Consider the following 72,089-nt stretch of genomic DNA (forward strand, 5'->3'; position numbering starts at 1 on the left):
ACTCAGGTTCAAATGGATGAGGGTTGCAACAGTTATTTCGAGATGAAGAGACTTGCAAAGGATACAGTGGCATGAAGAGCTGCATCAAACCAGTTTTCAGACTGAAGACCACAATAACAATATCTAAACTCATGGCTAGAGTGTAATGGTGGCAGACTGATCTGTAGTGTAGCCTGCAGTCTATGTTAATTTAGATCAATAAATGTTGCAGCCGTCCTCAGTACTGGAACCATAAGCCATGCCTAATCTAGGGATCTGATCCTTTTTTATGATTGTACATTTGTCATGTGCAACCAGGCAATAAAAATTTCTCTCCCGATTCAACATCACATACAGTAACCACTCATATGAAATGGTTCATCATGATGTTGGAAACAAATCATATTAATGTAATTTCATTCTTTTAGCAAGGACTAAATCAATGTTGAAAATGCTAAAGAAAGTTTTATTATTAGTAAATGCCATTGAGAAATACAGCAGATTTAAAAGACATTTTGAGTTTTCGTGTAGTCATTGTAAAATTATCAATAAATGCAAACTTCCAGAGAGCTGTTGTTTAAGAATAATACTCTACAGAATTGACTGCCTATGTGTTTCTAGCATGTGTCTAACTGCATATAAATATGACTTTCCCTTTTCTTCACAAACATCAAGCAATATACTGTGTAATGTCACAACCATATTCAGCTACTAAACAGAAACACAATGGTTGCATTAAACTTCCTTCCACATGAGGAGCTGAGCATTACCAAAATGCAACCTAGGAAAGCAGTAACATGATTTAATCAATACTTAATGTTAAAGCTAAAACTTGGTTTTTTACTTTACAAGGTTTCACTTTGAACCATACACAATAAAAAAGAAAAATGTAATAACAACAAAGTGTTAGAAGTTAACAGCACCCCAATGCTGTGATATAAACTATCACAATTGTTTGATTTTGTAAACAGGGAAGTTAATGTTACACCTGTAACAATGTAAATATTTTTGCACCTGGATTAATACAAATGTCTTGAAGTATTGTTCTCATCAAAATTGTGCCCAGCATTTCATAGTTACTGGTGAACTAGTATCAAGCCAATGCAGTTTGAAGTTAGTTACTACCAATAAATAATTCTGGAGAGCACAGTCTCTCAGCCTTTTATCACCAAAGTAAAATAAAGAGGAGAACTGGAGCACAAATCAGTGCATTCTGCAGAAGTTTTACAGTTCCCTCTCTGCTGGTTCACCAATATAATTGATCCCAGGCTGTTAATATAACAGTCACTTGGTTGAGCAATATTATTTTTTTTTTGCCATTTGTTATATGAATGGAGAGTATTACACAAAAAGAAAAATGCACTTGAAAGTTCAAATGAAGAAGAGAATATAAGTGTATTTAGATGTTCCGCAAATTATTCTGCTGGATCTGTCAGCTATCTTCTGAATGAAATTGTGCACCATTTATGGATCAAAAGTACCACAGTATATTACAGTTCCAATTAGTGACAGTTTATGTTCTTTTAGTTTGTTCCCACAACACTGATAGTATGATAATCAGCTGCTCATGACTACTTGAATGCTACAAATAGTTGCATGCTGAAATACTGAAGTTTTTGTTTCATCTGATTTGCAGCACATAGTGTGTGTTGGGTGCATACAGAGTTTAGTATTATGTGAAGTAATGTCGTAAGATAAGGAAATGGCATTATTTACCTACTGTCAGGACACTATATATACATGTTCAGTGAATTCCATATGAATGTAAAACAATGTTTTGACTACTATCAACTAGTGACTTAGTTTCATTCACAGCTCCTTACAGAGCTGCTGAAAAATAGATACACACAAATTTCAAAAACTTCAACTGTTCCTGGTTTAAAAGCCAGGCAATCAATTGCACTTGCATATGGCACGTAATAAATAATGTGTCCATACAGTCTTCACCACAGTGGCCACCATGATCTCTTTTCTGTAAGTTTTAATGCTTTTGTCCCAACAGCCTCCTCAACTGACTGGTAATTATTTATTCTGAAAAATAATAATAAATAATCATAGTAGTGAATGAGTTACAATCAAATCACATCAGTATTCAGGAAAGAAAGACATGAAATAAATGAAACATTTTACTAAAACAAACAGTATGAACTCATTGAATAACTGAATCTGAGACACAACAGACTCTACAGGTGAACAAACAAACAACTTCCTGTCTTTGTTAGGTTATTTGTTATTACATACTTCTAAATAACTGAGTGATGAATGAGACTCACACATAAATTTATAACATTCAATACTAAAATAGCTAAAGAAATGTACAAGTTCACCTAAAATTAATCCTTAGAGTGCTATGGTCTTGTTAGTACACAATACTGTACTTTTCCCAATCTGTTTAAGTGCATGGGAGTGATTTTGCCAGGGTTACAAATGTGTGTATTTGGGAAACATGGATGACACTCAATTGCTATGCCTTGTTTATACATACAGCCCCCTTTCCCCATGAGGTCCTGGTGGGCTGAAAACATGTTACTGCCTACCTTGTTTACACCCTCTCTCTGAGGAGCTATACAAAATTGAAACTGATTAGGTGGAGATTTTCATGGGCTTTTGTTGCTGTGGCTTCATGCTGATGTTTTACACTTTGGTTTTTGTTTTACTCTTCAGCACTGACTTCAGAGATGACAAACATTTCAATTATATTAAAAATTTACACATTGACAGCAGTGCATTAAGGAAGAAATTGTAGCTACAGTGAGTGACAGTCAGAGTGAATATTTATATTGACAATCACGACGAATCCTCTACAGAATCTTTAAGTAACACTCCACAGCTGTGTACACTAACAAGTCTTACATAACAGATGATTCTTTCTATAGTCGACATTTCACCAGAAATACAAAACAGAAAAAAGAAATGGTAAAACACTTGGGTAAAGAGCAGTTAACTGCAGAAACAGGCTACTGAGCTCACTCAGATCAGTGCAAAAGATTGTGAAATGGTAAAATAGATAATATACTAAAGTTCCGGACTGGTGCATTTTAATTTCTCACACTTTACACAGGGCAACAAATGGGTGAACTAAGAGAAAAATGAACAGCAGATCTTCATACAGTTCTGAGTAAAACAACTTGTAAAAACTAATTCAATAGAATAGAAAGGGGGAAATTTTCTGATAATGAGAATCATTTACTATTTTGTAAAATAAGAAACTACATCAATTGTAATAAGAAATTCTCACTACAAATGAAAGTGAGTCTTATTTTACGAATATGTTACCCAGTTGCGGATATCCACATCAATTTATTTACTTTTTACTGGAAGGAATTTACCCAATGTTATAAAAAGTCGCTACTGCAAAAAATGTACACTAATGTGTAGATGATGATTTTGGAGGGTGTAGGGAGACATTTTGGGGAGGGAGTGGTGGGGCATCAGTTCAGTGCAAGTCATTATGCAGAAAGAGAGAAGAATTCTTAAAACTGGAAAGAAACAGTAGTAACTCAGGCTGAAATCTGCAACGCTACATTTCCTATAATCAGAAATTATACTTATTATCTTCTCTCCCACAATGATTTGGTTTTCCCAAATCATTACTGCAGCACTGTCTTCTATTTTAGAAACATTTCAGTGATTATCAGTTTTATAATAAATTACCCCTAAATCAGAATGAAAAGGTAACATCTGAAGCTGGTGAATAGTTTTCCTTTTGGCCACTGTGATAACTCTGGATTGCTAAATGAAACTTCTGGCACAATAAAACTTATAACATACCAAAATTACCTAGAAGCCTATGTCAATCCTCATGTCAAATACAGTTGGTGATACCACTGTCAGTTTACAAAAAGCTACTATTCCATCTCTCTCTCTCTCTCTCTCTCTCTCTCTCTCTCTCTCTCTCTCTCTCTCTCTCTCTCTCTTTTGGGGGGGGGGGGGGGGGCAATGCTCATTCTAGTGGCTATAAGGTACAGGATTCATGTCTACTGAACTAACACAATATCCTAAAGTATTTACAAAAATTCTATACTTTTCCAAATTATTCTGCAACATATTGAAACATTAGTTGTATCCTTCAATGTAAAAGTTTTTGGTCATACAAATTAATTATACTACAGATTTCACTTTACATTAGTTATAGCAAATGCCATATGTTTCAAGTATTTTTCCAAGTTGCATTTAAGTAATGTTTTATGGAAATTTGTTGTTCACTTAACAGAAAACCATTATGATGTTCTAAAAACATCCTTAATACTTTCAAACACAGTTCAATATTTTGTAAAAGCTAAGCATATTCTGTCCTTTACCAATGGTATACTTTGGAATCCCAAAATCTCTATTTTGCATTACTAATGGCATATTTTGGAATCCCAAAATTTCTATTTTGCAACTTTATAAAGTAACTTTCATCATTATTTTATTCCTTTGATTTTTGCAAGAATGAAAAAGACAAGTTTATGCTAAATTGTTAATAACACAAAAACTGGATGTCATTATAATAATAAATTTGGGCAATACAGCTTCTAGAACATACTAGAAGCTTATGTTATAATGTATGTCAAATGAATAAGTGTCAAATTGTCTTTCAGTAATCTTGTCTCTTAAAGGGACGGGTAAAAAGCTCTCTTTAGTGCTAATCAGCTGAATGAGGTATTTTTACTGTTGTGACAAGTTAAAATGTGAAATAAAACATGTGATGTGATGTAATGAAAAAGTTTCTTCATTTTGTCAACAAAATCCTGAGGCTTGAGATCATCTCCAAGGAAAACAATGTGCACTGTATTAAGGACAAACAAAAAGATGAGTACCTCTTTCTTTATATTATTATTCATCGAACTTTTTGGCAAATGATTTCTCTTTCCTTGAACTTTAAAAATGGACTACATTAGCAATTTAGTGATGCTACAAGAGTACATAACTTGGATACAGAACTGCAAGAGTTGTTTTTCATGTAATTTTGGCAAGAGAATTGTTTCAACCTCCACTATAAAATGTCGTGCTGTATTCTCTCTTTTTTTCCATCTTTAGGTACCCTACTTAAAATGCTCACTTTATACTTGATGACATATTGGTATCTCAACTATGACATACTAGTATCTCAACTATGAGATACTGGTATCTCAACTATCACTACACAGCAAAGAAGATAATTACAAACTTAACACTTAGAGCTCAGCATCTGTATGCCCTATGGGTGCTCTCACCCTGATGTTGACGGTGCCTGTATCCCATATGGGTGAGTGTCTATCGGCTACCTGAAGGTCACTTGATATGTCCCGGAAGTTGTTTCATCACACGAGATGGAGGCAGTTCATTGTTCTTTGATCAGAGGACAGCGCTTATTGGCAAACTGACAAGAGATATTTTAGATATTTTATATGGGGATCCTGGATCAGAAATTGAAAATACTGATGGGGTGGGGGTGGGGGTGGGATTTGTACTCTCCAGACAAGAGTACAAGCAATGATTCAGGTACGCCTGTGCTTATGTTGGGTGTAAAGTGAGTGGTTAATTCCAGCCTTTTTGTACTGTGTTAACTATTTCATTCACATTTGTGACTTTCGAGTACTGATGTAAGGATTTTTTTGCTATGCAGACAATGGTACAGAGCATGAGTCATAATTTGTGGTACCTGGCTCAGGTGAGTATTGCTAAGGAAAGACAACAAGACTACTCGGAACTAGATGATCAGCCACACTGCCTGCATTCCTGGAAGAAGTTGGAGTAAACTCATATTTTTCAGATGCTACTGAGGAGTACTTTTCAGTAGTTGCAAGGGCAACAGTCTGGATGATTGACTGATCTGGCCTTGTAACAATAACCAAAACGGCCTTGCTGTGCTGGTACTGCAAACGGCTGAAAGCAAGGGGAAACTACGGCCGTAATTTTTCCCGAGGGCATGCAGCTTTACTGTATGATTAAATGATGATGGCGTCCTCTTGGGTAAAATATTCTAGAGGTAAAATAGTCCCCCATTTGGATCTCCGGGCGGGGACTACTCAAGAGGATGTCGTTATCAGGAGAAAGAAAACTGGCGTTCTACGGATCGGAGCGTGGAATGTCAGATCCCTTAATCGGGCAGGTAGGTTAGAAAATTTAAAAAGGGAAATGGATAGGTTAAAGTTAGATATAGTGGGAATTAGTGAAGTTCGGTGGCAGGAGGAACAAGACTTCTGGTCAGGTGACTACAGGGTTTATAAAAACAAAGTCAAATAGGGGTAATGCAGGAGTAGGTTTAATAATGAATAAAAAAATAGGAGTGCGGGTAAGCTACTACAAACAGCATAGTGAACGCATTATTGTGGCCAAGATAGATACAAAGCCCACACCTACTACAGTAGTACAAGTTTATATGCCAACTAGCTCTGCAGATGACGAAGAAATTGAAGAAATGTATGATGAGATAAAAGAAATTATTCAGATAGTGAAGGGAGACGAAAATTTAATAGTCATGGGTGACTGGAATTCGAGTGTAGGAAAAGGGAGAGAAAGAAACGTAGTAGGTGAATATGGATTGGGGCTAAGAAATGAAAGAGGAAGCCGCCTGATAGAATTTTGCACAGAGCACAACTTAATCATAGCTAACACTTGGTTTAAGAATCATGACAGAAGGTTGTATACATGGAAGAACCCTGGAGATACTAAAAGGTATCAGATAGATTATATAATGGTAAGACAGAGATTTAGGAACCAGGTTTTAAATTGTAAGACATTTCCAGGGGCAGATGTGGACTCTGACCACAATCTATTGGTTATGACCTGTAGATTAAAACTGAAGAAACTGCAAAAAGGTGGGAATTTAAGGAGATGGGACCTGGATAAACTGAAAGAACCAGAGGTTGTACAGAGTTTCAGGGAGAGCATAAGGGAACAATTGAAAGGAATGGGGGAAAGAAATACAGTAGAAGAAGAATGGGTAGCTCTGAGGGATGAAGTAGTGAAGGCAGCAGACAATCAAGTAGGTAAAAAGAAGAGGGTTAGTAGAAATCCTTGGGTAACAGAAGAAATATTGAATTTAATTGATGAAAGGAGAAAATATAAAAATGCAGTAAATGAAGCAGGCAAAAAGGAATACAAACGTCTCAAAAATGAGATCGACAGGAAGTGCAAAATGGCTAAGCAGGGATGGCTAGAGGACAAATGTAAGGATGTAGAGGCTTATCTCACTAAGGGTAAGATAGATACTGCCTACAGGAAAATTAAAGAGACCTTTGGAGATAAGAGAACCACATGTATGAACATCAAGAGCTCAGATGGAAACCCAGTTCTAAGCAAAGAAGGGAAAGCAGAAAGGTGGAAGGAGTATATAGAGGGTCTATACAAGGGCGATGCACTTGAGGACAATATTATGGAAATGGAAGAGGATGTAGATGAAGACGAAATGGGAGATACAATACTGCGTGAAGAGTTTGACAGAGCACTGGAGGACCTGAGTCGAAACAAGGCCCCCGGAGTAGACAACATTCCATTGGAACTACTGACGGCCTTGGGAGAGCCAGTCCTGACAAAACTCTACCATCTGGTGAGCAAGATGTATGAAACAGGCGAAATACCCTCAGACTTCAAGAAGAATATAATAATTCCAATCCCAAAGAAAGCAGGTGTTGACAGATGTGAAAAGTATCGAACAATCAGTTTAATAAGCCACAGATGTAAAGTACTAACTCGAATTCTTTACAGACGAATGGAAAAACTAGTAGAAGCCGACCTCGGGGAAGATCACTTTGGATTCCGTAGAAATACTGGAACACGTGAGGCAATACTGACCTTACGACTTATCTTAGAAGAAAGATTAAGGAAAGGCAAACTTACATTTCTAGCATTTGTAGACTTAGAGAAAGCTTTTGAAAATGTTGACTGGAATACTCTCTTTCAAATTCTAAAGGTGGCAGGGGTAAAATACAGGGAGCGAAAGGCTATTTACAACTTGTACAGAAACCAGATAGCAGTTATAAGAGTCGAGGGACATTAAAGGGAAGCAGTGGTTGGGAAGGGAGTGAGACAGGGTTGTAGCCTCTCCCCGATGTTATTCAATCTGTATATTGAGCAAGCAGTAAAGGAAACAAAAGAAAAATCTGGAGTAGGTATTAAAATCCATGGAGAAGAAATAAAAACTTTGAGGTTCGCCGATGACATTGTAATTCTGTCAGAGACAGCAAAGGACTTGGAAGAGCAGTTGAACGGAATGGATGGTGTCTTGAAGGGAGGATATAAGATGAACATCAACAAAAGCAAAACGAGGATAATGGAATGTAGTCGAGTTAAGTCGGGTGATGCTGAGGGTATTAGATTAGGAAATGAGACACTTAAAGTAGTAAAGGAGTTTTGCTATTTGGGGAGCAAAATAACTGATGAAGGACGAAGTAGAGAGGATATAAAATGTAGACTGGCAATGGCAAGGAAAGCGTTTCTGAAGAAGAGAAATTTGTTAACATCGAGTATAGATTTAAGTGTCAGGAAGTTATTTCTGAAAGTATTTGTATGGAGTGTAGCCATGTATGGAAGTGAAACATGGACGGTAAATAGTTTGGACAAGAAGAGAATAGAAGCTTTTGAAATGTGGTGCTACAGAAGAATGCTGAAGATTAGATGGGTAGATCACATAACTAATGAGGAAGTATTGAATAGGATTGGGGAGAAGAGAAGTTTGTGGCACAACTTGACCAGAAGACGGGATCGGTTGGTAGGACATGTTCTGAGGCATCAAGGGATCACCAATTTAGTATTGGAGGGCAGCGTGGAGGGTAAAAATCATAGGGGGAGACCAAGAGATGAATACACTAAGCAGATTCAAAAGGATGTAGGTTGCAGTAGGTACTGGGAGATGAAGAAGCTTGCACAGGATAGAGTAGCATGGAGAGCTGCATCAAACTAGTCTCAGGACTGAAGACCACAACAACAACAACAACAACAACAACTGAGGAGTTTTAATATTTTACTTATTTCTTTAACAAGTGCACAGTTGAGATGCTATTGACACAATGGAATGTAAAGGCAATTTAAAAATAATCTCTGTGCAGTATAAATGGCCTGCAGTAAAGTCACATGAAATTTACTGATTTTGTAGTACTATTTTGCACATGTGCATACTCATATTGCCAAAACTCATTGATTATTGGTTAACAGACCTGTTTCTGCAGACAGATAAAGAGAGTAAATTGTTCAGTCACAATTGATTTTGAGCTATACTGTCCACATTACACACGTAATGTCACATAGGTCAGCAGGGGTGAAGAAAAGCATGGCCCACTTCATAAAGTAATGCCTTTTTGTGATTTTTTTGCAAGGAAATATCAAAGTAGTTCTCATTCCAGTATGTTGAGGCAATGTGTTCTTTTCGTAGCAGGTTTGGCTTTAGGGTGTATATGGGGGGGATACAATTGTATGCTCTCTCCATTCAGCAATCAGATTTGTGCTAAACTGTGATTTATACACACGTTCTGTAGGAAATATTCACAACAGTATCCAGGGCCTTGTACGTAGATTGCATGCAGAGAACTTTGGCAAAGGACATAATAAAGGTATGGATAGATACTACACAAACCCATCTCTTCAGGACATGCAGTGGGAAAATAAAACTCTTAGAGTGGTTACAGTATGAAGAACAGGAAAGGACTGCAACATGCAGATTTTCAAAGGTAAGCACACCTCTTGGCAGTGAAGTCAATATGTGATGTTTACTGTCTTTCCACAAAACATAAGGCTACTACCACCGCTATCTCAGCGAGGCCCAAGGAAGCAACAGCAGAAATCATAAAGTCAGAAGTAATTATTGGCTACAAAAACAATAAAAGTGGCCCTGACAAGAGTATATCAGCTCCCCAGCTACTATCAATTTGCCTGAAATACTGAAGTGGTAGACATTGTAAACATACAGGGGAAGAAATACGCTGAAAATGGAGGAGACATTTTTTCAGCAACAACCCAATTCGTCCTAACAAACTGAAAGAACATTTGCATGGCCTCTTTCAAAGACAGTTCCACCTACTGCAAGCAGAGTGAATACAACTTGATAATGCAAGGTACGCTCAGACATGAAAGAAGAGAATGGTAACCACGAAAGGAAGGAAAGTAGATAGTGGTGCAAGAACTGCAACTTTGGTCTTTGTATCCCACAGTGCTTCCAAGATTACAACATCAAAATTAATTACATCTGAATTACATAAAATACATAAAAAGGTGGAAGGAGTATATAGAGGGTCTATACAGGGGCGATGTTCTTGAGGACAATATTATGGAAATGGAAGAGGAGGTAGTAGAAGAAGACAAAATGGGAGATATGATACTGCGTGAAGAGTTTGACAGAGCACTGAAAGACCTAAGCCGAAACAAGGCCCCGGGAGTAGACAACATTCCATTAGAACTACCGAAGCCTTGGGAGAGCCAGTCCATTCAAAACTCTACCATCTGGTGAGCAAGATGTATGAAACAGGCGAAATACCCTCAGACTTCAAGAAGAATATAATAATTCCAATCCCAAAGAAAGCAGGTGTTGACAGAAGTGAAAATTACCGAACTATCAGTTTAATAAGTCACAGCTGCAAAATACTAACGTGAATTCTTTACAGACAAATGGAAAAACTGGTAGAAGCTGACCTTGGGGAAGATCAGTTTGGATTCCCTAGAAATGTTGGAACACGTGAGGCACTACTGACCCTACAACTTATCTTAGAAGAAAGATTAAGGAAAGGCAAACCTACGTTTCTAGCATTTGTAGACTTCGAGAAAGCTTTTGACAATGTTGACTGGAATACTCTCTTTCAAATTCTGAAGGTGGCAGGGGTAAAATACAGGGAGCGAAAGGCTATTTACAGTTTGTACAGGAACCATATGGCAGTTATAAGAGTCGAGGGGCATGAATGGGAAGCAGTGGTTGGGAAGGGAGTGAGACAGGGTTGTAGCCTCTCCTTGATGCTATTCAATCTGTATATTGAGCAAGCAGTAAAGGAAACAAAAGAATAATTTGGAGTAGGTATTAAAATCCATGGAGAAGAAATAAAAACTTTGAGTTTTGCTGATGACATTGTAATTCTGTCAGAGACAGCAAAGGACTTAGAAGAGCAGTTGAACGGAATGGACAGTGTCTTGAAAGGACGGTATAAGATGAACATTAACAAAAGCAAAACGAGGATAATGGAATGTAGTTGAATTAAGTTGGGTGATACTGAGGGAATTAGATTAGGAAATGAGACACTTAAAGTAGTAAAGGAATTTTGCTATTTGGGGAGCAAAATAACTGATGATGGTCGAAGTAGAAAGGATATAAAATGTAGACTGGCAATGGCAAGGAAAGCATTTCTGAAGAAGAGAAATTTGTTAACATAGAGTATTGATTTAAGTGTCAGGAAGTCATTTCCGAAAGTATTTGTATGGAGTGTAGCCATGTATGGAAGTGAAACATGGACGATAAATAGTTTGGATAAGAAGAGAATAGAAGTTTTCGAAATGTGATGCTACAGAAGAATGCTGAAGATTAGATGGGTAGATCACATAACTAATGAGGAGGTATTGAATAGAATTGGGGAGGAGAGGAGTTTGTTGCACAACTTGACTAAAAGAAGGGATCAGTTGGTAGGACATGTTCTGAGGCATCAAGGGATCACCAATTTGGTACTGGAGGGCAGCGTGGAGGGTAAAAATCGTAGAGGGAGACCAAGAGATGAATATACTAAGCAGATTCAGAAGGATGCAGGCTGCAATAGGTACTGGGATATGAAGAAGCTTGCAAAGGATAGAGTAGCATGGAGATCTGCATCAAACCAGTCTCAGGACTGAAGACCACCACCACCACCACAATAACAACAACAACTCTTGCTTAAGGGTAGCTACTTTTAGACTTTTCAGAACTATTTTTGTAAATGTAGACACAATAATAACTTTGCTACTCAGCAGAGAGAGCATATAAAACTGTTTTTTCTCAATTTTTTCTTCTTCTTTTTCATTATAGCATCTGTTTGCATGGCATATTCTAAAATAAACCATATTCATCTACTGTAATTACTTTTCCCTTTCAAATGAAGCAAGAATCATATTTCTATCACATTTCTGTATTTTGCAACCTGATATTTTAAAAGATCCCATTATACCACAGTTCACAGCCAAGTACCAGGAGTGAAGGGGGCAGTGTTGAAAGTTTAACATTTTCAGTGTTTCATTAGTACACCTAACTCATGTGGGAACTACAGTTAATATAAAATTGATAATACGTACCTGAGTAACTCATCAAGTTCTTTTTTAATTCGTGTAATACGAGGTGGACCATAGAAAATGAAAGAAGTGTACAGCTGCACAGCGGAAGCACCAGCACATATTTTATCATACGCATCTTGGCCAGTGAAAATGCCTCCAACTCCAATGATTGGTATCTTTCCTAAAATAAAATTTATTGAAATTGTAACAGCTCAATCATGATACCAAAACTGTTTCATTTATGACGACTCATTCACTCAATTTAGAATGTAATAAGATTCATGCTGAATGTACCAGTATATTATTATACAAATGAATGTTTTTGAGAAACACACTTCTTTTTTTCTTAATACTCCACTTGCCCAATATACACAAGCAGCTTTAAAAATCAGCCATTACGTTTTTGCCTTCCTTACTCATTCTAGTTTGCTATGTCATGTCTAACACTGGAGTAATATTATTATTATTATTGTTATTATTGCTTAGTGAGAAATTATGTAGTTGTAACATAACATGAAAAGATGTTTTCACTCAATGAGCTGCCTGTAAAAGAAAGATGTGATGACAATCCAACTCCTTGCTCAGTGCATCATTCAAGGTGGAGACACATTGAGAACACCACACAGTCGACTGCTGCCGTCTTTCTAGATTACAGATACAATTCAGGTTCCCTATGCAATATTTAATGGCACCAATTAGACTGTTGAAATGTAAGACAGATGGCATTTTAGAACCACATTGCTCTATAGATGTTTAGGACCCTGACCTAATATTCAGGGACAGGTCTGATTCCCTGAATGTAGTGTGACCTCTTATTTCATAAGATTCCCAAAGAAACTATGTGCTCACTCTTTACTATTCTCTGCCTGAATAAAGATCATCTTTAAGATTATTCCTTTCATAGTTTAATTCAGTACAGCAACTGAACTTCAGCATATGATTTAGGAAAGTTTTCGAAATAATTTACCGGACACTTATGAAACTGAACAATGGAAACTCCAGGTAGGAATATCAACAATATAGGAAAGAGAGTACTACTTACTGTTAAGGATGACACGTCAAGTTGCAGACAGGCACGACTAAAAGAAACTCGCATATAGCATTCGGCTACAGCCTTCGTCACTAAAGACACACACAAACAAGCAAGTTAAGCAAGCACACCTCATGCACACATGACCGACAACTCAAGCCGGCCCAAGATGCTGGAGTTGGCGGTCATCTGTGTGTGAGGTGTTCTTTGCTTTCTTGTATGTGTGACTCTCTTTACTGATGAAGGCTGCGGACGAAAGCTATATGTGAGTGTCTTCATGTGAGAGTCTTTTAATCGCGCCTGCCTTCATCTTGCCACGTCTTCTGCATTATAAGTAGCAATCTATCTTTTCCTACACTTATGAAATTGATATTCACTTAAATAAGTAATTAAATTATAACAAAGTACAACATAAAATTCTCTCCAGGGCTCAATTTTGTTCCTGGACAAAAAAACACTGATACCATTCACCTTCATGTTTCTAAATTCAAACACTTAAGTGCTCTGCCCTCTTTAAAATATGCCAGTACCAGTAATTTGTAGCAGTTTCATTGGAAAATGCTAACAACTAATGTAAACTGGCAAAAACCAGCAACCTATAAAATGATAGAAGGAAACATATCTATGACAGACTAACTGCTTGTATAAAAAATCTCCGTTATTACTTAACTGCAGGGAACCGGTCAATGACGTGTTGTCTGAAGTCTACAAAACCTCATACCGGGCATAGTACTTCGCTAAAAAGTTTTTATTCTCTTCCAGACAAACAAATATTGCTCGGACTCAAACGATGATGATGTTTATATTATACAATCTTTTAAACAGGTTCAATTATATCACTAAAAGGTTCCTACAAGTTATCTTGAAGCAAGAATTACAGAACTATAACAGCAGCAATAAGGGTTCTAAATTCTTTCCTCATACAGAGTAGCTTAAGCTCAGTTTACTGCATTCCTGGAAAGAATATATTTCACAAGACCTATGCAGAAATGTGTATAGGGAATGACTTTTATTGGATCTGCTAGATCTGTGAGAAGCATATTAAATGATACAGTATTTAAACACAAGCATCAGAAAGACAACAGACAAGTTTTACTTGTACGCAATGACACTGTGGCCTCCAAAATTAAATTTTTGCAGACAATAAATTTGACGCATACTTCAGGGGACATGAGACCTCTATTCCATTTGTATGAAACTTGGGTTGCTCAAAAACTTTCTCAAATTAAATGTGGCAGAATTCAAACCAAAGTGGGGGCCTTAAGGTACCTATTGTGCAAGGAGCAAGGATAATTGTTGTGCATGTGGGCTCTGCGAATACTGGTTCTCATAAAGAAAGTAAATTAGTTTACAGATGCAGCAAAACAAACAAATCAGAAGATTGCCATTCTGAAATGAACATGGCTAAGTTTAAGAATTGGTTGAAGACTAGTTTTTTGAATTTATTGGAGGACAGTTCCACCATCCATATGGACATTTGATAGTCAGGAACCGAGCTCCAGCAATGAAAACACAGAAGGTTGACACAGCCACTTAGCTATATGTGAAAAATATTGCCTTCTCAACTACAGAGACAAGAGCTGAGACGTTATGTGAGATGAGACCTATCTACAAGCAAGATCTACCGACACATGAAAGGGGGCACCAAGTAGTACGCTTATTGCCTTACAAATGCCATTACAACCAAATTGAGCTCATTTGGTCCAAGTCACAAAAAGAATGAGCTGCAAAAAAAGCACACATTTAAAATCACAGATACTGAGTGCTTACTTCATGAGGCCTTGGAAAATGTTACAATCGAACAATGGCAGAAATGTGTTCAGCACGCAGAAAATCTACAGAAAGAAGATTTTGAAAAAGAAGCCACCTGAGACATTGAAACGAGCCTATAATATCAACTGCAATGATGACTCAACAACCACAGATGTGGGAACAGCAAAGAAGATGAATAAGGAAAATGCAATGAGGAGGATGACACAAGTGAAGAAAACTGTGATGGGATACTGAGACATTTTACATTTTTTTCTCAGTTTAGGTCCAGTTATAAAATCATTCACAACCAAAACATTTATAGCAGATTCGATTCCATAGGGAACTGGTATGCTCCGTGACTGTACAACAATTTGGAAAACAAAGTAGGTATTACTTACAGCAACTATCTGCATAGCAATTTGGTTTAATTGCAGGTCTACATTTCAGCTTCCTTATAGCTAACGTCAGTGCATTTAGAATATGGTATGTACACCAATTACGCATTTTCGTTGGTGTGCTAATTTCACTGAAATTCCAGTAGTTCTACTTTTTACCATGATATGCTTTTTTGTCACTGATTTATGTACATTTCCACTTCATATAAACATATAATACCGAATGTTGTCTACAATAATTTTGTACATTGTAGACTGCAAACAAGGAATTAAATGACAAGGCTTTTAAAATGTTTTGAAATTGAAATAATGTAAACATACATTGCTTACATAACAAATGATATGACTGACATCGCTTAAACCAATATTTCACAGCAAAAATGTAATTGATTTTTATAAGTTCAGAAACTATTATGAGTAACAGAGGAACTTGTAACTCTCTGTCTGGCAACAGTGCAGTAACAGCCATCTGCCAGTACACCTGACCAGAGCTATCGGAAAATACACCCATAAGTGTTGCTTCAATGTACAAATTATGAGAAAGCTGCCACGCTACTCCCTCCTCTACTCCTTGCCATCAAACACAGTGGCTAGAATGCCGTTTCTAGGGGTGCACGACACAAGTTTACGCACAATGCAATTTTAGCTACGCACTACTGTCAAATAAGAGTGCAGATGTAGGTGGGCAGTTGATACATCTTAGTACGGGTGATTAAAATAATTTGCAGCTTTTGTCAGTCCGTGCAGAGTAAGTGGAAGGAAGGACTGTTGTCACCACAAGCCAAAGATGATACACCAACTTTCTGTATGTGGTCTTTAACAGGCCAGTGAAGAACTGTTAAGTAATAAACAAACACCAATACCGAGCAGGGCACTTATGTCAATGAATGTTTTATAAATATTCATGAATATGGAGCACTTCAAGGGTAGGATCATCACTGTCCTCTTTCCTGGACACACAACTAGTGTTGAAGCTGACAGAAATCACTATCTCTTTGACTTACCCTTCACAGATCAGTGGTGCTTCAACAACATTCTTGGACTGGTTTGAACACTGAGACCAGTCATGTGGGGTAATTTTCATAATAGTTTCTTTCATCACCATTTCCACATCAATGAGAGTAAACTTTTTATTGTTTCTTGCTGCATAACTTTTCATCTGGACGCATACAAGTTCAATAGAACTGAAATGAGCAAGATACGAAGGAAGCCTGATTACAGCACATCCTTTCACCATCGCCATTTCACCAACCTGCCACCCCCTCTCGTATCAGTGTTTTTGCTGTTCCTTCGGCTGTGCAATCCACATGCCTTTTATCAACATGTGACATAAAGTAACATGTCTTGGCAAGCCTCACAATGTCCTCAAAGGAAATGTTCCTCACTGCATGAAGATAACAGCATCTACAAGCCATTATCTCACTTCCCTCGATGATAAACTTCCAAAATTGGAACTTTCTTTTCCTGAAGCCAAGCTCGTAAAGGCATCTTCAAAGAGACAACATATTCTCAGTAAATAACAATGCTTCTTTGAGGCTAAAAAAAGGATTGCTCATTTTTTCCAGGAGAGACTGACTTGGTGACACTTTATCTTTCTCATTTGCCTTCTTTTCTTTCTCCTTATCTTTCACTACTGAAAACTTTAATTAGTTCACCACTATTGTACTCTAGTTCAAAGTACAAATTCACAGCCTTTTCTTGAGACTTACAACCCACGATATCTTTAAAGACAGCAAACATGTTCTCAGATTACTTTTTTATGGCAAATCTTATCTTGAGACATATAATACTGTTACTAGAACAACACTAATACAACATTAGTTCACAGCAGCAGCTGACAAATGCAGAACACTCCAATGCTCGAAGAAGGGGAGAGAATTAAAAAGAACACTACTGTTCACGAGAGCAGAGGAGCACACAAGTAACAGTTTGGTCACTAGCACGTTTATTGATGCTTTGCACTTTACCTGCCAACTTGGTGGCAGTTCGGGTGGGGTGTGGACAGGGGACAAGCTCATCATTGAGGATACCTGGACAAGTTATTGCACAATGACTAATATCTATCACACAAATGAGTGAAAGAGATTTAGAAATCTTCATGCCCTGCAGTAACTTCTCAGTGATGAGTTTTTCAGCATGTGTTCACCACCCCATTGGCCCATGGTACGACTGCCACTATATTGTGCTGAGCTCAATGGTTCTTCATGTTTTTGAATTTCCACTATGACTAAGCTAAGATTATTTCTATTCTTAACAGTGCAATAAAACATTGTACATATAGCAGTAATCAAATCAGAGCAGAAAAAAAAGTGGGAAGTTCCTTCTTCAGTGAAAGGGATTAGAGAGAGGAGGGGGAAAGGGAGGGGAGCGGAGAGGGGGAGAGGAGGAGGGAGGGAGAGGGGGAGGGGGGAGAGGGGGGGAAGAGGGAGAGGGAGAGAGATTGTAAATTGCATTAAAAAAGAACAACTACCATGTTTCTATAAAATCTAAGTTATTTCTCTTATTTACAGCAACTATCCTTTCTACAACCATCCTTGCAGGTTACTTACTTTCTTTTTATTTCAGCATGAATTCTAGTTTTTTAATTCTTTCCCGTATGGCTAAAGGCTAGATTATGGTTCAATCTTGTCATATCTTGGATTTTATCTGACACTTATCACTTTTTGCTCCTCTGGCAGTGATTTGTTAATGTAAAAATACCAAACTGAACTGTGGTTTGGAGTTCAAAGTGTAGGTCCCCCACGTATCTGAGTAAGTAAAGATTGAAGGTCACGAGGAAAACAAAGGCATGCCACCTCCAATAAACTGGCTTTTAAAAACAGGACCGTGTGGAATATTGCTCTGATAACAATAACACCAGTAGTACATTAAGGAAAAAAGTGCATCTGCAGCACAATAAATTGAAGAAAGAAACAGGGAATTCAACATCAAGAAATTTAATAAGTGAAATTGATTCACTAGGCATTGTTCGGTGTATGAGTACTCATGTAATCACACCCTTTTCCGACTGAATTGAAGGAAATTACTAGTACAGGAAGAAAGCCAGCATCCTGCTTGTCTTATTGTGAAATTTGATTTGCCTCATTTTATTCTTGTGGTAACAATACAAAACATGTGGACTAGCTCTCTCGTCACACAGGATGGCACAATTCCACACCATTCCTGCAAACAGCAATCATTTTGCAAATTTCCTATTTATAATTACCAAATACGATTTTAGAACCTAATGTTCACAACAGCCGGCCGAGATGGCCGAGCGGTTCTAGGGGCTACAGTCTGGAACCGCGCGACCCACTGCGGTCACAGGTTCGAATCCTGCTTTGGGCATGGATGTGTGTGATGTCCTTAGGTTAGTTAGGTTTAAGTAGTTCTAAGTTCTAGGGGACTGATGACCTCAGTCCCATAGTGCTCAGAGCCATTTGTTCACAACACAAAGTGGCTATAAACTGGTAACATCTTTGAATACTATGTATACAACTATACAACTACTTTTTATCAATACAATTTTAACAAGACTTCATGTTTACCAATAGTGCTGAAATATGGATACCACAGGAGCTTCATCAATGATCTTCCTGTGTCACATTCTGGTGTAATACACATCATGCGGAAATGCGCAAATACTTCATACATGTACCACAAGCACTGAAGTGGATCATAAAATGCACATTTAGCAACCCTGGGACACCGTCAGGAGACGCTCTCAATAGAAGGAAGCAATAACCAAAGATATACCGAAAAAGAATTTTACACATTTAGGGCGCAATGGCACAAACTTTGATCATCATGCTATTTCTTAATTAACCAAAGTAAGGATAATCTTATTCATTGTTCTTTAATTAGAGTGAGATGTCACCTGATACAGCTATTAGAATGAAGCAGCTTGTACGTAAGGTTTTTTTTTTTTTTTTTTGCAGCAACTGCATTGAATCACATTTGTCATTTGGGAGAAAAAGCTAATAGTCTAAATTGACTAAATAAATATGAAAAGTTTACAGAAAAAATCTCAGGCAATGATAGCGTGCGTGTGTGTGTGTGTGTGTGTGTGTGTGTGTGTGTGTGTGTTGGGGCTTATGGGTGCTCAACGTCGAGGTCATCAGTGCCCTGACACACATTAAAAGGAACGAATGTGGACAGACCTAATAAAACTGAAGCACACACTCAAAGAAAGCAGGAAAAGAAGGTAAATGCTACATAATCAGGCAATGATAGTTCCCCAGAAACACAATTAGTTTAATACAGATAAGGAACGAATGTGGACAGACCTAATAAAACTGAAGCACACACTCAAAGAAAGCAGGAAAAGAAGGTAAATGCTACATAATCAGGCAATGATAGTTCCCCAGAAACACAATTAGTTTAATATAGATAGAAACAAAGACTACAACAAATAGCAGAAAGTAGGAGGTTAATGTGTATCAAACCCTTAAAACCTTACATATGCAGCTTCAGGAGCAAAAGAGAAATGGCACATCACTTCACTATTGGTATTCTTATGCTGAATGCCATGTGTCTGTTTCTGGAAATGGTATTCAGAATGAGTCACTTGCTTTACCTTCATCTATCTTTCTCTTTAATTCCTTTTGTGCAGTTGTTCCCACATTGCCCTATGGACCATAGGAACCTGGGAGTGCCTGTCAGCTCACCTCTGGTCTGGTGCAGCTTAGTATGACCATCTGTCACGCAGCTCTAGTGCACACATTCTACACATGTGATTCAATTTGCCACTCCTGTCCTTGGGTTCTCAGCATGGGCAGTGCATTCATGCGTGCTATGGCCCAGCTGGCTGAAAGTCAGCTGTTTGCCCAGCTGTCCGCAGGACAGCACTTGGGCTGGAACAGCCAGCTTTAGAGGAAAAGGAATGACACTGGTATTCCAACACGCCAAAGCCCAAGTTGAGTACTTAGTTCATATAATTTTCTGAGATATTTTGATCAGTTTTTTACCTAATGAAATGGTAATAAATAAAATCATGCCGTACCTCCTGTCAGTGAATACATTTCTGCAATTAGATTTGTGGATAAATCTCTCAATGGCCGACCACTCAGTCCTCCCTCCTCACATACGGAATTACTCTGGAGATTTTCAGGTCTGCCCACTGTTGTGTTTGAAATAATAAGCCCATCGATAGCGCACTGTAATTAAACAAGAGAATCACTCACAATTATTAGACCAACACATAAAAATTATTACTATTAAAAGAAATGAACTCAGTAATTTACCTTAAATAAAACAATCTGAATATCATGTTTCATAAAATTTAGTTGTGAGCACCACTGAACACAGTGAATATATTAAAAGATGTCCTACTTCTTTGCTCTGGCCTTTATGTTAACAGTTTAAAACTGTTTACCACTTATACCATGATAGCAGTAACCGGCCCCACATGTGTGTGTGTGTGTGGGGAGGGGGGGGGGGGGGGGAATGGGGGGGGGGGCGAGGGGCGGGGAGTGGCTGCGGGGGGAGGGGGGGGCTGCATACACATACTCACAGATAACTCAGATAGGCTCATACTGTTATATCATTCATAAATGTAATTGAAGTTTAAACGATATACAACATGGGAAAATAGTGACTGCTGTTGCATGTGAAAAGCTGCATTCAAACTCTTATTCACACCAAGAATAACTGAAATGCTGTAATGAATGCATACAACATGGGAAAATAGTGACTCCTATTGCATGTGAAAAGCTGCATTCAAACTCTTATTCGCACCAAGATTAACTGAAATGCTGTAATGAATGCATAAGACTCTTCCTTAATGAGGTAATACTGAATGAAATAATTTTTGAGAATTGTTTTGATATCTCAAGTTTTCTCACCTTGCTTGACTGCAGGGGCATTTTTGGGTTTCTGGCCCAGATGACAATCCCATTTTTCACACAATATTTTGATGACTAGTGTAGGCATCTTTTTCATGTGCTTTGAGCCGTGATATAACATGTACCTGCTCTCTGGACACGAACAAAACTGTGACGTGTTATTGGTCTCTCAACTCCATTTATAGCAGAGTTTGACTGCTGCATTTGAAACTTGCTTTGGTGATCTTTGTTTCCCATTGTCTGTAATATTCTTCCTGGAAAAATGTATTCTTAGATTTTTCCAGTAATAATAAACAGAGTGGTTGGTGAGATCGCGGTAAACTGTGTGCTGACCACAAAACTTGTGTATACCGAAACATCTGTTCCTGTTTATGAGTTGTCATAACATCCATATTTTAACAGACCTCTTAATTACACTGTCCAACAGCTTGGAACCTGCAGGATGATTTATTATTGTTGTTTGTCATTTCACTATTGTATTCCAATCACTACTTGGAAAATACCAATTTCCTTGGCTCCTACAGCACCACGGTAAGTGTCATGCAACGTAGATAAGATGTCGTGAGTTCCATTTCAGTCGCTGCTACATTAAAAAAAAGAGTGTCATAGGACCGTTGCTATTCACAATATACATAAATGACCTTGTGGATGACATCGGAAGTTCACTGAGGCTTTTTGCAGATGATGCTGTGGTGTATCGAGAGGTTGTAACAATGGAAAATTGTACTGAAATGCAGGAGGATCTGCAGCGAATTGACGCATGGTGCAGGGAATGGCAATTGAATCTCAATGTAGACAAATGTAATGTGCTGTGAATACATAGAAAGATGGATCCCTTATCATTTAGCTACAAAATAGCAGGTCAGCAACTGGAAGCAGTTAATCCCATAAATTATCTGGGAGTATGCATTAGGACTGATTTAAAATGGAATGATCATATTAAGTTGATCGTCGGTAAAGCAGATGCCAGACAGAGTCAATGGAAGAATCCTAAGGAAATGCAATCCGAAAACAAAGGAAGCAGGTTACAGTACGCTTGTTCGCCCACTGCTTGAATACTGCTCAGCAGTGTGGCATCCGTACCAGATAGGGTTGATAGAAGAGATAGAGAAGATTCAACGGAGAGCAGCGCGCTTCGTTACAGGATCATTTAGTAATCGCGAAAGCATTACGGAAATTATAGATAAACTCCAGTGGAAGACTCTGCAGGAGAGACGCTCAGTAGCTCGGTACGGGCTTTTGTTAAAGTTTTGAGAACATACCTTCACCAAAGAGTCAAGCAGTATATTTCTCCCTCCTACGTATATCTCGCGAAGAGACCATGAGGATAAAATCAGAGAGATTAGAGCCCACACAGGAGCATACTGACAATTCTTCTTTCCAAGAAAAACACGAGACTGGAATAGAAGGGAGAACCGTTAGAGGTACTCAAGGTACCCTCCGCCACACACCGTAAGGTGGCTTGCGGAGTATGGACGTAGATGTAGATGTACAGTCAGAAGTGCTAATAATGTTCCTCACACAGTTTTCAAAAATTAGTAAGAATATGTTGCACATCTAAGTACACTGCTTGGCACAGTTATAAAACACCTTTTGGCCTTAGGACTGAGAAGATTAACTAACTAAAATCATGAAATACTGTAAATCTGATGGCAGCCTATAGTTATAGAATGTTAAAAAGATCAACAAATTATTTAGCCACAAAAACAGGCTTAAAATTCATTTCCTATCAAATCTACATCACATACCTTTGGATCTTTAAGGACATCAGCTATGTCTCTCTTTTCTTCATCTGTAAGATCTGGTGACAATTTTAAAAATACAGGTGTCCAACAATTAGTTGGTAGATCATCACGTGCTGCAACCACACCAGACAGCAGCTCCTTCAGATGGTGTTTTGACTGCAAACTACGAAGTCCTGGCGTATTTGGGCTGACATGGTAAGAAAATGCATATGAAACTATGCTGCTTCAAAACTTAACCCAACAACCAACTAACTTAACTTTTACAACACGACACTAATGAACGTAACAGTTTTGGAAATGCAAATAAAATAAGTGGAATCCTGAGAGACAGAGATGAATCTAACTTTTGGTTATTTTTAAGGAGAAAATTAGTAACAACTTCCTCTATATTTTAAATGTGTTTTGCATGGCATAAATGCTTAACATTGTTACAAGAACAACCAAAACTACAGCCTCAGTCTTAGACTATGTACTTACAGATATCAGCAATGAAAATTGTAGTGCATAAATAAAAGGTCACAGGCTCCCAATTCATTACTGGCAAATAATAAAGTTGAAGGCAAGCTTGGAAAATCCCACAAAACTGCATGCTTATAATAGAATCTCTTCTAAACATAAAATACATACTGTTTCAAAGGTATTAGCAAACCAAATCTAAACAAATATGAATGCCATTCCTCTACAATGCAAGGTGGCTGTTTTAACCATTTCAATCAGGGGAAAACTGAGAACACGCAGCCACAAATATATGTGTGACAGCTTTTCTGTTTTTCAAGTCATCAGTCTTCTGACTGGTTGGGTGTGGCCTGCCACAAATTCATCTATATCTATACTCAGCAAACCACTGTGAGGTGCATGGCAGAGTGCACTTCCCACTATACCAGTTATTAGTGTTTCTTCCCATTCCATTCATGTACATGTCAACCTCTTCATCTCAGAATAGCACATGCAACCTCATCATCATGCTGATTTATTCCAATCTCTGTCTTCCTCTACAGTTTTTACCCTCTACAGTTCCCTTTACTATCAAGGAGGTTAGTCCCTGACATCTTAAGAGATGTCCTATCACCTTGCCCCTTCTTCTTGTCAGTGTTTTCCACATATTTCTTTCCTCTCTGACTCTACACAGAATCTCCTCATTCCTTACCATATCAGTCCACCCAATTTTCAACATTTGTCTGTAGCACCACATCTCAAATGCTTCGATCCTCTTTTGTTCTGGTTTCCCCACAGTTCGTGTGTCACTACCATACGAAGCTGTGCTCTAAGCGTATATTCTCAGAAATTTCTTCCTCAAACTTAGGCCTATGTTTGACACTAATAGACTTCTCTTGGCAAGGAATGCCCTTTTGGCTACTGCTAGTTTGTTTTTGATGTCCTACTTGCTCCATCCATCATTGATTACTTTGCTGCCCAGATAGCAGAAACCAACTTCATCTACTTCGTGAATATCAAACTGATGTTAAGTTTCCCAATGTTCGCATTTCTGCCACTTCTCATTACTTTCGTATTTCTTCGATTTACACTCAATCCATATTCTGCACTCGTTAGATGGTTCATTCCATTCAGTAGATCATGTAATTCTTCTTCACTTTCACTGCGGATGTCAATGTCACCAGCGAATCATATCACTGATATCCTTTCATCTTGAATTTTAGTTCCACTTCCGAACTTTTATTTACGTCACTGTTCTTCAATGTACAGATTCAACAGTAGGGGCGAAAGATTACTTCCGTATCTTACATCTTTTTTAATTGTAACACTTCATTCTTGGCCTAGCACTTCGTTCTTTGTCTTTCACTCATACTGTTCCCTCTTGGCTCTTGTATGTTACCCGTCTCTCCTACTGCTCTCCATGATTTTTCTCAGAATTTTGTGCACCTTAAATGATTTGACACTGTTGAACACTTTTTCGGGTTGACAAATACTACGAATGTGTCTTCATTTTTCTTTAGTCTTGCTTCCATTATCAACCACAATGTCAGAAGTGCCTTTACCTTTCTTAAAGCCAATCTAATCTTCATTTAACACTTCCTCAATTTTCTTTTCCATTCTTCTGTATATTATTCTTGCAAGCAACTTGGATGCATGAGCTCGTAAGATGACTGTGGGATAATTTTCCACTTGTCAGCTCCTTCAGTGTTCGGAACTGTGTGGACGATATTTTTCTGAAAGTCAGACTCGTACATTCTACTCACCAACTTGAATGGTCATTCTGTTGCCACTTCTCCTCTCCTCTCCTCTCCTCTCCTCTCCTCTCCTCTCCTCTCCTCTCCTCCTCCCCCCCCGCCCCCGCCAATAATTTTAGAAATTCTGATGTTTTGCTATCTAACCCTTCTGCCTTATTTGATCTAAAGTCTTCCAAAGCTCTTTTATATTCTGATTCTAATACTGGATCTCCTATCTCTTCTAAATTGACTCCTGTTTCTTCTTCTATCACATCAGACTAATCTTCCCCCTCATAGAGGCTTTCAATGTATTCTTTCCACCTATCTGCTCTCACCTATGCATTTAACAGTGGAATTCCTAATGTTACTACCCTTGTTTTTAATGTCACCGAAGGCTGTTTTGACTTTCCTGTATGCTGAGTCTGCCTTTCTGGCAATTATTTCTTTTTTGATTTTTTCACATTTTTCATGTAGCCTTTTTGTATTAGCTTCCCAACACTTCCTATTTATTTCATTCCTCAGTGACTTGTATTTCTGTATTCCTGCATTTCCCTGAACATTTTTGTACTGTCTTCTTTCATCGACCAACTGAAGTATTCCTTCTGTTACCCATGGATTTCTCACAGTTAGTTTCTTTGTACCTATATTTTTCTTTTCAACTTTCGTGACTGCCTTTTTCAGAGATGTCTATTCCTCTTCAACTGTAACGTCTACTGAGCTATTCCTTACTGCAGTATCTACAGCCTCAGAGAATCTCAAGCGTGTCTCGTCATTCCCTAGCACTTCCGTATTCCACTTCTTTGCATACTAATACTTCTTCTCTTACACTTCAGCCTACTCTTCATCACCACCACATGGTGATCTGAGTCTACATCTGCTCCTGGGTATGCCTTACAGTCCACTATCTGATTTCGAAACATCTGGCTAACCATGATGTAATCTAACTGAAATCTTCTGGTATCTCCCATCCTTTTCCAAGTATGTCGCCTCCTCCTCCTTCTCTAGTGATGCTCGAACAGAGTATTGGCTATTACTACACTCATGCTCATAAATTAAGGATAATTGTAGAATGTTGTGCCACACAATGTGGCGCTACACAAAACTGGTGCTAATAGCAAAGGCACATAAGGAACACACACAGCACAAATCTGTAAGTCCACGGTATTGGTGATAAGTTGAGAAAACCGTCTCGAAACACGTGCTACAAAATGCCACTGTTTCCTGCGCATGTACCCCGACATCAATATGGGATATGATCATGATGCGCACGTACACAGGCCGCACAATGGGTTGGCATACTCTGGATCAGGTGGTCGAGCAGCTGCTGGGGTATAGCCTCCCATTCTTGCACCAGTCCCTGTCGGAGCTCCTGAAGTGTCGCAGGGGTTTGAAGACGTGCAGTGATATGTTGACAGAGAGCATCCCAGATGTGCTTGATTGGGTTTAGGTCCGGAGAACAACCAGGTCACTCCATTCGCCTGATATCTTCTGTCTCAAGGTACTCCTCCACAACGGCAGCTCGGTGCGTTATCATCCATCAAGAGGAAGGTGGGACCCACTACACCCCTGAAAAGGTGGACGTACTGGTGCAAAATGATGTCCCGGTACACCTGACCTGTTGCAGTTCCTCTGTCAAAGATATGCAGGGGTGTGCATGCACCAATCATAATCCCACCCCACGCCATCAAACCACGACCTCCATACAGGTCCCTTTCAAGGACATTAAGGGGTTGGTATCTGGTTCCTGGTTCACGCCAGATGAAAACCCGGTGAGAATCACTGTTCAGACTATACCTGGACTCATCCGTGAACATAAACTGGGACCACTGTTCCAATGACCACGTACTGTGTTCTTGACACCAGGCTTTATGGGCTCTCCTGTGACCAGGGGTCAATGGATGCACCTTTCAGGTCTCCAGGAGAACAAACCATGTCTGTTCAGTCATCTATAGACTGTGTGTCTGGAGACAACTGTTCCTGTGCCTGCAGTAAGGCCCCGAGCAAGGCTACCTGCAGTATTCTGTGGCCGTTGCGGGCACTGATGGTAAGATATCGGTCTTCTTGTGGTGTTGTACACTGTGGATGTTCCGTACTGTAGTGCCTGGACACGTTTCCTGTCAGCTGTAATCGTTGCCATAATCTTGAGATCACATCTAGTGTCACATGGAGGGTCCGTCCTACAACCTGCTGTGTTTGACCAGCCTCCAGTCGCCCTAGAATTCTACCCCTCCTAATGTCATCAACATGTGTTCTTTGAGCTATTTTCAACATACAGTCACCATTAGCATGTCTGAAAATGTCTGCATACTTACTTGCTGCACCATACTCTGACATGCACCAACACACCTCTGCGTATATGACCTGCTCCCAGTGCCACCGTGCGATGACCGCAGGTGAAATGCACCGCATGGTCATACCCAGAGGTGATTTAAACCCACAAACTGCTCACCAGAGCATTGTTTCACCATGTATCAGCATTATCCTTAAATTATGAGCATGAGTGTAGTTGGAATTTATTACATAATTCAATTAATTTTTATCCTCTCTCATTCGTAGTACCAATCCCATATTCTCAGGTAAACCTTTCTTCTACTCCTTCCCCTACAAACTGCATTCCAGTCCCCCACAACAATTAGATTTTCATCTCCTGTTATGTATCATATTACTGTTTCAATATCTTCATATACTTTCTCTTTCTCTTCATCTTTAGCCTGCGTCGTCGGCATGTATACCTGAACTATAGTTGTTGGTGTTGGTTTGGTGTTGATTCTGATGAGAGCAGCCGTATCACCGAACCATTCACAGTAGAACTCCCTCTGCCCTACCTTCCTATTCATAATGGATCCTACTCCCATTATATCATTTTCTGCTGTTGTTGATATTACCATATTCATCTGACCAGATATCCTTGTCTTCTTTCCATTTCATTTCACTGAACCCCACTGCATCTACACTAAGCCTTTGCATTTCCATTTTCTGATTTTCTAGCTTCCCTACCATGTTCAAGCTTCGGACATTCCATGCCCTGACTCATAGAATGTCATCGTTTCAGTGGTTATTTAATTTTTTTATCACGGTCACCTCCACCTTGGCAGTTCCACCCAGAGATCTGAATGGGGGACTATTTTGGAATCTTTTGCCAATGGAGAGATCATCATGACACTGCTTCAATTACAGGCCAAATATCCAGTGGGCACACAGTATGTGTCTTTAATGCGGGCGTTTCCATTGCCTTCTGTATCATCATTCCCTAGATCATCGCTGATTCTTCTGCCTTTAAGGGCAGGAGAGTGTCCTGAACCTCTGTCCGCTCTTCCATCCTCTCTGACAAGGTTGTTGGCAGGATGAGGGTGCTTCAGCCACTAATGCTGATTATTATTCAAATTTAAGTGGAGGCAGGTTTCAAACATGGGACCAAGGACGTTTTCATTATTAATCAAAGATGGTAACAGTAGACCACAGGTATGGCTATGCTTATTATCAAATAAAAGGCTCAGGAAGCAGTTACATGCTGTATGACAAAGGCAGCACTCCCTGCAGCCAGGGAGCACCAGAGGAGAGTGTGCAGATATAGACTGATATTTCAACAGAAATGGATAAAGAAATCAGATTCCATCACAACATCCTCTGCAATGCTCACAGAACTGCTAGTGAACTTACAGACTGGGTGCCACCAAGTGATGTAACGAATCTCTGATGCAAAACTGTAAAATATGAAGGTTGGAATTTAAATAGTGGCAACTATTTATTCACAACCGATACAAAAGAGTTACATGTTTTCACCTGTTAAATGTCCTTAAAAGTAGTCACCAGCATTGTGGAGAACCTGTTGCCAGCGATGTGGAAGGCGTAGTATACCGTTAGCAGAACCTATTCTGTTGATGGTGCGAATGGAGCGGTCAACTGCCTATCGAATATCTGGAACAGTTCTGAAGCAAATGCCAAGAAATGGTTCCTTCGTCTTCAGAATCAAATCAAAGTCACAAGGACTTAAGTCTGGGGAGTACGGTGGAAGGTACAGTACTCCCCAGTCCCATCGACCCAACAGAGCAGCCAAAGCTTGCACTGTGTGCGCCCGCGCATTGTCGTGCAAAACGATGGGTGGGTTGTGCAGAAAGTGTCACCACTTCTTTCACAAAGCTGGTCGCAGGTAATGCTAAAAAAATGAACAGTAACACTGTGCACTGACGGTCTGTCGTGGAGGAACGTAATGCGTTAGGATAACACCATCACAGTTGTACACGAGAATCACCATAACTTTAGACTGCTCCATTAGCACCATCAACAGAACAGGCTCTGCTATCGGTATACTACACCTTCGACATCGCTGGCAACGGGTTCTACAAAACACTGGTGACTACTTTGAAGGACAGTAACAGGTGCAAACACGTAAATCTTTTGTATTGGTTGTGAATAAATAGTTGCCACAATTTAAGTTCCAACCCTCATAGATATGTAAAAAAAGGTACAGTTGTAGTCAACCTGGAAGCTGGTTTGAACATTGAAGAGCTCCAACTTTTGAAATTACCCAACCAGTTATGTTGTAACCAGAATGAGATTTTCACTCTGCAGCGGAGTGTGCGCTGATATGAAACTTCCTGGCAGATTAAAACTGTGTGCCCGACCGAGACTCGAACTCGGGACCTTTGCCTTTCGCGGGCAAGTGCTCTACCAACTGAGCTACCGAAGCACGACTCACGCCCCGTACTCACAGCTTTACTTCTGCCAGTACCTCGTCTCCTACCTTCCAAACTTTACAGAAGCTCTCCTGCGAACCTTGCAGAACTGCAAGGTTCGCAGGAGAGCTTCTGTAAAGTTTGGAAGGTAGGAGACGAGGTACTGGCAGAAGTAAAGCTGTGAGTACGGGGCGTGAGTCGTGCTTCGGTAGCTCAGTTGGTAGAGCACTTGCCCGCGAAAGGCAAAGGTCCCGAGTTCGAGTCTCGGTCGGGCACACAGTTTTAATCTGCCAGGAAGTTTCAGTTATGTTGTAAGTTTGAGCATCTGTGTGTGAATGTGTGTATGTTTACAAGAAAAAAGAGCACAAACTTGAAAGCCAGTGTGAGTATTGTTTTCTATTTAATTATTTTTTTTTTTTTTTTTAGGGGTAAAACTGCTATGGTCATTAGCGCCCGGTCCGTGACTTAGGAAACAGTAAAACACCGAAAATCGAAACCAGCAGCAATGGGAACGAAACTAAAAAAATTGGAGAAACTAAAAGCAGAAGGAAGGCTTAAAAATCCACTACAGAAAGGGGTTGGTTGTCCCCAAAAAAAGCTTCAAATGACTGACGTTATTTCACTGGCACTAATAAACTCAAGAACGCGATCGACCGAGCGCATGTCATCTGCTAAAATTGACGATATATCAGGCGACAGCTGTAGACGGGCGCGTAACGGAGTAAAATAGGGGCACTCAATTAAAAGGTGTCTTACCGTCCACAGCTGAGAGCAGTGGGGACAGAGTGGGGGAGGATCGCCGCTTAAAAGATGTCAATGGCTAAAAAGACAGTGCCCTATCCGGAGCCGAGTTAAAATTACCTCCTCCTGACGACGCTTTCGGGAGGAAGAGGTCCAAGCACAAGGAAGAGCTTTCACGTCCCGCAATTTATTATGGGGAAGTGTCGACCAATGTGCGTGCCATAAAAGAACAACACGACGACATAAAACGCTCCGTAGATCGGTGAAGGGAATCGATTGAATAGCTGGCCGAAGAAGAGAGACTGCAGCCTTGGCCGCCATATCGGCCGCCTCATTTCCACATATACCAACGTGTCCCGGGAGCCAGAGGAACGCCACCGAGATGCCCCCCAGGTGGAGCAAGCGCAGACAGTCCTGAATCCGGTGGACCAATTGGTGGACAGGGTAAAGAGCTTGGAGACTGAGGAGAGAGCTTAGAGAATCTGAGCAGATAACATACTGTATCCGCTGATGGCGGCAGATGTAGTGGACAGCCTGGAGAACAGTGTAAAGCTCCGCAGTATACACCGAACACTGGTTGGGAAGCCGAAATTGATTTGGGGTGTCGCCAATAATATAGGCACTCCCTACACCAAATGATGTTTTTGAGCCATCAGTGTAAATAAATGTGGCTTCCGTCATTTGTGCACATAGAGCAGAAAATGCCCGACGATAAACAAGTGAAGGGGTACCATCCTTGTGAAACTGAAAAAGGTCACGGAGCAGGCAGATCCGGGGACGGAGCCAAGGCGGTGCTGTACCCCAAGTTGTCAAGAAGATTTTAGGAAAGCGGAAGGAACGAGAATGGAGCAGTTGACGGAAGCGGACTCCCGGTGGTAGTAGGGAGGAGGGGCGGCCTGCATACCCTACATCAAAGGAGGTGTCGAAAAAAATGTCATGGGCTGGATTAGCAGGCATGGAAGACAGATGGCTAGCATAATGACTCAGAAGGACTGCTCACCGATTGGACAGCGGAGGTTCAGCAGTCTCAGCATAAAGGCTTTCCACAGGGCTGGTGTAAAAAGCTCCAGACACTAAACGTAATCCACGGTGGTGGACAGAGTCGAGACGCCGAAGAATAGACGGCCGAGCAGAGGAGTAAACTATGCTTCCATAGTCCAATTTTGAGCGCACTAAGGCGCGATAGAGGCGGAAAAGGACCACTCAGTCCGCTCCCCAGGAGTACCATTCAGGACACGGAGGGTGTTGAGGGATCGCAGACAGCGATCCGAAAGATAGGAAACGTGGGAGGACCAGCACAGTTTTCTGTCAAACATAAGACTCAAGAATTTAGCGACGTCCGAAAACGGAAGGTTGACAGGTCCTAGATGTAAGGAGGATGGAAGAAACTCCTTACGTCGCCAAAAATTAACACAAATGGTCTTACTGGGAGAAAAACGGAAGCCGGTTTCGATGCTCCAAGAGTGGAGGCGATCGAGACATCCTTGAAGACGTCGTTCAAGAAGGCTGGTCCGTTGAGAGCTGTAGTAGATCGCAAAATCGTCCACAAAGAGGGAGCCCGAGACATCAGGAAGGAGACAATCCATAATTGGATTTATGGCAATGGCAAACAGTACAACACTCAGCACGGAGCCCTGGGGTACCCTGTTTTCTTGGGAGAAAGTACGGGAGAGAGTGGTGTTCAACCACACTCTAAATGTGCGCTCCGCCATAAATTCGCGAAGAAAAAGGGGCAGCCGACCTCGGAAGCCCCAAGAGAACAGTGTGCGGAGGATGCCTGTCCTCCAACAGGTATCATATGCACTCTCCAGATCAAAAAATATTGCTACTGTTTAGCGTTTCCGGAGAAAATTGTTCATGATATAAGTGGAGAGAGCAACAAGATGGTCAACTGCAGAACGATGCTTTCGGAATCCGCATTGGGCAGGTGTTAAAAGACTGCGGGACCCCAGCCACCAAGCTAAACGGCAATTCACCATACGCTCCAAAACCTTACATACACTACTCGTGAGAGAAATGGGGCGATAGCTAGAGGGGAGGTGTTTGTCCTTTCCAGGTTTCGGAACAGGAACAACGATAGCTTCCCACCATCATCTGGGAAAAGTACTGTCAGTCCAAATTCGATTATAAAGGCGAAGGAGGTAACGCAGACTATGGGTTGGTAAATGCAGCAACATTTGGACGTGAATACCATCCAGTCCTGGGGCGGAGGAGCGAGAAGAAGAGAGTGCATGTTGAAGTTCCCGCATGGAGAAAACAGTATTGTAGCTTTCGCGATTTTGAGAGGAGAAAGCAAGAGGTCGCACTTCCGCTGCACGTTTCTTCGGGAGAAACGCTGGCGGGTAATTTGAAGAGCCCGAAATCTCAGCAAAGTGCTGACCCAATGAGTTGGAAACTGCAACGGGGTCCACTAATGTATCATGCGCGACAGTGAGCCCAGAGACCGGGGAGAAACTAGGCGCGCCTGATAACCGTCGAAGCCGACTCCAAACTTCCGAGGAGGGAGTGAAGGTGTTAAATGAGCTAATAAAGAATTTCCAGCTTGCCTTCTTGCTATCGCGGATGACGCGACGGCATCGCACACGGAACTGCTTATAGCGGATACAGTTGGCCGAAGTAGGATGGTGGCGGAAAACGCGAAGAGCACGTCGCCGCTCACGTATTGCGTCACGGCACGCCTTGTTCCACCAAGGAACTGGGGGGCGCCGGGGCAATTCGGAGATGCGTGGTATTGAACGTTCCGCAGCTGTAAGAATAACGTCGCTAATATGTGTGACCTCATCGTCAACGCTGGGAAAGCGACGGTCATCGAATGTCGCTAGAGACGAAAAAGTGTCCAATCGGCTTGGGCGAACTTCCACCGTCGCGGGCGCATATATGGCAGTTGAGGCTGCAGTCTAAGGACACATGGAAAGTGGTCACTCGAGTGTGTATCGTCAAGGGCGAACCATTCGAAGTGCCGAGCTAGCGGAACAGTACCGACCGAAAGGTCCAAGTGAGAGAAATCTGTCGTGGAGGCAGACAAAAATGTAGGGACCCCAGTGTTGAGGCAAACTAGATCCGCTTGGTGGAAGACGTCTAGCAATAGTGAGCCACGTGGACAAGGATGTGGAGATCCCCAAAACGGGTGGTGGGCATTGAAGTCCCCAACCAGCAAACAGGGGGGTGGAAGCTGACCAAGAAGATGAAGGAGATCAGCTCGTGCCATTGGTGTGGACGATGGAATGTATACAGTACAAAGAGAAAAGGTACATCCAGAAAGGGAAAGACAGACAGCGACAGCTTGGAAGGAAGTGTTTAAGTGGATTGGGTGATAATGGAGAGTATCATGGAGAAGAATCACGAGTCCTCCATGGGCTGGAGTGCCTTCAACAGAAGGGAGATCAAATCGGACAGACTGAAAATGGGGGAGAACAAAGCGGTCATGGGGACGCAGCTTTGTTTCCTGAAGACAGAAGATGACCGGCGAGTAGGAACGTAAGAGGATCGTCAATTCACCCCAATTGGCTCGAATGCCGTGGATATTCCAATGGATAATGGACATAGGGTGGACATAAAATGGAAGAATGTGACCAAGGTTGCTGTCAACTCAACGACTGTTCAAAGCTTGCGACCAACAGCGTGGAACGGCACTCAGCCGAAGGCAAAAGATCCTGATCCATAGGTTGTTCAGGAGCAGCTCCTGCCACCAGCGATCGGCCGGTTGATCGGCCGCCAGCAGTGCGTCTCAGTGACACAGAAGACGGCTGAGGGCGATTACCGCCAGGTGGTGCTGTAGTTGAGACACGCCTTGGCGGAGAAGGAGATGAATTGGGTTTCTTACTAGCCTTCTTGGAAACCTTATGTTTAGGTGAAGGAGGAACCGATGGTTGTGAAGTTTGGGTACGTAAAAAATTCTTCACGAGTATGCTCTTTTTTCGAAATCTTGGTGTCTGACTTTTGGGCTCGAGATTTAGCAGAACCCGATGAAGGGTGAGCCATAGAGTGGGCAGGCAAAAGTGGTGAGGTTGAACGGGCGATCTTTGCGCTGGCCGATCTGACGACCGTGGCACTAAAGGTGAGGTCGCAAGTCTGCATGGCCGCCTCCTTTGTTGGCTGAGGAGAAGCAAGGACAGTGCTGTATTTTCCTGTCTGAGGCACGGTGGGCTGTCGACTGGCGAATAATTTTCGAGCAGCAAAGATAGACACCTTTTCCTTCACTCTGATTTCCTGGATGAGCTTTTCGTCTTTAAAAACGGGGCAATCTCGAGAGGAAGCAGCGTGGTCACCCATACAGTTGATGCAGCGAGGGGATGGAGGTGGAAAAGCACCCTCATGGGCATCCTTGCCACAAGTAACACATTTGGCCGGATTGGAACAGGACTGGCTGGTGTGATTGAACCGCTGACACTGATAGCATCGCATAGGGTTTGGGACGTAAGGGCGAACGGAAATAATCTCATAGCCTGCTTTGATTTTCGATGGGAGTTGCACTTTGTCAAATGTCAAGAAGACTGTGCGGGTTGGAATGATGTTCGTGTCAACCCGTTTCATAACTCTATGAACAGTCGTTACGCCCTGGTCAGACAGGTAGTGCTGAATTTCTTCGTCAGACAATCCATCGAGGGAGCGTGTATAAACGACTCCACGCGAGGAATTTAAAGTGCGGTGCGGTTCAACCCGGACAGGGAAGGAGTGGAGCAGTGAAGTACGCAGCAATTTTTGTGCCTGGAGGGCACTGACTGTTTCTAACAACAAGGTGCCATTCCGTAATCTGGAACAAGACTTTACAGGACCTGCAATATCGTCGACACCTCTCTGAATAATGAAAGGGTTGACCGTGGAGAAGTCGTGACCTTTGTCAGACCGAGAAACAACAAGGAGCTGTGGCAACGATGGAAGAACTGTCTGTGGCTGAGACTCAGTGAACTTACACTTGTGAGCAGACATAGTGGAAGGTGAGGAAACCATTGCGGAATAATCCCCCATGATTACCGGCGTCTCCGATGGCGCGCTCCTCCCTAGTGGGGGCCCTCTCTGAGAGCACTCCCGCCTTAGGTGATTGTTCACACCTCAGGTCACACCTCTCGACAAATGGACGGAGGGACCAATCGGCACTTTCGGAAGGTATCAGCTCGGGTAATGACCTCTCCCTGGGCCTGGCCGTTACCAGGGGGTACATATGTGTCCTACCTGTCTACCCGGGGCAGGGAATTACGCGTTACCCCGTCACTGGCTACGCATGGAAATGCGTGGGTCGGCCTTCAGACATGCACAGGGAGGAAAAACAGAAAGGGAAAAACAAAGAAAGGGAAAGGAAAGAAGAGAGGCCTCAAACGCCGCAGCGGAGAAAAGGGTAAAGAGAAGAGGTAAGGAAAAGAGAAGTACAAAGGAAGGATGAAGACTTGCAAGCAGAGAAAGTGAAGAATGTGCTACATTTCCGAGCGTCCGTCTCCGGACGTAGGCACAAACCATACTCCCAGAGGGGGAGAAAGGGAAGGAAAGAGCCAGAGGTGAGGGGAGGGGGGGGGGGGCGAAGATGGGGGATAGGGAAGGATGCGGAAAAGGAAGGTATGCAGCCCGGAAAGGAAGGAGGGCCACATTAGCTCGGGGTCCTGTGCTCGCTACGCACGTATCCACAAAAGAGTTGTGGACCCCCTGGGGGGGTTTCTGTTACATGTTTCTATGCTCCACATGTTAGTCTTCTATAGGTGGATGTGTTGCCTTTCTCTTATTTTACATACTGGAATACAATGTTCAGAATTCTGAAAGTGGTAGGGATAAAATAAGGGAGTGGAAAGTTCTCTGCTGGAAAGTTCTCTACAACTTGTGCAGAAACCACACTAGTTATTAGAGTCAAAGGACATAAAATCAAAGAAGCACTTCATAAGTTTTGCTGTTTGGGCAACAAAATAATTGATAATATCTAAAATAAAGATGATGGAAAATGCAGACTGGCTACAGTGAAACTTGGATCATAAACAGTACAAACAAAAAGAATGTATAAGCTTTAGAAACGTCGCCCAACATAAGAATGCTGATGGTCAGACTGTACAACAAATGATGAGGTACGGAATCTATTTGGCAAGAAAGGAATTTGTGGCACAGCTAGATGAAAGGCAGGGATCAGTTAGTAAGATACATCCTGCCAGTTTAGTAAATGGAGGGAGGTACGGAGGATAGATATTGTACAGGGAGAGCTAGACTTACTGTGAGCTGGTTCAAATAAATATACTTTGTAGTAGTTATGCAGAGATGGAGAGTCTTCCCCAAGATAAACTAGTGATGTGTGGGCAGTTGCATCAATCAATCTTTGGACGAATAGTCGAATATTCTCACCTCATCCTTGTTTCTTGACTTTACTAACCTTTCTGGGCACACATTCACAAATGTCCAGAGATCTTCACAGAGATTTGTTTTAAACTGTATACATATATTGTTCTTATTCTTACAGCAATCTGGCTTTGCAATATTTTTACAATTTCTGTGCTAGAATTGCAATTATTCCTTCTTCTGCAACCTGTTCACTCTGTCGATTTGTTTTTCCTCTTCCACATTTATTGTAACTTACAAATCATTCTTTTCTTCACAAATACTGCATACTGAACTTCAACGGGTTTCTGTTATTTAATGTTTCCTAAACAGCCCAAGTAAACAGTTAGACAGCCATCAAAATTAAAATATTTCATTACATCTGATGCAATAAGATATTGAATAAATCTGATGTTGAATTAGGGGCTGAATATAAGTTACATTTTAAGTTTTACTGCTGGAAGTGGCTGGGTGAGCTGGTTCATATGTCAGAGGAAGATAAAGGCAAACTACTCTCAGTAGCACCCTTTTGAAATGCTGCTGAATTCAAACTGACCTCTGATCTGATGACAGCCTTTTTTACTTATTAGTATCTCTTCTTTTCTCTCAAATACACTGCCTGACAAAAAAGTGAACCATCCAGAAGACATGGCCACATTTCAATGTAACTTCATACACATACACAGCATGGAACATGTATGTAATGACTAGGGTTGCAATCTCCTGAGACTGGTAAAATGGCCACTAGAGTGTGTTAGTGCTGTTCACATTGAACTTTGTTACCAGGCTCATTAGGGTACCCAGATGAACAGCGGCAGATGTTGAGTGACCATTGTGAAGGACACAGAAATACTGTGTATTCTTGTGAGGCATTTTCATCAGCAACTGGCAGAATTTGAAAGGGGCCTCGTTGTAGGTCTCTGTTTGGTTGACTGGTCAAACTGCACAATATCCATTATTTGTAGTGCATTAAGATGTGACAGTAGCCCAACGTTGAACTGCATGGACATATGAGCGCAAGCATACTTGTCAGTGATTTGGTCGACCATCAAGCACTTTGTAACCACTTCAACACTGATGTCTGCCATCTGAGAACAAATGATGACTTGCCTATAATGTTCTGGGTCATCCCACACCATTGGTCGGAGACAAACAACAGCCACATTAATACGGTCCCATTCGTAGGCCGCCATTAACACAACACAAACGGCTTTGCTTGGAGTGTTGCCATGACTGGGAAACACTGATTGCTGATGAATGGCTTCACATTGTGTTCAGTGACGAATTGTGGTTCTGCACTATCATAACCCTCATCAGTGATTGTGGAGGCGAACTGGGGAGAGACCAATTCCTCTGTTTTGGAGATGTACAGCGTTGTCACTTCTGGAACAATCAGGAACAACTTAATGCTACAGCTGGTAGTGACTGAGGGAACACTCGTGGCGCCACATATGGTGTGGGATGTTGGAGGTGATAACAGATGTAGTAGTTGGTCATCCACAACATACCACACAGAACTGGGAGCAACATTCATTGAATGTGCAATTGCTCGTGCAGTATGTGGCCTCTTCCAATTTGAATGTATGATGTCTTCTTGGAGCACCAAAGTCACACCTGCTGACAGGGAAGGTATCCCTTTCTCAAAGGCATTGCTTAATTGTGGCAAAAAGGGCATAAGGTGGAGTTGAATATTGTGCTTAACAATCTTGACAAGGTGATGAGTAGCTCTTCCATTAGCATGAGCCTGCTTTGCCATACAAAAGGATCATGTTAGTGTATTCTGCTTCATACAGAAGGATCATGTTAGCGTGTTCTGCAAATGTGTACCTAACCAATATGCTCTAACACTCACAGACATGTGAATGAGACTCAAACCAGATCAGAGAGGTAGGATACACGTCAAATGACATCATCAGCCAAATCAATATAAGCACCTCCCACCATAAGCACCAGCTGCAAACCTACCTAGCAAACATTTTCGAACGCCTGTAGCATGGAAATGGCACACTTCAGGACATGGGTTCCTATTCAAAATTTTATGTACTCATTGCCCTCTATAAGTCCTAGAAGTTTGTAATGGGAAACTCTGAACTCCCTGTGTAAGATACCTTAGATGACAATCAGTTTGGCTTAAGAAACATAAGGAAACTTTCATGTGACTGATCAAGTTAGAAAGTGTTCAACTATGTATAATGGTGCACGATACTTGAAATTATTGGAGAAATATTTAACACTATGCGGGATGTTACAAAAAGGTACGGCCAAACTTTCAGGAAACATTCCTCACACACAAAGACAGAAAATATGTTACGTGGACATGCGTCCGGAAACGCTTACTTTCCATGTTAGAGCTCATTTTATTACTTCTCTTCAAATCACATTAATCATGGAATGGAAACACACAGCAACAGAACATACCAGCGCGACTTCAAACACTTTGTTACAGGAAATGTTCAAAATGTCCTCCGTTAGCGAGGATACATGCATCCACCCTCCGTCGCTTGGAATCCCTGATGAGCTGATGCAGCCCTGGAGAATGGCGTATTGTATCACAGCCGTCCACAATACGAGCACAAAGAGTCTTTACATTTGGTACCGGGGTTGCGTAGACGAGAGCTTTCAAATGCCCCCATAAATGAAAGTCAAGAGGGTTGAGGTCAGGAGAGCTTGGGGGCCATGGAATTGGTCCGCCTCTACCAATCCATCGGTCACCGAATCTGTTGTTGAGAAGCGTATGAACACTTTGACTGAAATGTGCAGGAGCTCCGTCGTGCTTGAACCACATGTTGTGTTGTACTTGTAAAGACACATGTTCTAGCAGCACAGGTAGAGTATCCCGTGTGAAATCATGATAACGTGCTCCATTGAGCGTAGGTGGAAGAACATACTGACGAAACTAAATGAGCTCTAACATGGAAATTAAGCGTTTCCGGACACATGTCCACACAACATCTTTTCTTTATTTCTGTGTGAGGAATGTTTTCTGAAAGTTTGGCCGTATCTTTTTGTAACACCCTGTATAGGAAGATTGGTGTTACACAGTATGTACCAGACCCATTGGAACAATAAGGAAAGATGACCAAGGGAGAAGTGCTCCGATAAAAATGAGTGTAAGGCAAGGATGCAGTCCTACTCTCCTGTTCAATATGTATGAAGAAGCAACAATGGAAGTAAAAGAGATTTTCAGCAGTGAGATTCAAATTCAAGGCTAAAGTATATCAATGACAGGATTTGCTGATGGCATTGCTATTCAGGGTGCGAGTGAGGAAGACTTCCAGGGCATGTTGAATGGAATGAACGGACTAATAAGCACATAGTATAGTGCGAGAATAAACCAAATAAAGACCAAAACTGATAGAAGAAATGACATTATTGACAAAAGTGACATAAAATAGGGACCTTGAAGCAGACCAAGTAAGGGAATTCTGCTGCCTTTGAGGCAAAATAATGCTTAATGGATATAGCAAGAACGATACAAGAACAGACTGGCACATGCAAAGAGAACATTTCTTACTAAAAGAAATCCACTGGTATCAAGCACAGGTCTTAATATTAGGAAGATATTCATGACACTGTACAGCTGCAGCACAGCACCGTATGGAAGCGAAAGATCAACTGTGGGGAAACTTGAAGAGAAGAGAATGGAAGTGTTAGAGATGTAGTATTACGGCAAGGTGTTGAATATTAAGTACACTGATGAGGTAAGAAACAGGTGGTCCTTCACAGAATCGATGAGGAAAGTAGTGTGGAAAACAATGACTAGGAGAAAGGACAGGCTGATAGGGGATGTTTTCAGATGTCAGAGAATAGCTTCCATGATCCTAGAGGGGGCAGTAGACAGCAAAAACTGAAGGGCAAGACAGATATTGGAATATATCCAACTAATAACTGAGAATTTTGGATGTTTGTCCTATGCTGAGATAAAGAGCATGGCACAGGAGAGAAGTTGTTGTGCGTGCATCAAATCAGACAGCAGACTGGTGACCCACAAATGAGGGAGGGAGAGGGGGAGAGAGGGGGGGGAGGGAGAGAGGGAGAGAGGGGGGGGGGGGGGGGAGAGAGAGAGAGAGAGAGAGAGAGAGAGAGAGAGAGAGAGAGAGAAACATACGGTGGGTGGTGCAACATACAGACCACAAATATTACATGACAAGAAGTTGTATCTGTCTTCACTCTTTTTGGAACCTGCTATTTCACTCTTTTAAATATGAGCCTCTTGCATTTCTCTTGTAGCATCTCTCACTGGAGTTTGTTGAGCATTTATATGGAAATTTTATACTAGATGTTGTAACAGCTTGTTAAATGAAACAGTTTACTCCATAAAAATTAACATGAAATACAATAATGCGTTCCATGCAGAAAAGGTACTGAATGTTTTATCTTATTCATGCCATTTATGCGAACAAAATAATAAATACAGTTTTATGTACTTTATTATTCACAATACAACACTTGATGAAATCATAACAGAACATTATTGACAAATAAATTTTTAGCGTGCGTAGCCACTGCTTTTTTGAGGTTATCATTTTCAATGTATGATGCAACCAATTCACATACTTTCAGCATTTCCCTTAGAAGATTGCTGCTTTGCTGTTACTGCCTCCTCCTCTGAAGAACTCCTCTCCACGACTTCCCGCAGTGAAACATATTGCAACTCCATAAGCTCTTCAATGGTCATTCCTTGGCTGTGATCTTCCACAAGCTCAGCAATATCATTGACATCCACTTCCAGTCCCCTGCTCTTGGCCAGAGAAACAATCTTGTTGACTACAGACTCCACAGGTATGGACTCAAATGCCACTGAGTGACATTTGACAACGCATTCCGGCCAAAACTTCTTCCAAGCAGAGGTGAGAGTCTTCTTGGTAACCACTTCCCATGCCTTTTCAATCCTCTTCATGCAGGCAACGATGTTGAAGTGATACTTCCAAAACTCTCTGAGAGTGAGATTGTTAGCTTTAGTCAACCCAAAGAAATGCTCAAAGAGTGCTTTAGCGTAGAGCTTCTTAGAGTTAGAAATAATCTGTTGGTCCATGCGCTGGAGTAACAGAGTGGTGTTGGGAGGCAGAAATTGGATCTTGATGAATGAAATTCTTCAAGATGGTCTTGTAGGCCTGGAAAGTGGGCATGAGCATTGTCCATAACAAGCAAGACATGGTGTGGCAGATTCATCTCAAGCAAATATTTTTTCACCAAAGGACCAAACACTTCACTGATACAATCATAAAAAAAGATCATGTGTCACCCAAGCCTTGTTGCTGGGCTTCCATATCACATTTAACATGCTTTTTGAAGGCTTATGGAGTTTCTGAATGATAAATAAGCAATGGTTTAGTTTTCAAATTGTCACCTGCATTGGCAAAGAATAGCAGTGTGAGACAGTCTTTCACTGGCTTGTGATCGGACAATGCATCCTCCTCTGCTGTTATAAAGGCACGCTTCGGCATCTTTTTTTAGAACAGACCTGTCCAGTCACAATAAAAAACCCACTGCGGCAGATAACCCTCAGAACCCACAAGCATCTTGAAGTTGCTGATGAAGTTGTCTGCTGCCTTTGTGTTGGAGCTGGCTGCTCCGAGGTGGCTCACAACACTGTTGATACTGGTTCTTCTCCAAAACTTCTCAAACCACCCACAGCTTCCCTTAAACACTTCTTCGGCCAGTGATGATCCTGGCACCATCTTAAAGAGGTCGGCGAAAATCATTCTTGCCTTCTCACAAATGATCTTCTTGTTAATAGTGTTGCCTTGCAATTGCTTTTCATTTACCCATATAAGGAGCAACCTTTCAACATCATCCAGAGAACAAAACTGTTGTTTGGATACTCTTCTCTCCTTAATCTTGTCCTTGTTCTCAAGGATGGTGAACATAGTTGATGTAGACCAATTGCTTGTGCATGCTAAACAGCAACACTTACACCACGTTCGCATCTTTCAATAATTTCACATTTCATTCTAATGTCATTTTCTTACTCTTATGATTTATCTTCGGGGACATTGCTATGAAGGTTATTACAAATTGAAGAAAAAAGAAACCACTGTGTGAACACAAGTTTAGAAAAATGTGTGATCACAAGCTGCACTAAGATGGTAGCAGAAAGAGCTCTAAACCCACGCTGCAGAACGTTTCTGGAAAAAATTTTTGACCTCCAGTGTCATCCATTTTATCTTGCTTAGGTCACACTGATTTCAAAGCTTGAATGAGTACATTATTTCCCAGAATTTATAACACACTGCACCTTTCATTTTTGTTGTTGCAATAATTAACTCTCGTGGGTTTACGGCTCTTTAGATATAAAAGAAAGACAACAACAAAAATCTAAGAGAAATTTTGAACTGCCTACCTTGATACATTTACGACTAAGTAGTCTGCAACATCAGCAAATTTCCGGATTCCAGACACATAATCTTCTAAAGGGTCTTCAGAATTTTTATTTTTACCAAGATTGACTCCAATGATTCCTACATAATTGGTTTTTCGTAAATCATGTAATCGATTGTATACAATGTCATGGCCTTCACTATTGAAACCATATCTGCAAGAAATTTTTGCAGTGTTTTTCAAAATATTTTTTACATTTTGTACCTATTATGAACACACACACACACACATTACATACAAAAATCATTTGTAACAGCAATCATCCAAGAGTTTCTTAGAATTTCTGTCAGTATGTATATACTATAAAACTACAATGATGAATCATGTATTATGTACTCTCACACATATTACATACAAAAATCATTTGTAACAGCAATCATCCAAGAGTTTCTTAGAATTTCTGTCAGTATGTATATACTATAAATCTACAATGATGAATCATGATGAAAGAGAGAGATACGAATTTACATTGCAATAACGAAACCAAGTAAGAGAATAGATGTATAGCAGAGGGTAAAACACACACACACACACACACACACACACACACACACACACACACACACACACACACACACACACTGCATTAAATCTACACCAGTCAAGTGAAATGAAGACATCAAGGGAGTGTGGGTATTTTCAAACACTATGAGCGATGAATTATGTTTTGTTCATGCCACAGCTTTATAAATTAGCACTTCACAATAAAACTGGGTAAGTGCGAACAGTATGCCAGCCAATGTATGATTACTTGTGATTTCATCTAAGCCTTTTATCGCATGCAATGCTTCTCACCATGTGGCAGTGGAAGTGCAGATTTTCCCTTTTTATGACAATGACAACTGCCATACCAGCTACGACAGGATCATCATTTTACAATATGTCCATGTAAGATTCGTACTTGTTTGTGGTACTCAATTTTAACGTCATTAGATTGCATTACATTTAAGACATTACTAGCTCTTAAAATGTGAAAAGTACAAATGTTGAATTGACTGAAATACTCAGAGTGGGAGCAGGGAAACAAATACTTATACTTTACATCAATATTTTTACCATGTAAATACATTTGCATCTTTACAACAGAAATTAATGATATGCTGAGAGTGTATTAAAGTGAACATCTTATTTTTCAGATTTCCATCACCTTATGTAATTTCACAGAAAATTTGTAAAAATCTTCTGGTATATCAAGAGATATGCCATGATGACAGTTCGGAGAGTCTCTTCAGCTCACAAGAATAACACAGAATTCAAGATGTGGTCATTGACCCTACATAGGACCTTGTGCTCTTTGCACTCATCGAGTTTTTTTTTTTTTTTTTTTTTTTTTAAATACGCATTATGCAGTAAAGAAAAAGCTGTTGATATTATTTAGAAACTGTATCTACAAAGCAGAGCCCAAAAACACATTAGTAATACTACAAGAAACATAGTACAAAGTAAAACAGTAACAAAACTGGCAAGCCTAAGTTAAAACAACTGTTGTCTGTCTGAGAGAACTGTTTCACACACAACTGTGACAAATCATAATTGAATAACATACAAATTTAATATACACTGAAGAGCCAAAGAAACTGGTACACGTACCTAATATGGTGTAAGGACCCAGCGAGCACGCAACAGTACGTGACATGGACTCGACTAATGTCTGAAGTGGTGCTGGAGGTAACTGACAACATGAAGCCTGCAGGGTTGTCCATAAATCCGTAAGAGTACGAGGGGATGGATATCTCTCCTGAACAGCACGTTGCAAGGCATCCAAGGTATGCCGAATAATGTTCGTGTTTGGTGGCCAGCAGAAGTGTCTGAACTCAGAACGGTGTTCCTGGAGCTGCTCTGTAGCAATTATAGACATGTGGAATGCCGCATTGTCCTGTTGGAATTGCCAAAGTCTGTCTGAATGCACAATGGGCATGGATGGATGCAGGTGATGAAACAGGATGCTTAGGTACGTGTTGCCTGTCAGAGTTGTATCTGGACACATCAGGGGTCCCATATCAGTCCAACTGCACACACTCCACACCATTACAGAGCCTCCACAAGCTTTAACAGTCCCCTGCTGCAATGTAAGGGTACATGGATTCATGAGGTTGTCTCCATACCTGTACACAGCAATTCACTCAATATGATTTGAAACGAGACTCGTCCAACCAGGCGACATGTTTCCAGTCATCAACAGTCCAATATTGATGTTGACGGACCCAGGCAAGGCATAAAGCTTTGTGTCACGCAGTCTTCAAGGGTACACGAGTGGGCCTTCGGCTCCAAAAGCCCATATTAACAACGTTTCATTGAATGGTTCGCACACTGACACTTGTTGATGGCCAAGCACTGAAGTCTGCAGCAATTTGCAGAAGGGTTGAACTTCTGTCACATTGAATGATTCCCTTCAGTCGTCGTTGGTCCTGTTCTTGCAGGATCATTTTCCGGTTGCACCAATATCGGAGATTTAATGTTTGACCCGATTCCTGATATTCACCGTACACTCACTCATGAAATGATAGTACGGGAAAATCCCCACTTCATCGCTACCTTGGAGATACTGTGTCCTATCACTCATGTGCCGACTATAACACCACGTTCAAACTCACTTAAATCCTGATTATATCCCAATGTAGCAGCAGTAACCGATCTAAAAACTGTGCCAGGCACTTGTTGTCTTATATAGGTGTTGCCGACCGCAACGCCGTATTCTGCCTGTTTACATATCTCTGTATTTGAGAATGCATGCCTATACCTATTTCTTTGGCACTTCAGTGTACATGTCTTTAATATTCAATACTAAAAGTTATTCATTATTTTTTGTATCCTTATCATGAAATACAATTATTGTAGTTTCCTCTCACTGTGTTACTGTACCTGTTAATGACTGCTTCATCCTCAAGCAAACGGAATACTCTAGGTTTATCATTTCCAGGTTGAGGTACAGGAGTGACAGAACCAACTTCAACGAATCCGAAACCAATTTTATTAAGAGCTTCTACAGCTTCTCCTTGCTTATCAAATCCTGCAGCAATTCCAACAGGGTTATTCAATTTTAATGTTCCCAGTGAGGTGCTCTAGAATGAAACTAAAAAAATTTAGAAAATATGATCAAATGCTATAAATAATGAACACTACAGAAATTCTGAACTATGAAGTAAAAGTTTACACTGTCTTACCAAAGTATCTGGATCTTTATATTTGCTTCTCAAGACAAAACCATATTTTGAGACTGTTACAGCAAAATTGTGTGAAAATTCAGGATCAACTTTATGCAAGGCAGGCATCAAAAATTTCTCATAAAATATTTCATTTTCTTGGAAAATATTTAATGCTACAAACATGCCTGCAGCACCACCCGAAACTAAAAGCAGGGATTTTATTTTGTTCTGTGGAAAGAAAGAACAAAAATATACAGTTTAAATATGAAGGCCAACTATGTAATAATTTATTACATGTATGTGTATCTTACTGAAATAAGCTCTGATGCTTAATCTTTAAATAATAAAAATGAATAAGTAAAATCAAAGACATTTGGGACATGTTAATACTACGGTAACTGACTGAAGATTACTAAGGGTGTTGAAGCGTTACCAAAATGTATATTCAGTGCTCACTTTGAACCATTACGTAATGATGTTGCATGTGATGTCATATGTGGGAGATGTGTTTGAAAGTTGGCATGTAGGAAGAGGGCATTCTGATGCAGGTTTTCACTCAATGTACTGTTCTCTGTGGTGTATTTCAATGTCAAGGGAGTGTTATTTGTAAAAGACTGTAGTGTGTGTTAGATGTGTGATGGATTCGACAGAGAAGTTTAACAGATGTACTTCAACAGAGGAGACGCAGGACATACTGAGTATTATAACGTTTCTTCAGAAGTATTGCATATAGGCAGTATAAGTTAAGTGACAAAAATGTGGAAAGCCTAGGAAGTGGCTCCAATCAGTAGCAATGATTTTATCTGACACTGTAGGGATGATAACTTCTGGAAACTGATTTGGTACTGCACTTGGTTCAAACGTTTAATCTAGCAATATCAGTTATTTAACTTACGATTTTTGTTATTGATCATCTGCATCACTTTGTTCCCAAAGAAAAATCATTCAATTACTGATTGTTTGGAAAGGGACAGAGCAGAAGTTTTACATTTCAAAGTATTTTCTGTTTGTTACAATTAATCAAAAGGAGTACTGGTTTTATGATTATTCCAAATATTTTCGTGTTTTGTGTGCATATTATGGTTGCGAGGGTGACCTCACAGTTGTTATTTTGGATTTACAGGAGTTGCATATATCCACTGTTTTGATGACATCGCTAGAAGAAACCAATAACCAGTATCGAACACTTCAGTATTCCCGCATTTCTACAATACACGAAGAATTTAAAATACTCCAAAAACCCCCACAATTTGACATCAGACACCTTTCTACAATTTGACATCAGACACCTTTCTACAATTTGACATCAGACACCTTTCTAAGTATTCACTGTGTTTAATAACGAAACTGCCCTCAATTAGATTTGAACATTAGTCAGTGAATATCTAATTAAATAATTTTCATTTGGGAGGGAAACATGGACCAGATTAGGGCATCACGTTAGTTCATGCATAAAACGTATCCCATAGCTATAACAATAAGGAACACTCTTTAAAGATATGGAATGAATTAAGTTACATGCTAATGAGCAAAAACATGCCACTGCAGCCTGCTTCTGTAAAGTGTACTAAAACAAATTAGGACTAGTGTGAATTTATTTGAAATGATAATTATGAGAATTACTTCTAGACTATGTTAGACACATACAGTAGGTGAGAAGCAGCTGCCCTGAAAAAGGATCCTGCTCCTCCTCTTAAATTACATGGTTCCCATTTTGACTAGTACAGTACTGTGAACAAAGAATTCCCAGACTTCTTGGGATGTTAATTCAGAGTAAAACTTCAAGCTTTTGACAATTACTGACTCTCAAAACTGCTGCTGTGGTTGCCTTATATACACCATAGACAGCTTCTGACAGGTTGCTAATTATATAATACTATCTTGGCCACTCATTGTACCGCAAGCAGATGAATACTAATTTAGATCTTAGTGTCCTGAGTTTTCATTATCCAGTCCAGAAGAGAGCAGTTTTAAATGCACTGATACCCACTGCAAAAACTGTTCCTGATGAGAACCACTTGTTGTTGTTGATGGTGTTGGTGTTGCTGTTGTGGTCTTCAGTTCTGAGACTGGTTTGATGCAGCTCTCCATGCTATTCTATTCTGTGCAAGTTTCTTCATCTCCCAGTACCTACTGCAGCCTACATCCTTCTGAATCTGCTTAATGTATTCATCTCTTGGTCTCCTCCTACGATTTTTACCCTCCACGCTGCCCTCCAGTACTAAATTGGTGATCCCTTGATGCCTCAGAACATCTCCTACCAACCGATCACTTCTTCTAGTCAAGTTGTGCCACAAACTCCTCTTCTCCCCAATTCTATTCAATACCTCCTCATTAGTTATGTGATCTACCCATCTAATCTTCAGCATTCTTCTGTAGCACCACATTTCGAAAGCTTCTATTCTCTTCTTGTCCAAACTATTTATCGTCCACGTTTCACTTCCATACATGGCTACACTCCATACAAATACTTTCAGAAACGATTTCCTGACACTTAAATCAATACTGGATGTTAACAAATTCCTCTTCTTCAGAAACACTTTCATTGCCATTGCCAGTCTACATTTTATATCCTCTCTATTTCGACCATCATCAGTTATTTTGCTCCCCAAATAGCAAAACTCCTTTACTACTGTAAGTGTCTCATTTCCTAATCTAATTCCCTCATCATCACCCGACTTAATTTGACTACATTCCATTATCCTCGTTCCGCTTTTGTTGATGTTCATCTTATATGCTCCTTTCAAGACGCTGTCCATTCCGTTAAACAGCTCTTTCAAACCCTTGGCTGTTTCTGACAGAATTACAATGTCATCGGCGAACCTCAAAGTTTTTATTTCTTCTCCATGGATTTTAATACCTACTCCAAATTTTTCTTTTGTTTCCTCTACTGCTTGCTCAATCTACAGATTGAATAGCATCAAGGAGAGGCTACAACCCTGTCTCACTCCTTTCCCAACCACTGCTTCCCTTTCATGCCCCTCGACTCTTGTACCTGCCATCTGGTTTCTGTACAGATTGTAAATAGCCTTTCGCTCCCTGTATTTTACCCCTGCCACCTTCAGAATTTGAAAGAGAGTATTCCAGTACACATTGTCAAAATCTTTATCTAAGTCTACAAATGCTAGAAACGTAGGTTTACCTTTCCTTAATCTTTCTTCTTAGATAAGTCGTAGGGTCAGTATTGCCTCACGTGTTCCAACATTTCTACGGAATCCGACTGACAGTTCGGTAATTTTCACATCTGTCAACACCTGCTTTCTTTGGGATTGGAATTATTATATTCTTCTTGAAGTGTAAGGGTATTTTGCTTGTCTCACACAGGTTGTTCCCTAGATGGTAGAGTTTTGTCAGGACTGGCTCTCCCAAGGCTGTCAGTAGTTCTAATGGAATGTTGTCTACTCCCAGGGCCTTGTTTCGACTCAGGTCTTTCAGTGCTCTGTCGAACTCTTCACGCAGTACCGTATCTCCTATTTCATCTTCATCTACATCCTCTTCCATTTCCATAATATTGTCCTCAAGTACATCGCCCTCGCATAGACCCTCTATATACTCCTTCCACCTTTCTGCTTTCCCTTCTTTGCTTAGAACTGGGTTTCCATCTGAGCTCTTGATATTCATGCAAGTGGTTCTCTTATCTCCAAAGGTCTCTTATATTTTCCTGTAGGCAGTATCTATCTTACCCCTCTACATCCTTACATTTGTCCTCTAGCCATCCCTGCTTAGCCATTTTGCACTTCCTGTCCATCTCATTTTTGAGACTTTTGTATTACTTTTTGCCTGCTTCATTTACTGCAGTTTTGTATTTTCTCCTTCATCAATTAAATTCAGTATCTCTTCTGTTACCCAAGGATCTCTATTAGCCCTCGTCTTTTTACCTACTTGTTCCTCTGCTGCCTTCACTATTTCATCCCTCAAAGCTACCCATTCTTCTTCTACTGCATTTCTTTCCCCCATTCCTATCAATTGTTCCCTTATGCTCTCCCTGAAACTCTCTACAACCTCTGGTTCTTTCAGTTCATCCAGGTCCCATCTCCTTAAATTCCCACCTTTTTGCAGTTTCTTCAGTTTTAATGTACAGTTCATAACCAATAGATTGTGGTCAGAGTCCACATCTGCCCCTGGAAATGTCTTACAATTTACAACCTGGTTCCAAAATCTGTCTTACCATTAGACAATCTATCTGAAACCTTCTGGTATCTCCAGGCTTCTTCCATGTATACGACCTTATTTCATGATTCTTGAACCAAGTGTTAGCTATGATTAAGTTATGCTCTGTGCAAAATTCTACCAAGCGGCTTCCTCTTTCATTTCTTAGCCCCAATCCATATTCACCTACTACGTTTCCTTCCCTTCCTTTTCCTACTGTCGAATTCCAGTCGCCCATGACTATTAAATTTTCGTCTCTCTTCACCATCTGAATAATTTCTTTTATTTCATCATACATTTCGTCAATTTCTTCGTCATCTACAGAGCTAGTTGGCATATAAATTTGTACTACTGTAGTAGGTGTGGGCTTCGTGTCTATCTTGACCACAATAATGCGTTCACTATGCTGTTTGTAGTAGCTTACCCGCACTCCTATTTTTTTATTCATTATTAAACCTACTCCTGCATTACCCCTATTTGATTTTGTATTTATAACCCTGTATTCACCTGACTAAAAGTCTTGTTCCTCCTGCCACCGAACTTCACTAATTCCCACTATATCTAACTTTAACATATCCATTTCTCTTTTTAAATTTTCTAACCTACCTACCCGATTAAGGGATCTGACATTCCACGCTCCGATCCGTAGAATGCCTGTTTTCTTTCTCCTGATAATGATACCTTCTTGATTTTTTCAACCTCTACACTTTACTGCCACACAGTTGCTGAAGTTGGATCCATGTTTATCATTCTAAATATCTGTATAATTTCTAAGAGTGACTCATTTAGGTACATTTTTAACTTTCTTTTCAGTTAATTGGGATTCTCAATTTCTTGTTTATGTACGTAATATGACAATACTTTAGCCGTTTGGTTGGAAATCATCATCATGTGATGGGTCATAATTAACGCCTGATGAAGATGATGGAGGCAGTCATCATGAGCTTACGATTTTATTCATATTTGATGTGGCAAATTAGTCACGAACCTTTTATTCCATAGCTCTGTCATGGAAGACTTCATTACCAAGTGTTACTACTTTTCAGTAACTATGATATTTCACGTCAGTAGTAGTGAGGCAGACTGCTAAATTCAAATCATTGCCCACTGAATATAAGCAAAAAAATTACCATTCAAAGTAGTCAGGCACTGCAATGTCAACATGAGACATAACTTAAATTGATATTAAATTTCTTTAGCAATTTGTGTCTCAGGTTGGCATATGCAGTGCCTGTCTACTTTGAATGGTAAATGTTTTGCTTATCTTCAAAGGGCAATGATTTGAATGTAGCAGTCTGCCTCACTACTACTGTCATGAAATATTTGAACATCATTAACCTACTAGTTTATTCATTTCAAGCCTAATAATGTTTGCTTTGATCTTGGCTTTTTTCTTTTTTTTTAACAGTGCATGGTTTTAGCCTTCATGATGACACAACGAACAATTTTGCAACGTTTCTTGTAACACACTTTTAAATCTTGAATCAGCATGAAATAAAGAGGCTCTCTCCCCCCGGTCAATGATATTTCGAACCCATATGTTAGCCACTCTGTTTCTTGGCATCCATTGTATTTGTTCCTGATATGTTGTAAATGAAAACTAGATTCATAATACTGTACGAATATTTTACTTCTGTCTTTCTTAGTAAACTTATGTCATTGTTTTTCCTGTTAATTCCTTTCTGAATACTGTGATTGAATTACCATTTATCATTGTATGTACTTCCCCCTTCTTAACTAAACTTGACTAATGGTGAAATTTCTGTTGCTGCCTTTACAGCATAGGAGGCATGCAGTGCACTATTGGAAAACTCATGTCTATTTTGCGAAACAAAGTTGAATTTAGAAATTACTATCAATCAGTACCTATTTCCAGTCTGGTTAATAGTACATTACTGTGGCAAACAAACTGCAGCTGAACGTTTAGTAACTCTCACTGCCTTGGATCAGTATTATCTGAAGTCAATCAATGTGGAAATCTACTCACATAACAACTCATCAATTGTAAATCTAATATCACCTCTGACTGCTAGAAAAAGTTAAATACACTTACTGGTAGAGGCACATACACCACTAGAACTGTTAATTTAGATGTTCCCAAGGCTACTAACAGCACTCGCAGAAATATTCAGTGCAGTATGCATTTAGGCTACTTCTTTGGCTTGGTACTTTATCCCACTTAGATGTACACAGTCACCACATTTCCCTTCTATAATGCCAACAGTAATGGGGCACTGTAGTCATTTCGGTTATCTGTGCAATCTGTGTAATATATTAAGCTATGTATACGATGACAACGAATTTTTTTTAATTTTTCTGTTTCCCATTGTGAAACAAATCTATTACTCTAACATCACAGAAATCCCAATTTATCGTTATTTTCACTATAATGACGGCCAAAAGTTAATTAAATAATCACTGAAAATAATGAAATACAACTATCCAAATGTTATCCCAAACCAAAATAATGTTAAGAAAAAAAATATAGGCCGCAATAATCAAGGTAATTGCAGCGAAGTAACGGTGTTACTCATGACATTCGCTAATCCAGCGCATTACTCTCGTCAAATCCAATGGGTAACTTCAACCATTACAGTATATTTTTCCCAATCAGCAGCTACTCACCAAAGCCATTGTCCCTCACTGGCAGTGCAGTTTCGGATTAGTTCATAACACAAAATTTTGCACTATAAAATTATATGCCTTCTTTATAACATCAAATTTAACAGCTTTATATAAGACGACTGCATTCACGCAAGAAAATTTTTCTTTCAAAACATTGTGTACAAAATATGATTGTAAAGCATTCACAACCTCAAATTTTACTACAACAAGTAACACCCATCACGACTTGCAAAACATACATTGCGCCCTCCAAAGTTTACTATTGAAGGAAACACGCTCATGAAACGCCAAAGAGTCAAGGTTTTCTGTTCCAGAGGCAATGCGTATTAAGCGGAGTTCACACGCGTCTAATGTGGCGCCACAGCTTTTGGCTCGCTGTAGTGGCATCGTGAGCTACCATTCACATAGGACGCCACAAATTGCACAGCTTTCAATATGACGTACATTGAAATCATGTGGATGTTATAGTGCAGCCTTAGAACTGTGCCAAAAGTTAAATACAAGGAAGATGAAACCCAAATATTGGATCCGAAAATATTTTTTCACACAAGGCTAAAACAAGGGGAAACAAACAAATTTATAAAAGAAATAACACTCAGAGATGAAAATGCCGTCTGCAATGGCAAAGATTTCAAAATCTTACTATATTCAGTGACATAGGCATTTCGAATAACTAATTTTTTTTATTTAATAAGCTGCCACATCACACTCTGGAACTATTTCCTGACTAGGATCCACAATTTATATAATGCTTGGTGTCACAAGTTACGAAGTCCGTACGACTCGCTTTTTGATTAAATATATTAAGTTACTTTATTCATTCAAAAACCCTCTAAGACAGTGAGATACATCATTGGTTTGCGTACACACACATTACTCCAGAAAACCAAACATAGGTTGCTGTTCTTTTAGTTCTAGAAGCTGCGAGAGCGTACCTGATCACCATCACAATTAAAAAAACACTGAAATCGAATGGCGTACAGCAGCAGTTATAACACGATAACTGCGACAGAATGCTCGTGTTTTGAAATACTGCCCGCCAGGGAACAATGGTGGCACGAAAGTGGCGCAATAAAGTATAACCAAGCTGAACTGTTTGTGGCATGACAAAAGTTGCGACTCTTAAGTTGTGCCACTAAAAACTAGGAATTCACACATGTAACTACAATGCAACTGCAGTATGCCACTAGATAGTGTCGGAAGTTCCATGTGGCTTTTCACGGATGATGCTGTAGTATACAGAGAAGTTGCAGCATTAGAAAATTGTAGCGAAATGCAGGAAGATCTGCAGCGGATAGGCACTTGGTGCAGGGAGTGGCAACTGACCCTTAACATAGACAAATGTAATGTATTGCGAATACATAGAAAGAAGGATCCTTTATTGTATGATTATATGATAGGGGAACAAACACTGGTAGCAGTTACTTCTGTAAAATATCTGGGAGTATGCGTGCGGAACGATTTGAAGTGGAATGATCATATAAAATTAATTGTTGGTAAGGCGGGTACCAGGTTGAGATTCATTGGGAGAGTGCTTAGAAAATGTAGTCCATCAACAAAGGAGGTGGCTTACAAAACACTCGTTCGACCTATACTTGAGTATTGCTCATCAGTGTGGGATCCGTACCAGATCAGTCTGACGGAGGAGATAGAGAAGATCCAAAGAAGAGCGGCGCGATTCGTCACAGGGTTATTTGGTAACCGTGATAGCGTTATGGTGATGTTTAATAAACTCAAGTGGCAGACTCTGCAAGAGAGGCGCTCTGCATCGCGGTGTAGCTTGCTCGCCAGGTTTCGAGAGGGTGCGTTTCTGGATGAGGTATCGAATATATTGCTTCCCCCTACTTATACCTCCCGAGGAGATCACGAATGTAAAATTAGAGAGATTAGAGCGCGCACGGAGGCTTTCAGACAGTCGTTCTTCCCGCGAACCATACGCGACTGGAACAGGAAAGGGAGGTAATGACAGTGGCACGTAAAGTGCCCTCCGCCACACACCGTTGGGTGGCTTGCGGAGTATATATGTAGATGTAGATGTAGATGTAGCTGTGGCGACACTTTCGTTGAGTGTGTGATCCTGGATTTCTACCTACGACCACACGCACGTGTTTTTCCGTGTTTCTGGTGGTATTCACATAAAAAATACAGACAAATGGTGCTGGCTGCACCATGCGTTTTCGCATGCTGTGCACTTGCAGACAGCTGCGTTTGCGCATCGAGAATAGGCTGGGTAGCATTCGTTCTGCGTTTTTTTTTTTCACGCTGGCCGGTGGCTACCCATGCGCAAAAAACTATACGATTTTATCATCTGTCTGGGGGAAGTGGCATCACAGGAAGTGTCCAGAATTATATGTATTAATCGCGTGCGTGTTGCACTAGACTTGTTACTGATATTGTGACAGCAATAACGTCTATAACATTATTATGCTTATTTAAGGGCTGTTCGACATCCGTTCTTTCATTCCTGTGTTAGTAGTTGTGAGAAGCTGTCAACTAATATGAACAATTTTCAATTAAATTTCAACATTTTTTCTACAGCCTGAATCATATCACAGCATGAATTTATGGTACTATAAGTATAACAATAAAAAACAGTATTTGTTTAGTCAATAAAAAAATATTTTATCATTCCAGTACATTACTGGAGATAATTCCTTAATAATCGAACAATCGCATTTGTGAAGCTCCCTCATTCTGATGTAGGATAGGACCAGTAATGTGGGGTTTTATAATCTTTATTTTGCTTCAGTATAGTGTCCATTCACCACCTATTGCTCTGCATTCGTAGGTACTATGCAGACGATGAGAAAAGCAGTGTCGAAGAAAACCACCATCCCTACTTATGATTACAAAGTCCATAAACTCCAGTAACAAAATAAACCTGTAAATCTCTATTAATAACGGCCAAAGTGGGTGCTTCCTCCCTCCATTGAAAATGTTTGTTTGTAGATACTGATGTTTTATTCCGGTCCTTTTCATTCATTGTGTCATCAAACCCACATTTACGTTGGTAGTATATCTACTACTAGTTCGCGCAGCTTATATCACAAGTAAAACAGCCAGAAATGTGCTAAGTCCAACCCGAAATATTACGAGATTCACACAGGCAACACACTGTTACAAAACGAGTTCACATTCGGCCCTTTTCAGTGGATTCTTCGAAAGAAGATGTTCGCCAAAATATTCTGTACATGCATACGGAACACCCCAAGTAGAATATTCACAAAGGCCGATAGTTTCACACGCGGTTTACATTTGCAACCGACATTCCAAAAACCTCTAAAAACTTCACCGTAATGTCCGTAATTGCATCTGCTAGCAAGGCGACCTATAAAATTATAGTCTTAATACTTTCTCTAGGTTCTTGACTGGATAGTTGAGTTCAATATATTGTTGCATGTTAACAGTTTCTAAGTGTGACAAAGCGTACTAGTAATGTGAAGCAGAAGTCTTATAACAACGACTAATTCAGAAAGCAAATTATTTCTCAATAAATGGTTTCACATGTGAAATGTGGTGTAATCCTTTACATTTCCCAGTATGCAGAGTTTCAACTTCAATGCAATTATCATGTGGTATACTACGGATCCTTAAGGTCCATTGTATATCAGAAAGAATTTGTGGTTCAAGTGTTTCTTCGTATGTGACAATGAATGAGCTTTAATGAGAACTTTCTGACCAATGTACAGTTCCTTTGAATTTACTTTACTGTGTAGTTTTCTCCTTTTGTCTGCAGTAGAATTTATATTTTTAATAGCCAAATGAATTATCTCTTTGTGTCGAAGTTTATGTGTATTTGGAAAAGATACAAGCTCTCTGATTATGTCTGGTGGTTCTTCATACTTCAGTACAAGAATAGGTGGTAAAGCAGTGGAGTCATGAGGCATTTCATTCAGCACATTTTGAAATAAGTGTAAATATCTGTCCCAATATTGATGCTTTCTGTGACAATAAAGCCTGCAAAGCTTATTGATTTCTTTCATAATCCGTTCAGACGGGTTAAAATGTGGTGAGTACAATGAAATAAAAACAGGTTTACGCTTCTGAAGCATGCGTGACCAAACAGCAGATCTGAATTGTGGTCTGTTATCTGAAATGACTTTAACAACATGTCCAACTTCAAGTAAGAAATTTTTAACAAAGGCGTTGGATACCGACCGTCCAGTGGTTTTACATAACGTTGTGAAAGAAACAAATTTTGAAGTAAGTTCAACAGCAACTAGAACGTACGAAAATACATTCGATGTTCTGACAAGTGGTCCCAAGAGATCAACAGCAGCAAATTCTTTTAATTTAGCAGGAATGATAGGAAACAACGGAGCACGATGTGAGATGTAGATGGTTTAGATTTTTGACAAAGTTTACAAATAGACAAGACTCTTCGAATTCTCTTTTCCATATTGTTAAAATAACAAGTCATCTGAAGAATATGATAACATTTTCGTGAACCAAAATGTGCATAGCTGAAATGAATGTACCAAATGAGCTTATTAACAAAATCGACAGGAATGCAAAGTACCCACAGCTTGTCATCAGCAGTGCAACGTTTGAAGAGTATGTTGTTTCTAACCAGATAATAATGCCGAATCTGTGTGTGTCTTTTCATGCCATTTACTTTTGATGTCTTTCCACATCAGATCTTTATCTTGTTCATGAGCAATGTCCTTTAAAGATGTGGTGGTGAAGTTTTCAAAGGCGACTTTCTCAATGTAAAGAATACTGAAATTTTTCTCGAGGTTGCCTTCTGTGTTACTTTTCTCAAGCCCAGCCGGTGCGCGTGACAGTGCGTCCGCAACAATGTTCTCCTTGCCGGGAATGTAGACTATTGTGAAGCGGAATTCTTGCAGAAACAAGGCCCAACGTTTTAACCTGTCATGATTTAATTTTGAAGACATAAGAAATTGTAATGCACGATGATCACTGTATACTTTTACGTGTTTACCAGAAAGAAAGAAACGGAATTTGTTAAATGCCCAAATGACAGCTAAAGCTACTAATTCAGTGATGGAATAATTTTTTTCTCAGATTTTGTTAGCACGTGGCAAGCAAAAGCGATGGTTTTCTGAACAGCAGTGTCATTTACTACGGCTTCTTGAAATAAATGGACACCAAGACCAACTTCAGAGGAATCTGTGCTAAGGCAGAAATCTTGCGGCAGATCCGGTGAGCTAGGATTGGCGCGTTAAGTAGCACTTCTTTCAAAGAACTGAATTCCAATTGTGCCTGTTCATCTGAGTTTCAAATAGTGTTTTTTCCAGTAAGAGAACAAGTTTTGGTGTTTCTAGAATTTACATATTCAGAGAACGACGGTAAAAGTTCACAAGACTTAAGAAACAGTGGACTTGTTTTTTTGTCAATGGAACTGGAATGGCTCTGATCGTTTCTAACTTCTCAGGATCCAGATGAATGCCTTCAGAAGAAATAATGTGTCCCAAAAATTCCAGATTCTCCAAAAATACATAACACACTCTTGAGGATGCGATGATGTTCCTATAAGGCTTCTGCTATTAGAATATCGTCCACATATAAGGTGATGCGACGTTTTAAGAACTCAGGTAATACGGAATTTAGCCCACGAATAAATGCTGCTGAAGAAATGTTCAAACCAAAAGGAAGTTTCTGAAATTGATAACAAACGCCGAAACAGAGAAAAGCTGTATATTTTCTGCATTCTGGATGAAGTTCGATCTGATAGAAGCTGGATCTGAGATCAACAGAGGACAACACTTTTACACCATTAAAATTGTGAAAAAGTTCTTCCAACATTTTCGGTCTGTCTTTTTCAGGAATGATGATGGTATTTATTTGTCTCGAATCTAAGACAAGCCTGACCGATCCGTTTTTCTTCTCAACAACATGTAATGGATTATTATATGAGCTTACTGAAGGTTCAATAATGCCCTCGTCGGGCATAGATTGTATTTTCGTTCTGACATGGTCCCTATAATGTGTCAGAATTACGTATGGTCTGACGCAAAATTTAGCATGCTCATGAACATGAAACTGGTACTGAAATCCCTTGATTGTTCCTGTTTTGTGAGTAAAAACTGTGGAATGTGCTTGTAAAATGTCAAAACGGTCCTGCCTATCAGTGTCATTACAGTTCTGAGTTGTTTGAATTTTATTCTGAATTAAGTCATTAGTATCAAATACGTTGTCGATACCATCCGTGTCAATACTTGCGAAGTAATTATTATAGTCAAGTTCCGTCGAAAGTTCTGAACTGTTGTCTAACAAAAGGTAATCCGATTACTTTCCTCATCATGGTTTGACAGCCAATCTTCAAATTTCAAAGCAATTGACTTGCCTTCTTTCTCTAAACTTATTTCATCATCATGAAAGCTTAAGATTTCTTTGTATTCATTCAAAAAGTCTACTCCCAATATAATTTCTGTTGACGATAATGGAACAATAAGAAAGTTCATAGAGAATCTGTGGTTTTGACAAAAGAATTCTAAGTTGGTTTGTTGGCAGACATCTACACTTTTGCCAAAGATTGCACCTTGTAATTTAATCTTACATAACGGAAGTGTGGGGCAGTTGTTCGATTTGTTGCATGTGCTAAAAGTTGTTTCACTAATTACAGAAATTGGACTGCCAGAGTCAAGTACTGCCATAAATTTTATGTTATTTACTGCAATGTGAATTCCTGGATATACAATATTGTTCTGTTTTACATCATGTTCCTTGAGTAAGATGTCCCTAATGTCTCCCATTTTCATGTAATTCAAAGTCACGGCAGCTACGTCGTCAGCTTCGTAAGTACGTTTTGTGGCTGCCAATGGTGTGTCATTGTCTGTTGTCTCTTTGTTGTCGCACTTCGTTATTGGGATTTGGAGATCTAACTTCTACAATTTCAATCTGTCTATCCCACCAGTTCTGATTAAATTCAGGTCCGTTGTTAAGATTATGTCGTCTGTCGGTAGGTTCCATAGTTTCTTTCTTGTCAGTCACGTGGTGGAGAACTTCTCCTGGAATCATAGCTGCGATGTGGGCCATTGCATCTGAAGTTATTCTATCTCCCTTGATAATAATTATTTTGGTTCCCATATTGTCTGTTTCTCTGATTTTCTCTGTTATAGTCATTATTGCAGAGAGGTGATTTTTCTCTGTAATTATTATTACTCTACCAACGGTTGTCATACGTGTAGTGTCTGTTTTGGTCACGATTTATGTTGTAAGGATAGCCTTGTCATGTCCAGTTATTATTTCTGTCATCACAGAATTGTGACGGATGTGACCTGTAATTGTTGTTTTCCTGATTACATATCCCGCGATTGTCAGTGTCATTTTCCAATTCTTGAACAGTCCCTGAAAAGTTTCGATGTTGTCTTTACAAAGTCCCACCAAAATGACATGTCTCAAATGTTCAGGCAAATTGATTAAGTACATGTGGATGAATTCTGAGGGGCTGTATGGGTTTGACAGGTACTGATTCTTGTGCAACATCTCTTCAAAATATTTGACAAGACTGGAAAATTCAGATTGTTCAAAGTGTTTCATCATTATGATGCTATGTTTTACTTGGTCTTGCATAGCTTGAGACCAGTATGCTGAGGGGAAGGCATGATAAAATTCTCCTTCACTGTGACAATCGTGAATGACCAAACACATTCTTAAAGCAGGTTCATTTTCCAAATATCCACACATAAATTCGAATCTGTGCTCTAATGACCAGTTGGGAGGAAAACAACTGAAGCCACACTTGTGATAGAATGTCGTTGCCAGAATTCTTAAATGATTTGAATTCACTTGTAGTAATGAACAGTTTATAGTCAAAATCATGGTGTCGGCGAGTCGCACATCGCTCACTGTTACTTCGTTTCGGCGGTTCCATCTCAAAATTCAATGCGCCTTGCCAATTTCTTTCATAATTTCCGAAGTTTCCTGTGTTATTATTTTGTGGTTGCTCTGTATCTCTATGTCCCTCTTCCCATATTGGAGCACGAGTGTCCTCTGAAATATGTAATTCTTGCAATACTTGTGCCGATTGATCTTATACTTCCTGGATTTCTCTTTAGTGTTGTGCATTAATTTGATTCTGATTTTGTTTGAATTTCTTAATTTGTTCTTACTTTTCCGTGTCAGCAAAGGCTATCGGTCTTGTGTCATTCAGATCATCATCTACCTTCACAGATAAATTTTTTAGCTGATCCGAAAGTTCGACTACTTTCTCCAATAATGAACTGACTTCCTCCGTGTGTCTTTCTGAAACAAGTGTCAGAGTGTCCATTTGTGTTGAAGGCGTATTTACTGTGTCCTTTAAGATTTCCTGGGTTTTTGCAAGTTGTGTAACCGAATCAGTAGATGTAACTGAGTCAATTGTAGCTTGTAAGGTGTCGTGGTTTTCATGAACAATAGTTTGTAGTTCTTTTATGGCTGCTTCGTGATTCTGTAATGCATTTTTAAGATGCGAAAAAATAGGTTGAAAATGCTCACAAATCTGTGTTTTTACGTCATTACAGACATTTTGACATATCTATTCTATTTTAAGTAACTCAGCAGTTAAATCTTCACATGCTTGTTCAAGCATTTGCTCAGTTGTGTGTAGCTTTTGAAGCTTTTGTCCCATTTGTTGCTGTGATTGTTTTTGACTTTGTTCCATTGTCTCTAACTTTTGTCCCATTTGTTTCTGATTTTGTTGCATTTGTTTTTGATTTTGTTTCATTTGTTGCATTAATTGCAATAATAAGGTATTAGTAACAGCTGAAAGCAAGGCAAAACTACAGTCATAATTTTTCCCGAGGGCATGCAGCTTTACTGTATGGTTAAATGATGAAGGCGTCCTCTGGGTAAAATATTCTAGAGGTATAATAGTCCCCCATTCGGATCTCTGGGTGGAGACTACTCAAGAGGACATCGTTATAAGGCGAAAGAAAACTGGCGTTCTACGGATCGGAGTGTGGAATGTCAGATGCCTTAATCGGGCAGGTAGGTTAGAAAATTTAAAAGGGAAATGGATAGGTTAAAGTTAGATATAGAGGGTATTAATGAAGTTCAGTGGCAGGAGGAACAAGACTTGTGGCCCGGTGAATACAGGGTTATAAACAAAAAATCAAATAGGGGTAATGCAGGAGCAGGTTTAATAATGATTAAAAATATAGGAGTGCGGGTAATGTACTACAAACAGCACAGTGAATGCATTATTGTGGCCAAGATAGACACGAAGCCTATGCCTACTACAGTAATACAAGTTTATATGCCAACTAGCACCGCAGATGATGAAGAAATTGATGAAATGTATGATGACATAAAAGAAATTATTCAGGTAGTGAAGAGAGACGAAAACGTAATAGTCATGGGTGACTGGAATTCGATAGTAGGAAAAGGGAGAGAAGGAAACTTAGTAGGTGAATGTGGATTGGGAGTAAGAAATGAAAGAGGAAGCCGCCTGGTAGAATTTTGCACAGAGCATGACTTAATCATAGCTAACACTTGGTTCAAGAATCATAAAAGAAGTTTGTATACATGGAAGAAGCCTGGAGATACTAGAAGGTATCAGATATACTATATAATGGTAAGACAGAGATTTAGGAACGTGATTTTAAATTGTAAGACATTTCCAGGGGCAGATGTGGACCCTGACCACGATCTATTGGTTATGGATTGTAGATTAAAACTAAAGAAACTGAATAAAGGTGGGAATTAAAGGAGGGACCTGGATAAACAGACTAAACCAGAGGTTGTGCAGAGTTTCAGTGAGAGCATAAGGGAACAATTGTCACAAGTGGGGGAAAAAAATACAGTAGAAGAAGAAGGATGAAGTAGCGAAGGCAGCAGAGGATCAAGTAGGTAAAAAGACGAGGAAAAGTAGAAATCCTTGGGTAACAGAAGAAATATTGAATTTAATTGATGAGAGGAGCAAATGTAAAAATTCAGTAAATGAAGCAGCCAAAAAGGAATACAAACGTCTCAAAAACGAGATCGACAGGAAGTGCAAAATGGCTATGCAATAATGGCTAGAGGACAAATGTAAGGGTGCAGAGGCTTATCTCACTAGGGGTAAGATAGATATTACCTACAGGAAAAATAAAGAGACCTTTGGAGAAAAGAGAACCACATGTATGAATATCAAGAGCTAAGATGGAAAACCCAGTTCTAAGCAAATAAGGGAAAGCAGAAAGGTGGAAGGAGTATATAGAGGGTCTATACAAGGGTGATGTACTTGAGGAAAATATTGTGGAAATGGAAGAGGATGAAGACGAAGGTGAAATTGGAGATGCGATACTACGTGAAGAGTTTGACAGAGCACTGAAAGACCTGAGTGGAAACAAGGCCCCGGGAGTAGACAACATTCCATTAGAACTACTGACAGCCTTCTGGTGAGCAAGTTGTATGAGACAGGCGAAATACCCTCAGACTTCAAGAAGTATATAATAATTCCACTTCCAAAGAAAGCAGGTGTTGACAGATGTGAAAATTATCGAACTATCGGTTTAATAAGTCACAGCTGCTAAATACTAACGCGAATTCTTTACAGATGAATGGAGAAACTGGTAGAAGCCGACCTTGGGGAAGATCAGATATATTGGAACACCTGAGGCAATACTGACCATACGACTTATCTTAGAAGAAATACAGGGAGCGAAAGGCTATTTACAATTTGTACTGAAACCAGACAGCAGTTATAAGAGTTGAGGGACATGAAAGGGAAGCAGTGGTTGGGAAGGAAGTGAGACAGGGTTGTAGCCTCTCCTTGATGCTATTCAATCTGTAGATTGAGCAAGCAGTAAAGGAAACAAAAGAAAAACTCGGAGTAGGTATTAAAATCCATGGACACGAAATAAAAACTTTGAGGTTTGCCGATGACTTTGTAATTCTGTCAGAGACAGCAAAGGACTTGGAAGAGCAGTTGAACGGAATGGATAGTGTCTTGAAAGGTGGATATAAGGTGAACATCAACAAAAGCAAAACGAAGACAATGGAGTGTAGTCGAATTAAGTCGGGTGATGCTGAGGGAATTAGATTAGCAAGTGAGACACTTAAAGCATTACAGGAGTTTTGCTATTTGGGGAGCAAAATAACTGATGATGGTCGAAATAGAGAGGATATAAAATGTAGACTGGCAATGGCAAGGAAAGCGTTTCTGAAGAAGAGATATTTGTTAACATCGAGTATAGATTTAAGCGTCAGGACGTCGTTTCTGAAAGTATTTGTATGAAGTTTAGGCATGTATGGAAGTGAACCATGGACGATAAATAGTTTGGACACGAAGAGAATAGAAGCTATCGAAATGTGGTGCTACAGAAGAATGCTGAATATTAGATGGGTAGATCACATAACTAGTGAGGAGATACTGAATGGAATTGGGGAGAAGAGAAATTTGTGGCACAACTTGACTAGATGAAAGGATCGGTTGGTAGGACATGTTCTGGGGCATTAAGGGATCACCAATTTAGTATTGGAGGGCAGCGAGGAGGGTAAAAATCGTAGAGGGAGACCAAGAGATGAATGCACTAAGCAGATTCAGAAGGATGTAGGTTGCAGTAGGTACGGGGAGATGAAGAAGCTTGCACAGGATAGAGTAGCATGGAGAGCTGCATGAAACCAGTCTCAGGACTGAAGACCACAACAAGAACAAACAATGTATTAGTATCTGGAACCTGTTCCTCAGTCCTTTTCGGCAGTGCATTTGTACCGGTAGCATTCGTATTTTGAAAAGCAGAAAAAGTGTCTTGACTTGATTGAGGAAAGGGTAATGATGCAAAATCTGAATCTACAGTATTTGCAAGATTTTGTCCTGTCTTTTCGGATTCCTGAGGCGAGCTATTGCATACCAATCGACCGACAATACTACCCTGTTCACTAGCTGTTTCACTTTCTACACCATTATTTAGTGCCTGGTCCATTTGCCTATGCACAATTACGAAATTACTATGTTGAACATTAGTTAATTCAGTACACAGTGGCGCTAACACACTACTCTCGTCTTCAATGTCATTTCTCAGTTTACTTTGGAGCCTAGTATTACGTTTTTCACACGCCATAATTGTCACAATATTTCACATGATAACAGAGAAAAGCACAATTTGAAGAGCAAAATAAGAAAACACAATAAAATAGCACTGAAAATATAGTTCAATTAATTGCAAGCATGGCTGCGAAATATGTGGTGCATATCTACATGCCTGACACAACTGTTTTACAGTATAACAATGAAAAACTACAACAACAAAGGAAAATCTCTCTACAATTACATGCTAGCAATATACAATAACTACACTAATTACTCAAACTACAAGAAAAAAATCAGAAGATTCCAGTGAGGTATCCTCGGCTAAGGGTCGACATATGGAACATCCCCTTAGAAAATTAAGAATGTCAGTGCTAGAAAAACTCTTACGTTATTTGATTTTCAAACAGCTGAGCAAAACTAACCGTACTGAGAATGTTGTATCTTTTATCTATTCTGATCATGTCTAAACTGACACACAGTATTTTAGCGCAACGCAATCTGACTTTTAATAATGCCTACAAAAGAATGACCCTGACTAACATACTCTTCATGAATCACTTACCTCACAAAAATCTTCGTTACTCGAACTACTGCAATACAGCGAACGCCAATACTGCCAGCTAAATAAAAGATTCTAACTGCTCAAGTCACTAGATACTGATAGGCATAGTTAGCAAATGAAAGATTTTGATAGAGAGCAAACAATGTATTTACGTTAATAGTGTTCAAAGGTCATTATATATTCGTTACATCCAGTTTTACAAATTTCCTTTTTCTGACGGACACACGTCCAGATCACCCGCTCTCAAAACTCCGCCATTTCTCTCCCCACATCCACCTCTGCTGGCGGCTCATCTCCAGCAGACCAACACTACTGGCTGCTCACATCCAACTGCCCAACACTGCACGATTAACTCGCAACAACGAGTCCAACCAGCCACAGACTGCACACAGCGCAGTCAGCGATTTTAATGGAGAGCGCTACGTGGCGTTACCAACATAAAAACCTAAATAGCCTACTTACAGTATCTACGGGGAAAGAAAAAACTTACTGCGTTTTCTAGAGGCCGACATAGTGACAAGATGTGGCTGAGAACTAAGTACAGGCCTCTAGGCCCTAAAATTAAATCACCAAAACACCAGTCTGCACTTTACGCGTGCGGCTAAAAAATTTTAAAAGCTTTTACTGTAAACATAAGCCAATAGCCGCACGGGGAAGAGCTGAGAACGTGCCGCAAACCGTTTCGAAATCACATTAAATTAAGATGGGGAGCGCAGCACAACAAAAAATTGAAAAATCAAGCGGACGACCAGCGCCAAGCTGTTTCGAACACAACAAACAGCAGGCACTGGAGACAAGTCGCTGTAGAACATACAAACGATGCTCACCATAAACATCAGGAAACCAAACCGGGCTTTTGCCACGACTGAGAAACCCGAAAAAGGCGTTGACTCGGTACTCGGCAAAATCCTGTGGTGTAGGCCTTCCAGTCTCCGGGAGGGGCGCGGGTACTTCGCGTGCAAGTGCAGACAGAGTGGGACTACGCTGCCCCACCACGGTACGTCAATAGCTGCACCGTCCGCACGCTGAACGCCGACCGCCAGTGCCCACTCCAGATAAACGGTGCGCCGGCAATGCTGACCAACTGCCCTGCGTTCCACCGGACCCACCACCCACCATATGCAATCAGTTTCGGCTGCCCACTTCCTTTTTGCACAGTCCAAGAGAAAACCAAAGACGCTCTAATCGGCAAAGACGGTACTCAACTCGCCAGGCGCTATCGAACTCGGCGCACGGGTCAAAAGCATCTGTCATTTCACATAACACTTTCACACTATAAATCACGTTTTTCTGTCCTTTTTCTCTTTTCTGGAAAATTTACTCTCATTGCTATGCAATGTACACTAAGGCGACAAGGGTCGTGGGCTAGTGATATGCACATATACAGATGGCGGTAGTATCGAGTACACGAGGTAGAAAACGGCAATGAATTGGCGGAGCTGTCGTTTGGTTCAAATTGTTCAAATGGCTCTGAGCAGTATGGGACTTAACATCTGAGGTCATCAGTCCTCTAGAACTTAGAACTATTTAAACCTAACTAACCTGAGGACATCACACACATCCATGCCCGAGGCAGGATTCGAACCTGCGACCGTAGCAGTCGCGCGGTTCCGGACTGAAGCGCCTAGAACCGCTCGGCCACCGCGGCCGGCAGCTGTTGTTTTTTACTCGTACGTATGAGTCATCTGAAAAGGTTTCCGACGCGATTATGGCCGCACGAAGGGAATCAACAAACTCTGAACGCGGAATGATAGTTGGAGCTCGACGCATGGGACCTTCCATTTCGTAAATTGTTTGGCGTTTCGATATTCCGATATTCACGGTGTCAGGAGCGTGCCGAGAACATCAAATTTTGGGCAATACCTCTCACCGTGGACAGCGCACCAACGCAGTGACCTTCGATGTTCAGTTAGTGGCCGAGAGCCGTGGCGTTCCCTTAAAGGTACTTGTCAGTGCGTGAAATTGCTTCACTTCAAGTTTAAACACACAAGCTAAAAGATGTCAAAGTTAGCGTACGGAGTGTTATGCGTGAAGCGTTCAGTGAATTCGAAAGTAAAATTCTATGTACCGACTTGACAGAAAATCCTAGGAAGTATTGTGTTACGTTAAATCAGTAAGTGGCTCGAAACAGCATATCCAGACAGTCCGGGGTGATGATGGCACTGAAACAGAGGATGACACGCGTAAAGCTGAAATACTAAACACCTTTTTCCAAAGCTGTTTCACCGAGGAAGACCGCACTGCAGTTCCTTCTCTAAATCCTCGCACGAGCGAAAAAATGGCTGACATCGAAATAAGTGTCGAAGGAATATAAAACCAACTGAAATCACTCAACAGAGTAAAGTCCAATGGACCTGACGGGATACCAAAGCGATTCTAAACAGAGTACGCGAAAGAACTTGCCCCCCTTCTAACAGCCGTGTACCTAGAGGAACGGAAGGTTCCAAACGCAAGTCTGTAGAGGAACGGAAGGTTCCAAATGATTGGAAAAGAGCACAGGTAGTCCGAGTTTTCAAGAGGGGTCGTCGAGCAGATGCGCAAAACTATTGGCCTATATCTCTGACGTCGATCTGTTGCTGAATTTTAGAACATGTTTTTTTTTTCTTTCTCGCGTATCATGTCATTTCTGGAAACCCAGAATCTACTCCGTAGGAATCAACATGGATTCCGGAAACAGCGATCGTGTGAGACCCAACTCGCTTTATTTGTTCATGAGACCCAGCATATAGTTCCGCACTGTCGCCTGATAAACAAAATAAGAGCCTACGGAATATCAGACCAGCTGTGTGGCTGGATTGAAGAGTTTTTACCAAACAGAACACAGCACGTTGTTCTCAATGGAGAGACGTCTACAGACGTTAAAGTAATCTCTGGCGTGCCACAGGGGAGTGTTATGGGACCACTGATTTTCACAATATACATATATAAATGACCTAGTAGATAGTGTCGGAAGTTCCATGCGGCTTTTCGCGTATGATGCTGTAGTATACAGAGAAGTTGCAGCATTAGAAAATTGTTGCCAAATGCAGGAATATCTGCAGCGGATAGACACTTGGTGCAGGGAGTGGCAACTGACCCTAACATAGACAAATGTAATGTATTGCGAGTACATAGAAAGAAGGATCCTTTATTGTATGATTATATGATAGCGGAACGAACACTGGTAGCAGTTACTTCTGTAAAATATCCGGGAGTATGCGTGCGGAACGATTTGAAGTGGAATGATCATATAAAATTAATTGTTGGTAAGGCGGGTGCCAGGTTGAGATTCATTCGAAGAGTCCTTAGAAGAGAGTTTGGGAGTGGAATGGTAGAGAGATAGTATGATTGTGGTTCGATGAACCCTCTGCCAAGCACTTAAATGTGAATTGCAGAGTAGTCATGTAGATGTAGATGTAGATAGATGAAATGTAGTCCATCAACAAAGGAGGTCGCTTATATAACACTCGGTCGACCTATACTTGAGTATTGCTCATCAGTGTGGGATCCGTACCAGGTCGGGTTGACAGAGGAGATAGAGAAGATCCAAAGAAGAGCGGCGCGTTTCGTCACAGGCTTATTTGGTAAGCGTGATAGCGTTACGGAGATGTTTAGCAAACTCAAGTGGCAGACTCTGCAAGAGAGGCGTTCTGCATCGCGGTGTAGCTTGCTATCGAGGTTTCGAGAGGGTGCGTTTCTGGATGAGGTATCGAATATATTGCTTCCCCCTACTTATACCTCCCGAGGAGATCACGAATGTAAAATTAGAGATTCGAGTGCGCACAGAGGCAGTCGTTCTTCCCGCGAACCATACGCGACTGGAACAGGAAAGGGAGGTAATGACAGTGGCACGTAAAGTACCATTCCCCACACACCGTTGGGTGGCTTGCAGAGTATAAATGTAGATGTAGATGTACCGCAGAAATAAACGTAGGACGTACGACGAACGTATCTGTTACGACAGCGCCGGCCAGTGTGGCCGAGCGGTTCTAGGCGCTTCAGCCTGAAACCGCGCGACCGCTACGGTCACAGGTTCGAATCCTGCCTCGGGCATGGATGTGTGTGATGTCCTTAGGTTAGTTAGGTTTAAGTAGTTCTAAGTTCTAGGGGACTGATGACCTCAGATGTTAAGTCCCATAGTGTTCAGAGCCATTTCGTTACGACAGAGCGGCAAAATTTGGCGTTAATGGGCTATGGAAGCAGACGACCGACGCGAGTGCCTTTAATGAGACCACGACATCATCTCCAACGCCTCTCCTGGGCACGTGACAGTATCGGTTCGACCATAGACGACTAGAAAACCGTGGCCTTGTCAGATGAGTCCCGATTTCAGTTGACAAGAGCTGATGGTAGGGTTCGAGTGTGGTGCAGACTCCAGCAATCCATGGGCCCAAGTTGTCAACAACGTACTATGCAAGCTGGTGGTGGCTCTGTAATGGTGCGGGAAGTGGTTATGTTCAGCTACTTGGCGACCACTTTCAGTCATTCGTGTACTTCATGTTCCCAAAAAACGATCGAATTTTTATGGATGTCAATGCGCGACGTGACTGGACCACAACTGTTCGCAATTGGTTTGAAGAACATTCTAGACAATTTGAATGAATCATTTGGCCACCCAGGTAGCCCGCCATGAATACCATCGAACATTTATGCGGCATAATCGAGAGGTCAGTTAGTACCCAATATCCTGCACCGGCAACATTTGGCAATTACGGGCGGATATAGAGGCAGCATGGGTCAATATTTCTGCAGGGTACATCCAGCGACTTCTCGAGTCCGTGCCACGTCGTGTTGCTGCACAACGCCGGGATAGAGGGGGTCCGACACGATATTAGCAGGTATCCCATGACTTTTGTCAAACCAGTGTGTAGTACTAACACCTTATCGCATTTCTGATATTAACATCTCACTAATTACAGACTGATTGACTTCTCAGGCTAGCCAAGGGCTCTTTTGGTACGCAAAACGAAAACCAGGCATCATCGCTATGGATCTGACATCGGCTGATAGTGTGTGTATACCATTACGAAATAATAATTTGTGTGTAGTGTGTATAATGACTGATAATGAGAAATGAATGGACAGTGTAGCACCAGCCATTTAAATTATTAATTAACTTCTCTGTGAAACTGTATCGTGTAGTTGCGATCAACTGAATACTGTAGCACTATTTTGAACATCCTGGCCTTGTTCTCGGGAAGATAGGGGTTGCAATTTTCATACAGCCATCCTGATTCTGGTTTTCTGTTGTTTTCCTGAATTACTTCAGATAAATACTGGGACGGTTCCTACACTATGGCCACGTCCGTCTGCCCGTCCCATCCTTGTGAAACTAGGCCTATGTGTCTGTAAGAGTTATACTATTTTTGTTCTAAAATTGCAATACCACGACACGTCCAGAATCATTGTAAAAGTGACAGACGGATGAGTAAAGCTAAACGCTACTTCTGCTATTAGTACTTCTGCTAGCTCGCGTACTTTTGAAAAGAATTAGGGAGACAGTGATTAAAATTCTTCTGAGTATTATGCCGCCTCATTGCTAAAAAGTTAACAACAATAATAAACTGAAACCGACGTTTCGGCCGAATTGCAACGGCCTTCCTCAGGGCAAGACTGGTTTTGCATGGGGATAGGTGCTTCTATTTATTAGCCAATCATATTAGAGGGCCAATTAAAAGTTTTACAACAGTGACGTCAGACATCGATAATGTGTAATAAATAGAAGCAACTATCCGCATGTGAAACCAGTCGTGCCCTGAGGAAGGCCGTTGCAATTCGGCCGAAACGTCGGTTTTAGTTTATTATTGTTGTTAGTTTTTTAGCAATGACGTGGCATAATACCCAGAAGAATTTTAATCTCTATGGCACTGGCCGCGGAAGCCTACGTTTTTATATCAGTGAATTATGGAGACACTCGCTCGAAGTGATTTAGGGGAGCTATGGAGAACCTAACGCTGGATAGGGATGGGAACTTAACTACCGTCGAATGCATTAGGCTTGTTTCACACCTACCCGACAGACGACGTGGCCGGCTGGGCGACAGCCGGCAGGCGGGCCGATGCCGTGGGATGCCGGCGGCCCCCACTGTGTCGGCTGTCATGGGGAACACCCGGCTCGTGTAGTGGGGCAGGCAACACAGGGCTTCACATCTACTGTCGTCTGCCGATCGGTTGTGTTTTGCTTTGTTCTGGTGGTTCAGCCTGTTCTGATGATTTCTAGTGTGCCATAGCGGAAATCGATGTCGAAATTCTGATAACATTAGTGCAGGATCGACCAGTTTTATGGGACAAGACTTTAAGTACTTACAAGGACAGTATGTTGTTGTTGTTGTGGTACAAACCAGAAATGCATGGATCGAAGTCTCCAAAGAATTGAACGAAGGTTTTGAACGGATGTGTGACAAGAATAGAGACAACTATTGTAAGTACAGATCTTTATTTTTTATGTTAAATCCACAACATTTTTTATAATCAGTGGTACATTAAATTTTAGATAATTGCCATTTCACA

General features: G+C 40.5%; 1 protein-coding gene across 2 annotated transcripts; it reads right to left on the minus strand.

Annotated features, from left to right (window-relative positions):
* Nucleotides 1-465: 465 nt before the first annotated feature.
* On the minus strand, nucleotides 466-53,453 carry LOC126458612 (dihydroorotate dehydrogenase (quinone), mitochondrial). Of its 2 annotated transcripts, XM_050095777.1 has the most exons (8): nucleotides 53,084-53,362; nucleotides 46,328-46,537; nucleotides 46,026-46,225; nucleotides 43,126-43,317; nucleotides 22,910-23,093; nucleotides 20,321-20,474; nucleotides 12,184-12,343; nucleotides 466-2,010 (listed from the first exon to the last, which is right to left on the minus strand). In XM_050095777.1, the coding sequence occupies exons 1-8, from the start codon at nucleotides 53,090-53,092 to the stop codon at nucleotides 1,923-1,925; spliced, it is 1,197 nt and encodes a 398-aa protein (XP_049951734.1). In that variant the 5' UTR covers nucleotides 53,093-53,362; the 3' UTR covers nucleotides 466-1,922. The 2 variants fall into 2 exon arrangements, with proteins under 2 accessions (XP_049951734.1, XP_049951735.1); XM_050095778.1 differs by lacking the exon at nucleotides 43,126-43,317 and having other exon boundaries at nucleotides 53,084-53,453.
* Nucleotides 53,454-72,089: the final 18,636 nt, after the last annotated feature.

Source organism: Schistocerca serialis, chromosome 2, assembly GCF_023864345.2.
Source record: "Schistocerca serialis cubense isolate TAMUIC-IGC-003099 chromosome 2, iqSchSeri2.2, whole genome shotgun sequence".
Lineage (NCBI taxonomy): Eukaryota > Metazoa > Arthropoda > Insecta > Orthoptera > Acrididae > Schistocerca > Schistocerca serialis.

Bases quoted from the DNA above. Each gene is read 5' to 3' on its own strand.
- LOC126458612 (XM_050095777.1), bottom strand. The intron at 12,344-20,320 runs GTACGGCATGAT...ATTTTATTTTAG, and splicing joins AATGTATTCACTGACAGGAG to GAAAGATACCAATCATTGGA. The intron at 2,011-12,183 runs GTACGTATTATC...ATTATTTTTCAG, and splicing joins GAACTTGATGAGTTACTCAG to AATAAATAATTACCAGTCAG.